This window comes from Thalassophryne amazonica, chromosome 16, assembly GCF_902500255.1.
Source record: "Thalassophryne amazonica chromosome 16, fThaAma1.1, whole genome shotgun sequence".
Lineage (NCBI taxonomy): Eukaryota > Metazoa > Chordata > Actinopteri > Batrachoidiformes > Batrachoididae > Thalassophryne > Thalassophryne amazonica.
Window position 1 is genome coordinate 36,296,422 of NC_047118.1, and position 50,567 is coordinate 36,346,988.

The following is a 50,567-nucleotide window of genomic DNA, read 5'->3' on the forward strand; positions in this document are numbered from 1 at the left end:
ATACTGAGACATTCCCAGGCCAGTGTGAAGATGAAATCTATCCACCTAGTCCTCTAAGTCCTAGTCTTAGCTCATGGCTTTTGTTGCATTGTGTTTATTTTGTTTCACTGTTTTTCTTTTTGTTCCATAACTTTTGTTGTTTGATGCACAAGTTTTCAATAACTTTTAAGGCAAAAGTCAAGTTCTCTGCATTTTGAAGATAACTTCCTAGCTGAGTTTTTCAAATTAAGAGTGACTTTGCGAGTCTCCAAATTCTTCCTTTTCCTGCTCAATACCAAAAGTGTTTTTGTTAACTTTTTTTTTTTCCACATAGTTCTTTTCCAAGCCTTGAAATTTTTTCTAAATTTTTACAAAGACTTTAAATTGATCTTCAACAATTTTTGGATGCTGCCGGAGGATTTCTGATAGCAAACACCGAAACCTTCATCCTGCACCAGTCTGTAAACCAAGCTTTTATGGAACCACATGACTATCACGTTCGGTCCTGTTGGGAAAACGCCAGATCCATGCCTGTAGTCATCTGGGAGACCTGGTGGGTTTACCTCGTAGCAGATCAATTACAGAAGGCCAGCAAACAGCCAATTAGGACCGCTTCATTCCACCTGATCCAAAAGACCCAGATAAGCAAACCTTCAAGTGCTCGATGGTCTTTGCTGTCAGTGATGCAAAGTGCCTTTCTTTGCTAATTTTCTTAATAATAATAACAACAACAACAACAACAACTTCTGAATCCAAAATTCTCCACTAAATTTCAACCAGGTTTATTCCTATTAATTTCTAAATTTAGTGTTCTATTTCATTCTTTCATTACTCTTGCTTTTCACATCACATCATCAACTTATCAACTCAGGAATAAAACTATGAATTATTACCCATATTGTCAAAGTCTCAGTAACATTTATTTGTACCTGTACATACGTAAATAAATCTATAAATATTACACCAGTTGTTTGCCGTGTGTCCAGTTGAAATATATATATATATATATATATATATATATATATATATATATATATATATATATATATATATATATATATATATATATATATATATATATATATACATACATATATATGTGTGTGTGTTCAAAACCCATATACGGGCTGTATAGTCTGAACCAGCTTGTGTCCTGCACAGCTGTTATCAGGGCTGACATTTGGGTTATCTCACATCAATATTAACCTGCCTGAATGAATATACTGTACCATCCTGGTTGGTGAGAAAAAAGATCACTGAAACACACACACACACACACACAAAAAAAGCCTGTTCACTTGAAGTCTTCCTCTGGTGTCCCAGGGCTGACCCACGTGTGTCCGTTGGTAACCTTAGTACCTACAGCATGTAGCGTCGGTATTCCTCACGTAGCCTGTGTGTCCGGGTGGCTCTTCAGCTTGTGGAATTTAACACTCTCCAACTTCTCAAACTTCTTTCCACAAAACTCACAGGTGAAGTTGTAGTGGGCTTCAGACGTGTGTTTCTTCATGTGCCAGTTCAGGGATGCACGCTGGCGACACTGGTACCCACAGATTTCACATCTACCAGATGACGTGGGAGAGAAGACACCACGGACAGAACATGTTAAGATGGGGAGGTGTTTTACAGTCAAGACCTTTAGTGGTCTGACAGTGACACAATTTCACTAATTTCCCCTTGGATTAATACAAATCATCACTTTTACAGCCAGTTTTCTTTAGACAAACCAGAAGTTGGATACATAAACGTTACCAAGTTGATGAATATGTGTTGGATTTCATTTACATCAACTGTTAAAAAATGCAAACAGTATGGCACGCAGTGGTGGGCACAGTTCCACTAATCCGCTAACCACTAATTAGCAAAGCTAACATTTTTGTTAGCGGATTAGCTTTTCAGATAACTCTGAAAACCATCAGTGGACCAAATAGCTTCCACTAAATTTATTTATAACTTTCAGTCGTCTCTTTTGCTGAGAGATGGTTGATCTTAGACAGAAGTGCTGGCTCGCTGTTGTTTGCGATTGCCTTTGAACTTACTCAGAAGTATCAGTAGCTGCCAGTGTACTGGAGTCAATACTAAAAGTTATCGGGTTACTTTTTGCTATACATTCCGCTAATTGTTTTTTAAGGGGTTTATCGGTTTAGCTTTATAAAAGTTAACTTTTCAGTTAGCAGATTAACGGTTATCGAAGCTAACTTTTTAGTTAGCTGTGCCCACCACTGATGGCACTGTATGGTAAACTGGTCTGGAGTAGGATACTAGTGAGCAGTTACAATTTGTTGTCACCATCAGTAACTTACTGTAGTGGCGTTTCTCCTGTGTGAGTTCGCCTGTGAACCTCCAAGTGATTTTTCCGTTTAAATGATTTCCCACATGTCTCACAGATGAAATCTCTGATGCCTGTTGGGAGAGATAAGAACACTGAACTGGGATGTTTTCTTCACTCTGTGTATGGACTAAGACATCAATGTTGAGCGGTGATGGTTCATTCATACTTGTTGAAAAACTGGTCTTTCTCACCTCAGGTCTTCAGATACACCAAACATTACACAGTTTCAATTTCTTCCTGCTCTACTCACGGCTAATTAGCCCCGTCAATCGAGACCTGAGAGATGCTGCACTTTACTAATCAGGTGTGGGTGAAGGAGGGGGAGATGGACATCATGCAGCACTGGGACTCCCTCAGGACCTGGTTGAGAATCACTGTTCCACAGGCTGAGACAGTCTGTGATGCATTCATGATGCTCCCCGGTGTGAGCAAATATGTGATACTTCCTCTATTCTGTGTCTGCTTTTGCTCAAGACCACAGAGAGCCATGCTGCCCTCTGGTGATTTAACTGAACAAAACTGCAAACTGTGACAAGATTCTTGTCTCCAAACTAATACATTCAGGCAAATGAAGGGCATCAGAGGGGTGATGCCCACCTTGCACACTCTGCATACCATCATATAAGCGTAAATTTGGTAAGATTGTAATTCACGTCGGCAGTAATGACACCCGGTTATGCCAATCGGAGGTCACTAAAATTAACATTGAATCGGTGTGTAACTTTGCAAAAACAATGTCGGACACTGTAGTTTTCTCTGGGCCCCTCCCCAATCAGACCGGGAGTGACATGTTTAGCCGCATGTTCTCCTTGAATTGCTGGCTGTCTGAGTGGTGTCCAAAAAATGAGGTGGGCTTCATAGATAACTGGCAAAGCTTCTGGGGAAAACCTGGTCTTGTTAGGAGAGACGGCATCCATCCCACTTTGGATGGAGCAGCTCTCATTTCTAGAAATCTGGCCAATTTTCTTAAATCCTCCAAACCGTGACTATCCAGGGTTGGGACCAGGAAGCAGAGTTGTAGTCTTACACACCTCTCTGCAGCTTCTCTCCCCCTGCCATCCCCTCATTACCCCATCCCCGTAGAGACGGTGCCTGCTCCCAGACCACCAATAACCAGCAAAAATCTATTTAAGCATAAAAATTCAAAAAGAAAAAATAATATAGCACCTTCAACTGCACCACAGACTAAAACAGTTAAATGTGGTCTATTAAACATTAGGTCTCTTTCTTCTAAGTCCCTGTTAATAAATTATATAATAATTGATCAACATATTGATTTATTCTGCCTTACAGAAACCTGGTTACAGCAGGATGAATATGTTAGTTTAAATGAGTCAACACCCCCGAGTCACACTAACTGCCAGAACGCTCGTAGCACGGGCCGAGGCGGAGGATTAGCAGCAATCTTCCATTCCAGCTTATTAATTAATCAAAAACCCAGACAGAGCTTTAATTCATTTGAAAGCTTGACTCTTAGTCTTGTCCATCCAAATTGGAAGTCCCAAAAACCAGTTTTGTTATTATCTATCGTCCACCTGGTTGTTACTGTGAGTTTCTCTGTGAATTTTCAGACCTTTTGTCTGACTTAGTGCTTAGCTCAGATAAGATAATTATAGTGGGCGATTTTAACATCCACACAGATGCTGAGAATGACAGCCTCAACACTGCATTTAATCTATTATTAGACTCAATTGGCTTTGCTCAAAATGTAAATGAGTCCACCCACCACTTTAATCATATCTTAGATCTTGTTCTGACTTATGGTATGGAAATTGAAGACTTAACAGTATTCCCTGAAAACTCCCTTCTGTCTGATCATTTCTTAATAACATTTACATTTACTCTGATGGACTACCCAGCAGTGGGGAATAAGTTTCATTACACTAGAGGTCTTTCAGAAAGCGCTGTAACTAGGTTTAAGGATATGATTCCTTCTTTATGTTCTCTAATGCCATATACCAACACAGTGCAGAGTAGCTACCTAAACTCTGTAAGTGAGATAGAGTATCTCGTCAATAGTTTTACATCCTCATTGAAGACAACTTTGGATACTGTAGCTCCTCTGAAAAAGAGAGCTTTAAATCAGAAGTGCCTGACTCCGTGGTATAACTCAATCTCGCAGCTTAAAGCAGATAACCCGTAAGTTGGAGAGGAAATGGCGTCTCACTAATTTAGAAGATCTTCACTTAGCCTGGAAAAAGAGTCTGTTGCTCTATAAAAAAGCCCTCCGTAAAGCTAGGACATCTTACTACTCATCACTAATTGAAGAAAATAAGAACAACCCCAGGTTCCTTTTCAGCACTGTAGCCAGGCTGACAAAGAGTCAGAGCTCTATTGAGCCGAGTATTCCTTTAACTTTAACTAGTAATGACTTCATGACTTTCTTTGCTAATAAAATTTTAACTATTAGAGAAAAAATTACTCATAACCATCCCAAAGACGTATCGTTATCTTTGGCTGCTTTCAGTGATGCCGGTATTTGGTTTTAGACTTTCTCTCAGATTGTTCTGTCTGAGTTATTTCCATTAGTTACTTCATCCAAACCATCAACATGTCTATTAGACCCCATTCCTACCAGGCTGCTCAAGGAAGCCCTACCATTATTTAATGCTTCAATCTTAAATATGATCAATCTATCTTTATTAGTTGGCTATGTACCACAGGCTTTTAAGGTGGCAGTAATTAAACCATTACTTAAAAAGCCATCACTTTACCCAGCTATCTTAGATAATTATAGGCCAATCTCCAACCTTCCTTTTCTCTCAAAAATTCTTGAAAGGGTAGTTGTAAAACAGCTAACTGATCATCTGCAGAGGAATGGTCTATTTGAAGAGTTTCAGTCAGGTTTTAGAATTCATCATAGTACAGAAACAGCATTAGTGAAGGTTACAAATGATCTTCTTATGGCCTCAGACAGTGGACTCATCTCTGTGCTTGTTCTGTTAGACCTCAGTGCTGCTTTTGATACTGTTGACCATAAAATTTTATTACAGAGATTAGAGCATGCCATAGGTATTAAAGGCACTGCGCTGCGGTGGTTTGAATCATATTTATCTAATAGATTACAATTTGTTCATGTAAATGGGGAATCTTCTTCACAGACTAAGGTTAATTATGGAGTTCCACAAGGTTCTGTGCTAGGACCAATTTTATTCACTTTATACATGCTTCCCTTAGGCAGTATTATTAGACGGCATTGCTTAAATTTTCATTGTTACGCAGATGATACCCAGCTTTATCTATCCATGAAGCCAGAGGACACACACCAATTAGCTAAACTGCAGGATTGTCTTACAGACAAACACATGGATGACCTCTAATTTCCTGCTTTTAAACTCAGATAAAACAAGTTATTGTACTTGGCCCCACAAATCTTAGAAACATGGTGTCTAACCAGATCCTTACTCTGGATGGCATTACCCTGACCTCTAGTAATACTGTGAGAAATCTTGGAGTCATTTTTGATCAGGATATGTCATTCAAAGCGCATATTAAACAAATATGTAGGACTGCTTTTTTGCATTTGCGCAATATCTCTAAAATGAGAAAGATCTTGTCTCAGAGTGATGCTGAAAAACTAATTCATGCATTTATTTCCTCTAGGCTGGACTATTGTAATTCATTATTATCAGGTTGTCCTAAAAGTTCCCTGAAAAGCCTTCAGTTAATTCAAAATGCTGCAGCTAGAGTACTGACGGGGACTAGAAGGAGAGAGCATATCTCACCCATATTGGCCTCTCTTCATTGGCTTCCTGTTAATTCTAGAATAGAATTTAAAATTCTTCTTCTTACTTATAAGGTTTTGAATAATCAGGTCCCATCTTATCTTAGGGACCTCATAGTACCATATCACCCCAATAGAGCGCTTCGCTCTCAGACTGCAGGCTTACTTGTAGTTCCTAGGGTTTGTAAGAGTAGAATGGGAGGCAGAGCCTTCAGCTTTCAGGCTCCTCTCCTGTGGAACCAGCTCCCAATTCGGATCAGGGAGACAGACACCCTCTCTACTTTTAAGATTAGGCTTAAAACTTTCCTTTTTGCTAAAGCTTATAGTTAGGGCTGGATCAGGTGACCCTGAACCATCCCTTAGTTATGCTGCTATAGACTTAGACTGCTGGGGGGTTCCCATGATGCACTGAGTGTTTCTTTCTCTTTTGCTCTGTATGCACCACTCTGCATTTAATCATTAGTGATTGATCTCTGCTCCCCTCCACAGCATGTCTTTTTCCTGGTTCTCTCCCTCAGCCCCAACCAGTCCCAGCAGAAGACTGCCCCTCCCTGAGCCTGGTTCTGCTGGAGGTTTCTTCCTGTTAAAAGGGAGTTTTTCCTTCCCACTGTCGCCAAGTGCTTGCTCACAGGGGGGTCGTTTTGACCATTGGGGTTTTTACATAATTATTGTATGGCCTTGCCTTACAATATAAAGTGCCTTGGGGCAACTGTTTGTTGTGATTTGGCGCTATATAAATAAAATTGATTGAATTGATTGATTGATATAAATGAATAAGCTACACAAATGTCTGTAATGGTGTTTTTGACAATGTATGATTTCATCACATCTTATGACTTCTGTGTGACTTCATTATGAAATCATTCACACCAATGAATCACAAATGCTTTAGTGGTTAATATATACTATCATCTATCTAGGCTTCTTGGTTGTTGAGATATATATATATATATATATATATATATATATATATATAAAGTTTTTTGGACAATGTTTTCCTTGACTTTTGACCAAACTACTCCAAAATCTAATCATCTCTAGATGTCTATCAAAGTAATATTCCCACCATGTTTGAAGGAAACCTGCGCAACCAGTTTTGAGTTTTCTTGTCCATAGACACACATGCACCAGCAAAAACAATACCCTGCTATCACCACTTCACCGACACGCATGGTAATAAGATTTTTGCCAATGAAAATGTGGCACACCTGAATGGATGATCATATGTCGATGCAGGTGGTTTGACAAGTAGAACTTTTTTCCACAGCCTGGATGGGGGCAAACTTTTGTTCGACCTTTCCTGTGAACCAGGTTCACATGATTCTACATGGAGCGAGAAAATGGAACTTTCAGAATCAGCAAATCCAACAATCTAAAATCCAGTGTAGCCTGAATAAAAAATGGCCTTACTTGAAAGCTGCTAATAGCTACATAGACTTGAGTGCAGCCTTCATAGGGACAGTGAAACATCTTGAGCATTCCATCAGCTTCGACGACTGGGCCTCGCCTGTTTCTTTTCAACCGGATGCTGCAAGCACAGACACTGCTGGCTGAGTTCAAACTAATAACACTACAGTAATTGCAGAGACGATGAATTACTGTCGCTAGCAAATACCGAGTCCTCAATACAGTCAAAACGTCTCTGCAGAAACACATCATTCATCAAATACAAGGGTGCCCAAATCTAGTCCTGGAAGTCAAGTGCTTAATTCTGGTATTTCCCAGCTCTGGACTGAGCACACCCAACTGAGTAAATTAGCTGTGGGTGGAGCACGGCGAGTTTGAAAACATACAGTCAGGTGTGCTCCAGGAGCAGGGTTGGACACTCCTGATCATATGAATGAGCCACAAACCTGCTCAGACTCCTCTGCAGCTTTCTGTCACGACTCATGTCCACAGGGTCAGCAGTTGGTTTCAGCAGCTGTTTGTTACTCAAACCTGCAGAGAAAACAGTCTCACAACCTATGAACCTCAATTTTCTTGAAAACACTGCATTAAAAAAAAAAAAGCCCTGACATTACATTCATCATCAGCATAAATCATGGATGGCTTTTCTTGAAACAACTTAAAATGTCCAAAAATGGAAATACTTTGCTATTTTTACAAGTATTTACAGTTGTCAGGTTCCTGGTTTTTTTTGGGTTGTGTTTGTATTCTCTGTCTCTTGTTCTCTCTCTGTTCTCTCCTTCTGCTTGGGTTTTCTCTGTCTTGTTTCTTGCCTTTCTCTCCTGGTTCTTGGTGGTGGGTGTCTCTCTCTCTCTCTCTCTCTCTGTCTGGCCACACCCTGGTTCTGGGAGTTTCTCCACACACCTGTTCTGAGTTTGCAGTTAATCAACAGGTGCTTTATAAGCCTCACAGTTTGTTTCTGTCCTTTGCCAGATCGATGTGCCTTGTGCCTCTTTCCAGCTCAGTTCCTTGTGTTTTTGCCTTGATTGCTTCATCGTGTTTTTGATTACCTGCCTGTCTACCTCCACCACGCCTAAGCCTGATGATTTTGTTACTGTTGCTTCTTTTGGACTGCTTATCTGTGTACCGACCTCTGCTACCGAACCAAGTAAATGCTTTTACTCCACTGAGCTGTGTACTCGCGTCCTGCATTTGTGTCCAGCCTGCTTCACCAGCCAACTCTGATAGATCAATCTGGCCAACTATGGACACAGCAGACGCAGGCGCTTTCCAGCGGGCGGTACACCACCACAGCCAGCAGCTAGCTCAACAGGAGGACCAGCTTGCCACCCTGAACACTGGTATTAGCACACTAGCAAAGTGACAAGACACCTTCATGGCCTCTGTGAGTTCTCTGATGGAGCAACTACTGTTAACCGTGAAACATCAGGCTATGACCGATGCGGTTCCTGTCACCTCACCATGTCTGGGACCGTCAGCAGCCCCGCCGGCTTCCATACCCGTCTCTGACGTCTGTAATCAACTCTCCCGACCTGAGCAGTTCTCCGGAGAGTCAGGGGATGTGAAGCCCTTTATTACACAGTGTGAGTTACATTTCGAATTGATGTCACCAATGTTTCCGTCTGAAAGGGCGAAGATAGCATTTGTGATCACTCACTTGACTGGCCGGACAGCAGCGTGGGCTACGGCTGAGTGGAGCCGCAATTCGCCATCTTGCTCTTCCCTCGCAGCCTTCACCAACTCACTGCAGCAGGTATTCCAACACACCTCTCTGGGGCGCGAGGCGGCGTGCTCGTTGATGAAGCTACAGCAAGGCAATCGCCGGGTGGCCGACTATGCCATAGATTTTCGTATTTTGGCCACAAAGAGTGAATGGAATCATGCGGTGTTCCACGATGTGTTTTTCCATGGCCTGAATGACAGCATCCAAAGTCTGCTCATAGCGGTGGATCTGCCCGAAAATCCTGACGACCTCATCGCACTGGCGATCCGAACCGATCGTCGCTTATCGGACCAACCTCGCCAGGACTGCCATCATCCCGCTCCAAGGGCTGCCTCCATGGCCTACCGGTCATCTACCTCCAGTTACACAGGAAGCCGCACCTCTTCCGGTGCTCTTTCCAATGAAGAACGAGAGCGACGCCGTGTGGAGAGACTCTGTTATTACTGTGGTCAATCAGGTCATGTTCTCTCACTTTGTCCTGTAAGGGGTGCCCCCGTGCGGCCGAGATCAGTAGTGCGGGTGAGTCAGAGCTCAATCACTCCTTCCTCACAAGATGCTCTTATTGCAGAATTTAAGTCTGACCATGTTATCTTGTCCAACCCGTGTTTATTGATTCCGGAGCTGATTCTAATCTTATGTTGTCATCTCTTGCCAGGTCTCTCAGCCTTAAATTGCACCGGCTTTCACGGCCTTTGGAAGTGCATGCCGTGGTTGGCCGAGAGCTGGGCCAAATTGAATTTCGCACGCAATCTGTTAGTATGACCATCCCTGAAAATCATACTGAACAAATTAGCTTCCACATATTTGATAAAATGACTCACTCGGTTATACTGGGGCATCCCTGGCTTCAATGCCATAAGCCACGTCTTGATTGGTCTCGGGGAAAAATTGAGTCATGGGGACCTGCATGTAATGATTCCTGTCTGACAATGTCCGTTGTACCTTCAAGGGTAATAAGGTCAGATCTCGAGGGGGTCCCATCTTGTTATCATGATCTCGCTGAAGTCTTTAGCAAAACTAAGGCTAAGGCATTTCCATCCCACCGCGAGTATGACTGTGCTATTGACCTTCTTCCGGGGACTACGCCACCCCGGGGAAAGTTGTTCTCACTGTCTGCACCAGAGCATCTAGCTATGAACACCTATATTCAGGAGTCACTCGCGGCCGGGTTGATACGTCCTTCGTCTTCACCCGCAGGGGCAGGATTCTTCTTCGTAGAGAAGATAGATAAGACCCTTCACCCTTGTATTGATTATCGAGGACTTAATGACATCACGATCAAAAATCGGTACCCTTTACCACTTATTTCCTCTGCTTTCGAATTTTTAGAAGGAGCCAAGGGTTTTATACTCAACAAAAATATAAACGCAACACTTTTGGTTTTGCTCCCATTTTGTATGAGATGAACTCAAAGATCTAAAACATTTTCCACATACACAGTATCACCATTTCCCTCAAATATTGTTCACAAACCAGTCTAAATCTGTGATAGTGAGCACTTCTCCTTTGCTGAGATAATCCATCCCACCTCACAGGTGTGCCATACCAAGATGCTGATTAGACACCATGATTAGTGCACAGGTGTGCCGTAGACTGCCCACAATAAAAGGCCACTCTGAAAGGTGCAGTTTTGTTTTATTGGGGGGATACCAGTCAGTATCTGGTGTGACCACCATTTGCCTCATGCAGTGCAACACATCTCCTTCGCATCATCCGTAAAGAGAACACCTCTCCAACGTGCCAAACGCCAGTGAATGTGAGCATTTGCCCACTCAGGTCGGTTACGACGACGAACTGGAGTCAGGTCGAGACCCCGATGAGGACGACGAGCATGCAGATGAGCTTCCCTGAGACGGTTTCTGACAGTTTGTGCAGAAATTCTTTGGTTATGCAAACCGATTGTTCCAGCAGCTGTCCGAGTGGCTGGTCTCAGACAATCTTGGAGGTGAACATGCTGGATGTGGAGGTCCTGGGCTGGTGTGGTTACACGTGGTCTGCGGTTGTGAGGCTGGTTGGATGTACTGCCAAATTCTCTGAAACGCCTTTGGAGACGGCTTATGGTAGAGACATGAACATTCAATACACGAGCAACAGCTCTGGTTGACATTCCTGCTGTCAGCATGCCAATTGCACGCTCCCTCAAATCTTGCGACATCTGTGGCATTGTGCTGTGTGATAAAAGTGCACCTTTCAAAGTGGCCTTTTATTGTGGGCAGTCTAAGGCACACCTGTGCACTAATCATGGTGTCTAATCAGCATCTTGGTATGGCACACCTGTGAGGTGGGATGGATTATCTCAGCAAAGGAGAAGTGCTCACTATCACAGATTTAGACTGGTTTGTGAACAATATTTGAGGGAAATGGTGATACTGTGTATGTGGAAAATGTTTTAGATCTTTGAGTTCATCTCATACAAAATGGGAGCAAAACCAAAAGTGTTGCGTTTATATTTTTGTTGAGTGTACAAAGTTAGATTCACGGAACGCATATCACCTGGTACGCATCCGACCGGGGGACGAATGGAAGACCGCCTTTAATACACCCACAGGCCACTGAGTACCTTGTAATGCCGTTTGGTCTTACTAACGCCCCTGCTGTGTTCCAAAGTCTCGTAAATGACGTACTGCGCGAGTACCTTAACAAATGTGTCTTTGTTTATCTCGATGACATACTCATTTACTCACCTGATCTGGAAACTCACACCCAGCAGGTCCGGACCATTCTTCAAACTCTTCTGCAAAACGGTCTTTTTGTCAAAGCCGAAAAATGCGAATTCCACCGTTCCACAGTATCATTCTTGGGATTCATAATTTCTGAGGGGAAGATCCAGGTGGATCCTGCTAAGGTTACGGCGGTTCAAGATTGGGTGGTTCCGAGTTGCCGTAAGGACGTCCAGAGGTTCCTTGGTTTCGCCAACTTCTATCATAAGTTTATCCGTAACTTCAGTACCATCGCAACTCCTCTACATAATGCTACCTCCTCGCAATGGTCTTTTGTATGGACCCCAGAATGTGAGGAGGCATTCCACAACCTAAAGCATCGTTTTACAACAGCCCCAGTGTTACTCCTCCCTGACCCCGCACGGCAGTTTGTGGTCGAAGTCGATGCATCTGCCAGTGGAATTGGGGCTGTTCTCTCTCAAACAAAGCCCAGCGACAATAAATTGCATCCCTGTGCATTTCTGTCCAAAAAAAAAAAAACTCTGCTGCAGAAAGAAATTACAGCATCGGAGATCACAAACTGCTAGCGGTCAAAGTGGCCTTGGAGGAGTGGCGCCATTGGTTGGAGGGGGCACAGCTGCCTTTCCTAGTTTGGACCGACCATAAAAATTTAGCTCATCTCCGCACAGCGAAACGGCTTAACGCTCGACAGTCCAGGTGGGCCATATTCTTCAGCCGGTTCAATTTCGTGTTATCTTATCGTCCAGGGTCTAAGAATGGGAAGCCAGATGCTCTTTCCCGTCTTGGTGGCTCTTCTGATTCCACGCCTAATCCAGAAGCTATCCTTCCTGAAACCTGTTTTGTGTCAGCACTTACCTGGGATGTTGAAGCGAAAGTAAGGGCAGCGCTAGTTAATACTCCAGTTCCCTCAGACTGTCCCTCTGGCAAATTATTAGTTCCGACCCCTCTTAGGGGTGAGGTAATCCGTTGGGGACATGATAGTTGATTCTCATGTCATTCAGGTATCCAGAGAACCATGTTTATGTTAAAGCAGAGATTTTGGTGGCCGCACATGTTAACTGATGTCCAAGAATATGTTAATGCTTGCTCTGTTTGTGGTATGCATAAATCCTCCACTCGCCCTCCTGCGGGTGCTCTGTTACTTCTGCCCATTCCTGTCTGACCATGGACACATATCTCTGTTGACTTTGTGACTGGGTTGCCGGTTTCAAGAGGCAACTCGGTAATTATGACTGTTGTGGATCGTCTGTCCAAAATGGTACATTTTGTACCTTTGCCTAGGCTCCCCTCAGCCAAGGAAACGGCTGAGGCTCTGTTAACTCATGTCTTTAGGCTTCACGGGTTGCCGCAGGATACTGTCTCTGATCAGGGTCCTCAGTTTGTTTCACAATTTTGGAGTGAGTTCTGCCGTCTTCTCGGGGTCACATCCAGCCTCACGTCCGGTTACCATCCCCAAGCTAATGGTCAAACAGAACACCTCAACCAGGAACTTGAAAATGGTCCATGAATCCTAGCCTCCCAATGTCCTGCCTCTTGGTCCTCTCAGTTACCATGGACAGAACAAGGTCCATGAGGGTTCACCCTACTTTACACCTGTTCTGAGTTTGCAGTTAATCACCCAGGTGCTTTATAAGCCTCACAGTTTGTCTCTGTCCTTCGCCAGATCGATGTGCCTTGTGCCTCTTTCCAGCTCAGTTCCTTGTGTTTTTGCCTTGATTGCTTCGTCGTGTTTTTGATTACCTGCCTGTGTACCTCGACCATGCCTAAGCCTGATGATTTTATTACTGTTGCTTCTTTTGGACTGCTTATCTGTGTACCGACCTCTGCTACCGAACCAAGTAAATGCTTTTACTCCACTGAGCTGTGTACTCGCGTCCTGCATTTGTGTCCAGCCTGCTTCACCAGCCAACTCTGATAACAGTAACTCTAGAGTTTTAACATTCCAAGTCAAATCTGACCCATATTATTAGTCCCTCCCCAGATTTCTTGATGGTACCCTGAAAGCTGTCAGGGATCACATTGGTGGAGCCAGTTTTCACGGGTGAAAGTATTTTATCTCCAGCGGCATGCTGAATATATCCAGAGGAACTGCAGTTCAGGACTAGATGGAAATTCTAGACCAGTGGTGTCCAAAGTATTCCAAAAAGGGCAGAGAGGGTGCAGGTTTTCATCGCAGCCACTTACTCCAGCAGGTGATTTCACTGATGAGCTCATCCCATCTGTTCAAAGTGATGTTAACCAGTGAAATCAAAGAAAACAAAGAAAACCTGCAAAGAAAACCTGCACTCTCTTGGCCCTTTTTGGAATACTTTGGACACCACTGTTCTAGACTGAACAAGACCCTGAGAAAGCAGGTCGTAATAACACTGTGGGTAGAACAGGCGGCATTTGTTAGAGGAACATGTGAGCAGGTGACACACTATCTGTGGTTTAGTGACTCTTTCTGGCTCCTACTCTGTTCAATCCTTGCACAGACTAAATGTGGCTTAAACTTGTGGAGTCCAGCAACTAGGGTACCTTTGTTGCTGAGGAAAGGTTTACTGATGTTGACTCTCCAGATGCTACTGTGATCTTTGGGGGGAAAAAACAAACAAAAAACCCCCCCACAAAAATCAGTAGATGATGCTGTTGTAGCACTTGAGAAGCTTAGTAATGGGTCTCCATCATATATGCATCTGTATGTGGCAAAAGTGTTTAATTTGTTGGGAGATTCACTTTCTGTATCCCATCAGTGACATTCATGTCTGTGGGACAGCAGCCTCTGAGATCGAGAGAAACCTGGGAAGAGGTTATGAAGCCATGAGGCTCCTGGACAGAGTTGTTTGGAGAAGATGAAGGTTCAATTGTTTAGGGTCCTAGTGCTGACAGACTTGGAGACTTGGACTCTAACCGGTGACCCAAAGTCATGACTGGATGTCTTTAGTATTGGGTCTCTTCAGTGGAATTATTGGAATGAATTTGTGTCAAACCAACGGTTACTTATGAAGACATTTGTCACACTGGCCTGACCATAATCCAGCATGCAGGTGCTGTGGACCCCAGAAACTGGAAAAAGCCGAAGGCATGCCCGGAGCCCAGATGCCACATACTGCAGGAGACAGTTGGCTACTTTTGGGAGGTGAGGAAGGACTGGTCGTCTCCCATTGTGGTCCCATGCGGCTCTCCCGGTGGAGCCGCATGGCGCAAAGCAACGCCGTGATGAAGCCTCACAGGACATGTTGGGGCATGTTCAGCTCATGCACAATTTCTCGGATAATCACATGACTGAAAAGCAACCGACAGTCGTCTGAAAGCCGTCCTGTGAGACCAACACAGAGGTGGTTTTGTGCCGCATCATGAACGGTTCCGTGGCGCATCCCTCCGCTTTTCTTTCCATGAAAAAAACTCCTGTAACAGTGGAATGTGCCGAAAAAGTGCTGATGTCCACGCCTTCTGCCTTTTTGTGAAAGTCAGACGACGTCCCGGATCAACAAAGCCTTCACATTGGAAATGATCTGGTTGTTTCAGCGGGGTTTGAGCCTGTTGATCGGCGCTCGGAGCGCGGCGCGCTCTCAGCAGTTGTGGGCGGTCTTTAAACCGGCTGGAGCACTCCTTAATCTGTGTAATCCCCATAAAATCGTCCCTGAAAGCCATATTAATTTTCCGAACGGTGTCCACCTGGAGGTCTCTCACAGTTTCTGGAAAAAAATTGATGCAGCAAAGCTCCAAATCGTTCAGACATTTATTTGCAATAAAAAACGACGAGAGGGGTGGACCACTGCTCACACAAAGCCTGCTCACAGGGGAATGACGCAACCGACAGGTGTGAAAAAACTCACGCATGCGCACGAAGGTTCAAGCTTGGCTGATGCAATCACACGTGATTCAAATCCATGATTCTTGAAAAAAATAAAAAGGTCGGATACTTTTCTAACAGACCTCGTATATATATACTCAACAAAAATATAAACGCAACACTTTTGGTTTTGCTCCCATTTTGTATGAGATGAACTCAAAGATCTAAAACTTTTTCCACATACACAATATCACCATTTCCCTCAAATATTGTTCACAAACCAGTCTAAATCTGTGATAGTGAGCACTTCTCCTTTGCTGAGATAATCCATCCCACCTCACAGGTGTGCCATACCAAGATGCTGATTAGACACCATGATTAGTGCACAGGTGTGCCTTAGACTGCCCACAATAAAAGGCCACTCTGAAAGGTGCAGTTTTGTTTTATTGGGGGGGGGATACCAGTCAGTATCTGGTGTGACCACCATTTGCCTCATGCAGTGCAACACATCTCTTTCGCATCATCCGTGAAGAGAACACCTCTCCAACGTGCCAAACGCCAGCGAATGTGAGCATTTGCCCACTCAAGTCGGTTACGACAACGAACTGGAGTCAGGTCGAGACCCCGATGAGGACGACGAGCATGCAGATGAGCTTCCCTGAGACGGTTTCTGACAGTTTGTGCAGAAATTCTTTGGTTATGCAAACCGATTGTTTCAGCAGCTGTCCGAGTGGCTGGTCTCAGACGATCTTGGAGGTGAACATGCTGGATGTGGAGGTCCTGGGCTGGTGTGGTTACACGTGGTCTGCGGTTGTGAGGCTGGTTGGATGTACTGTCAAATTCTCTGAAACGACTTTGGAGACGGCTTATGGTAGAGACATGAACATTCAATACACGAGCAACAGCTCTGGTTGACATTCCTGCTGTCAGCATGCCAACTGCACGCTCCCTCAAATCTTGCGACATCTGTGGCATTGTGCTGTGTGATAAAACTGCACCTTTCAGAGTGGCCTTTTATTGTGGACAGTCTAAGGCACAGCTGTGCACTAATCATGGTGTCTAATCAGCATCTTGGTATGGCACACCTGTGAGGTGGGATGGATTATCTCAGCAAAGGAGAAGTGCTCACTATCACAGATTTAGACTGGATTGTGAACAATATTTGAGAGAAATGGTGATATTGTGTATGTGGAAAAAGTTTTCGATCTTTGAGTTCATCTCATACAAAATGGGAGCAAAACCAAAAGTGTTGCGTTTATATTTTTGCTGAGTGTACATGTGTGTGTGTGTGTGTGTATATATAAATATATATTTACACACACACACTTAAGTAATTAAGACAAATATCCACATAAATTTGCTGTCAAATCTGCATGTATTGCACCTGTGACAGTGTCTTCATCCTCTGCTGTTCTCGGGTTGGAGTCAGACAGGCAGGCCTGACTGCAGTTGACACCCCCGATGACGGTACATGTGACTTCCTCCACATTTCCGCTTCCCACACTGAGCTGGATGCTGTCCGATGCCAGAGCTTCACAGCTGGTGCCGGTGATTATAATTAACTAGTAATGATATAAAAAAAACTTTAAATATTCACATTGATAAAACAAAAGGCATATAAATTACATAAGTGCTCGCCCATTTTTAGATCCCTGATTAGCATATCAAATATATCTTTCAAACAATCTTGAAGACGAAATATCAAGCTTTGACAGGTCAGATGAAGTCTAGCACCAAGTAGCTGGTGTAGCGTGTTGCCAAATCCACCACGCTATGGAAAACCCTCGGGTCCTGGAGAGCAACCACTCAGGCAGACAACTGGTCCATCCTCATCTGTGTCTGACTGTGCCAAATGAAAGATAATACAAAGGGAGACTAAGATGACAAGTTGTCTCTTGCATTGTGAGGGAACACCAGCCACAACTTTGTGGCCATGTGGGGCATTACTTTGAACATGATCCAGTGCGGGTGTGCCTCAGTGTTGAGGTCACCAGTTGCTGAAGAAAGCCAAAGGCACACCCACATTTCACCTGGCTGCAGCACATGGATGGTTACTTTTGCGAGATGGGAAGGGACCAATTGTCTGCCTAGGTGCTTGCCATTGAACATGCTGCTAGACCTGACCTGATGTAAATTAAGTCCAAGACACGTTTAATGACTGGTTAAGGCAATATTTTTATTGTTCAATATCTTGAGCTAAAGCTAAAAGCCAATACTACAAGCTCATCTTGATTGCTTGTTTTCAGCTCCATTGTGGTGGACAGAGGCAACATTATAAAAACTGTTCACTGTCCAAATACTTAATCTGACCTTACAGTTTATGATGATATGACAAGTAGTAAGCCAGATCCTGTGCCCCAATCTTCAGGAACATCTGCAGTTTTGTGAGGAAGGGGATCTAGCTTCCTACTTGTGTATTGACTGCAGCATCTGTAGAGTACAACATTCTCAAGTAATGGCTGTTGGAAGAAAAACCATCACTTTAACCTCTTTAATATGAAAATATATGCAACAAACGAGTCTCAAATCCCATCCGACCAACCCTGCTTCTGGAGATGACCTATCCTGCAACTTTTCCATGTGTACCTGCTGCAACCCCTTAGCTGATTTCTCTATTCTGCTGTATCCTAGCTCTTGATTGGCTGTGTACACCTGTCTTAGTTAATTAGCAGTGGGTGGAGAGCTAGAAAACATGCAGGGCAGGTGATCGCCAAGAAGAGGGTTGGTGACACCTGATCCAGAAGACAGGGTGTACCGAGTAGTAGGACACATTAAAAACAAAAACCCAATACTAACTACTGAGACAAACAACAATGCACCCTTGATGGACATATTGTACTGTGCAGGGTACACAAAGTTCCCACAGTCTACAGAAAAGTACAGAAAGTTAGACGTTGCAACTTTCGGCACGAAACTCAGTTTCTTACCTGTGATCCTTGCAAACCCGCCCTCTGGTTGGGAATTTCACAGCTGGTCACCACTGTGGGCAGTACATCAAACATCTCTCCCTGCTCTGGCACCTGCATGGGCGGCGGGACGGACATCTCCATCTGAGAGCCAAGAGCGAGTGAGCCGCTTAGCCTCTGTGACAGCACGGAGTCCTCATCTGCTTTATCAGCTGAGGGAGTGGCCACTGGACCACATGTGTAACCATCTGGTACTGTTGTGGCCCCTTCATCCCCATGCTTCACTGTCTCCTTTCTTTCTTCTCCATCCTGACCTTGCTGTAGACCTTCAGCTGCCTCCTCTGAAGCGGCGGATTCTCCTGCAGGCTGAAACACTGACCCCATTTCTATCTCCATCTCCCAGATGGATTGACCTGCCAGTGTAGCATCTGTGGAAGGAGCATCCAGACTTGGCTGGTGGATTACAGCAGCACCCTCCTCTAAGGGGCTCACAGCCATATACTCTACTGGAGCTACGGTCACATTTTCATAAAGATCTAAAAAAAAATCCATAGTAAATAATATTATCATCATCAAATACACAAGTTTAACTTTTACAACCTAACTCATGTTAGCAAACTGTAACGTAATTAAATGTTTCAACAAACATTTTGATGATCAATTAATCATTTTGAGTCATTTCAAAAAATGCAAATTTGCTAATTTAAGGCTTATGTTACTAGTTTCTTTACTCCTGTCTGGAAGTAAACTGAATATCTTTGGGCTGCAGACAAAACAAGACATTTGAGGGCATGATCCTGGACTCTGGAAAAGATTGAGATTTTTCACCATTTTTTGGACCTGACAACTAATTGAATAATCTGTAATTTATTTTCTTGATGAACGGAGGATGAAAACAATGATTAGCTGCAACTGTGATAACTGCTTCATTTACAAGAAATCCTTTTATGAATAAGCAACAGTGGCCTTAATGGCCACCAAGAACCTGCAGTGGATTACAGTATAGTGCAGTACGAGTACCACCAGTCCTTTGAAATATTACATAATATCACCAGCAATATATGTTGTAAAGAACCATAAAGCTCGTGAACATGTAAATAACTACATTATGCACTGTTAAAGTTTGGAAAAACATGGTTTGAGTTATTTAGTGACTACAGGGCACCTATCAATGCACATGTACGTATGTTCTGATCAAAGAGATTTTTCTCATGTGACACAGTTGTCAAAAGCAAGTTGAGCATTCAGAGGCTTGATGGCTCACAATATTTAATGCAGACTGAGGTTGCAAAAAAATTAGCTTGTTATCAGCTCAATACGCTCCTAACAGTTCTGCTTGTAACCACGTAGAAGCTTCACTGATAGTCAGTGGTGGGCACAGTTCCGCTAACTGCTAATTAGCAAGGCTAATGTTTTCACTGGCGAATCAGCTTTTCAGCTAATTTTGAAAACCATCAACGGACCAATTAGCTTCTGCTAAATTTAGTTCCGTTAACTTTCAGTCCACCAAAATTTTTGGGTTTTTTTGCTGGTAAAGTGAGTAAATTTAATGTTCAAAAATGTTTGTAAACCCTAAAATCATACATGTTAGTTCCAGTTTATGAATGCAGAGAGCTAGCTAACAAGTCAAAGCACACAAACACTGGTAAAAAGGCAAGAAAGTTACAGTGGACAAAAGCGGTACATAAGCAGCTCAAAATTTATTTTTCATGCATTTGTTTTGTGTTTGTGAACACAATACGTATGAGCTGGAGCTTTGTTAATGGTTTCTAAATCTATAATATAGAGATAAATTGTGACTTCTAATACTGCGATTTACTGCTTTTCGAAAAGATGATGAAAGTGTTTGGGTTTTTATTTTTTGCGTGTTCGTTTTGTGTTTGTGCTCGTCTTTGAATTTACCCAGCAGGCCCTGCAGCGCCTAAACTCGAAACTGGCTTATCAGTAGCCAACAGTGTACTGAGTCAATACTAAAAGTTAGCGGCTAGTGGTTGGCGTTAACAGCCGCTAAATTTATCAGTTTAGCGTTTTTAGTTAGCGGTTTAATGGTTATTGAAGCTAACTTTTTGGCTAGCTGTGCCCACCACTGCTGACAGTATTTTGCTGATTACAAATATCAAGTGCACCTTTGAGCTGTTGGTGACCAGCTTCCTCCTCCCTCCTCTTCCTGCTCACTTTATTCACCGGCACCTCTGCTGCTGTTTCTACGTCTGTGTTCTCGTTGGCTCTGTCCTGGTGTTCACAATCGTTTGCCTCCCTCTGTGGTGAGAAAAGGTACTGCACAAACGAGTGGCTGGAGTGGCACTCCCAGATAGCAGCTGTGGAGCAGCCGGGCCGGGGCTCCAGGGTTCGGAGCTGAGGCTCATGAGCACACGAGCGGGAGTGCTCCTGGTACCAACACACCAGGCTCTGGAGGCTGGACGCACATGACCTCCGACCTGTAAAACAACAACAACAACAGGTGAGTGAATTGGTTTTCAAAACAACAAGCAAAATCTCAGACTACACAAGGAACAAATCTGAATCCATCTCATGTCATTCTTCAGGCTTTTGGAAAAACACTGAACAGACTTTGAAGCACAATTTCTGCAAAGCAGAGCTCCGATTATAAGTGAACATTCAATTAGTTTGTATCATTTTTGATGATGATGAATACTTTATTGAGCAAGTTAAAAACATTTATACATTGCGCACATTCATCTTTGAAAATCCGTACATTACTCAAAGGGAGTAGAATGAAGTAAAACTTATATTTTGTACCCCCTTTCACATGTTTTATTTTCGACTACGCAGACAAGAATAAATAAAAAAATTTTGAGATCATATATACCTATATAAACACACACCTTGCATTATACATATCAACATGTATTTACATAAATACACTACCTCTATACACAAATACCCCTGCATACACCAATACACACACTAGATTCAATGAGATTTGACAGTATAACACTTTTAACCCACATACATGCACCCATGGGCACCCAGCCCATGCATGCATGCATGCACATTTACCTATATTCGATTAAACTTGATGATATATATATATATTTTTTTTTCCCACACACATGTATCATGGGCAACTCGTGTGCATTCCCATACGTTCGTCATGCCCAAATAATATAACAGTTTAGATCCACAAACATGCACACCTGTATGTATACTAAGAATTATGTTATTCAGTTTCATATTTTTTTTAATATTTTGAGTTTTAAATTTCTTTTGAATTGATGTACTGTAGTACACACTTTGATGTCCTCAGTTAGATTATTCCATAAATCCACCCCATGTCTCGTAAGGCACATTTGTTTCATTGTTGTACGAGCATACTGTTTTTTTAAATTATATTTCCTTTTTAGATTGTAATCTCCCTCTCTTTCACTAAACAATTTTTGGAGGTTATCTGATAGTAGGTTTTGTTTCACTTTAAAAATAATTTGTAAAGTTTTAAATTCTGCAAGATCTCTAAATTTTAGTATTTTGGATTGTAAAAACACTGTACTCGTATGATCTCTGAAGCCTACATTATGGATGATTCTTATTGCCCTTTTCTGTAACTTAAAAAGTGTGTCTACATTACTTTTATATGTATTACCCCATACCTCAATGCCATAGCTAATATATGGTAATATTAATGTGCAATAAATAATATATAAGGACTCCTGATCTAAGAAATGTTTGGCTTTCCCCATTATGGAAATACTTCTGGCCATTTTGGATTGTATGCTAGCAATGTGGGGTTTCCAGCACATCCTGTGATCAATTATTATTCCTAAAAATCTATGTTGGTTAACCCTTTCAATAGGAACCATGTCAATTTTAAGATTTACTTTTGTTTTCATTTCTCGGTTTCCAAAGAGCATTAATTTTGTCTTTGAAATATTAAGTGACAATTTATTACTATCAAACCAATTTTTTAATTTAATAATTTCTATTTGCATTTCGATCACAAGTTGTTCCAGGTTTTCCCCAGAACATACTATCGTTGTGTCATCAGCAAAGAGGATAAATTTCAGTTTTTCAGAGATGAATTGCAAGTCATTAATATAAATTAAAAAAGTTTAGGTCCTAAAACGGACCCTTGTGGAACTCCACAATGTATCTGTTTAAACAAAGATTTATATTCTCCTATTTGTACATATTGTTGCCTGTTGTTTAAATAAGATTGGAGCCAATTTAGTGCAATACCCCTTATGCCAATTTTTTCCAATTTACGTAATAATATGTTGTGGTTAATAGTATCAAACGCCTTTTTTAAGTCAATGAAGATCGCCATTGTATGTTTCTTTTTATCAATATCATTTGTTATTTATTCCACTAAATCAATTAAAGCTAAAGTTGTTGATCTATTTTTTCTGAAACCATACTGGTTATCATTTAATATCTTGAACTTTTCAATGTACTGATCTAACCGAACTGTATATAGTTTTTCTAAAATTTTTGAGAATTGAGATAACACAGATATAGGTCTATAATTTGAGAATAGATACTTATCTCCACTTTTATATATAGGTGTAATTTTGGCAATCTTCATTTGACTTGGAAACTCTCCATTAATAAAAAATAAGTTATAGATATGACTTAGAGGTTTTGCAATTTCATTAATGACTTGTTTAATTATTGTAGTGTCCAACTTATTGCAATCTACTGATTTTTTTTTTGCCTTCAATTCATTAACAGTGTTTATTATTTCCATTTCGTCTGTTGCTGATAGAAAGAATTAATTTGAGTTTACTTGTTCAGTACCTATTTCTGAGGCTGAATATGGCATTTTTATTTCAGCTGCCAATTCTGGCCCTATATTGACAAAATAATGATTAAATGCATTTACTAGCTCTTCGTTGTTATAGATCTTTTTATCACTGTCAATGAAATAGTCCGGCAAGGTACTACAGTTCTCCTTTTTCCTGATGACACTATTTATTACATTCCAGAGACCTTTAATATTTCCCTTGTTTTGTTCTAGTTGTGTTTTATAATACATCTTTTTACAATTTCTTAATACACATGTCAACTTATTTTTATATATTTTATATTTATTTTCTGTTTCGATTGTTCTTTCTTTAATAAATACCCTGTATAGCCAGTTTTTCTTTTTACAGGCATTAATTAAACTGCTTGTCATCCATGGGTTGGTTTTAGCTTGTTGTTTGATTTGGATTGATTTCACAGGGCAACATTGACCATAGAGAGTCAAAACTTTATTCAAAAAAAGTGTTATAAGCCGAGTTAACCTCAGTTTCATCTAATATTACTTTCCAGTCTTGTTTTAATAGACTTTGTTTGAATATCATTATTGATTAATTTGTTTTTACTCTTATGAAATTAGTCATCTTAATATTTTTCTTGGCTTTCCTATAGTTATAACTTATTTTCATAGTTAAAAATACTGGTAAGTGGTCACTTATATCGTTTATTAATATGCCACTGGAAATGTCATTGTTTAATATGTTAGTGAAAATATTATCAATTAGTGATGAACTCTGTGCAGTGATTCTGGTTGGTTTAGTTATTTTTGGATGGAATGACAAGCTATACATAGTGTCTATAAAATTTTCCACAGGTTTATGTGTACTCATTTTTAATAAATCTATGTTAAAATCCCCACATATAAAAACATCTTTATGTTCCATTTTCGTATACAAGTTATGCATTAGTTCCGTAAACATTTCAATACTTGATCCAGGAGATCTGTAAACACACGTAATCAATATATTTTTTCTGTTTTCCATTATTAATTCAATTGTTATACACTCCATAATATCATCAATAGCCAATGTCATGTTGTCAATCTGTTTTGCATGTAAGTTTTTATCCACATATAATGCCACACCACCTCCATTTTTTTTGTTTCTGCTCTGTGCAAACATCTCAATCTTCTAACATAAAGTTGTTTGTTTCATCATTTTTTTATCCAAGTTTATGAAATTGCTAATACATTAAACAAAGTACCCAATTGGTTCAAGTAATCTTTTATCTTTTCAAAATTTGCATGAAGGCTGCGACTATTGAAGTGGACAATTGACAACATCTCATTAGGTTTATTCTGAGTTGGTATTTGCTGGTCTTGATAATACATGCAGTCATCATTTATGACATTATAAAAGTTTATATCCGGGTCAACTTCATCTATAACATGTTGCATTTTAGATTCACTACATTCAAAAGTTTTAAATTGCATTTCTTGGTTTTGTACTTTCATTGTCCTCTATAGGCAGGGAATTGTTAATGTTTAATTTGTCATTTTGAATTGAAGGTAAAACTATCTAGATTTTTTATTTATATTTCATTTTTCAATTGTATTTGTTCAGTTCATGTTCTTCTTTGATGCATAGTACCTTAGCTTCTTCTGGTGTACCTAATAGTTTTATGTAAACTCTGCAGTTAGAGGTCCATGTTCCTTGGATTTTGTTTTGTTTCTTTAGTAGACGGGCTTTTCTAGCTATATCTGCATTTTTTTTGGTCAGATGATCGTTTATAAACAGAATAGCTTCAGAATTCTTATTTATTTACTTGTGATGATTGAACAAAATGAAAAACTAAGACATCGTGTTGGTTTTAGAAAATTGAGATAGTTTATGATACTTTTTTTTGGCAATCAGTCAATGGAACAAGAAAAATTCAGGCCACTTCAACGTCCACTAAATTCCATGATTCTGTAAAGGTGAATTCTCTGCACCTCTGTAATTTTTGTCATGGTCATCCATATCTGGACTTGTGTTTGCTCTGTTTGACATGCCAACATGGTCTGTGGAAGAGGTGATCAGAGATGGGGGTGTGGCAGGCAGCTCCTTTTCACTTATCTTCCTTAAACTCAAACTCAAAGCAAATCTCTACAACTTGATATAAATGAATTAAAACTAGAAAAGACAAGATGATGGGTTGCATAAGTAATGGAATGCTTTGGTATAATACCTGTAAATAATCATTTTTATTGCCAGTTTTCTTCAGACAAGTCAGGGGGTGGATACATGTACATTTCCAAGTCACTGAATATGTCTTGGACTTTATTTACATCAGTCATGAAGAAATACAAACAGTATGGCACTCTGTGGTAAATCTGTGTGGAGTAGACAGTTCTCAAAAACTGAGTGACTGTGCAAGAAGGAAAAGAGTGAGAAAAGCCACCAAGAAACCCAGACAACCCAGAAGTTACAGGCTTCTGTGGCTGTGATTGGAGCAGTTGTGAACAGCACATATTTTGCATTTTGCATCCCGAGTTATACAGCTTCATGATGAAGTGGAGCAAAGAAGAATTTTCTTTTACCAAAACAGATCAAATCTAGGCTTACATCTCAGATGTACCTTCTGGCATATTGTAGCTGAACTTTCAGGTCTTCTTTTTAAGAAAATCAATATTTCCAGTATTTCCGGTGCTGGAAAAACAGACAGGGTCTAATTGTTCCGGCATGCTGCAACGACAGTCACCCCAACACCAAAAACCTACCAGTTTCTCTGAAGTTTTTGCATTGTTACAACACTCACCTTTTTCTTCTTCTGCTTGAACTTCGGGGGAAATCTTCTTCCTGATAAACATAACCACGTTTGAAGAATGAGTTGCTAATTTCAGAAGAAAACCCCATGTGTTCAAAAACTACAAATGCTAATGTACAACAATGATGCTGACTGGAACTTCCCACTTGTCCTAGGGTCCACTAGTCCTAGTATTAAGGAGAAGTTGTTTTTACATTTATGGTAGGTTATATGATGCACTAAAGTAGGTTAAGTAATGTTACAAAAGCATGACAATTAAACAAAAAAACATTTAATTATGGCGAATTACCATTATTTGTTGATTTTCAATTCAATTATAGACAACAGTACAATTATAGGTGATAAATGGTGTATGTCAACAAAATCATGTGTTTTATTTTTGTAATTTGAACAAAACTGGATCTGGTTTGTTAGCCATTTGAAAGTATTACAGTTTTTTGTGAACTTTGAAATCAGATTGGGGTTGTAATATACACCATCAAATTACACTGTTGAACACGATTTTTCTTGCATGGAGTTTTTCCCAACAGATTTTGGGTCATTTGGGGGAGCTGATCCTGAACCTGGTGTTAGTTTTTGCCAATCACATCATGTTTTTAAGATATGAAAACATATTTTTGTATCAAGCAGTGAAGCAGTCTCGCACACCTCTTCAGTGCCATAAACGATATTATGGCTCTTGTTCACATTTCATGAACGTGGTATAAAAACTATGCTTTTGAAGCTGCTTTTGTGCATGATTAGTGGTGTCAAACTCGTGATTGAACGAGCAACTTTTGCATAATCCATCAATACGGAACATGCAGATTCCAAAAAAAAAAAAAAGAAAAAGTGACGTGATAGAGGAAATCTGAGCTCAGATTTAGATTCAGCACCCCCAAATTACCCTAAATTATTTCTCAAAGTACATACAAGAAAAAAAATGTGCTTTTTTTTTTTTGCTTTGTTTTGTTTTGCTAACCAATGTAATCTAAAGAGATTAGGACAAGTGGATCCTCGGACCAGTGGAACATATGACCAGTGGACCCTAGGACTGGTGGGCCCTAGGACCAGTGGAACATATGACCAGTGGACCCTAGGACTGGTGGGCCCTAGGACCGGTGGAACATATGACCAGTGGACCCTAGGACTGGTGGAACATATGACCAGTGGACCCTAGGACCAGTGGGCTCTAGGACCGGTGGAACATATGACCAGTGGACCCTAGGACTGGTGGACCATATGACCAGTGGACCCTAGGACCAGTGGACCATATGACCAGCGGACCCTAGGACCAGTGGAACATATGACCAGTGGACCCTAGCACCAGTGGACCTTAGGACCGGTGGAACATATGACCAGTGGGCCCTAGGACTGGTGGAACATATGACCAGTGGACCTTAGGACTGGTGGAACATATGACCAGTGGACCTTAGGACCGGTGGAACATATGACCAGTGGACCTTAGGACTGGTGGAACATATGACCAGTGGTCCCTAGGACCAGTGGACCTTAGGACCGGTGGAACATATGACCAGTGGATCCTAGGACCGGTGGAACATATGGCCAGTAGGCCCTAGGACCAGTGGAACATATGGCCAGTAGGCCCTAGGACCGGTTGAACATATGGCCAGTAGGCCCTAGGACCGGTTGAACATATGGCCAGTAGGCCCTAGGACCGGTTGAACATATGGCCAGTAGGCCCTAGGACCGGTTGAACATATGGCCAGTAGGCCCTAGGACCGGTTGAACATATGGCCAGTAGGCCCTAGGACCAGTGGAACATATGGCCAGTAGGCCCTAGGACCGGTTGAACATATAGGCCAGTAGGCCCTAGGACCGGTGGAACATATGACCATTGGACACTAGGACCAGTGGACCTTAGGAACGGTGGACACTAGAACCAGTGGCCTCTAGTACAAGTGGACCCTAGTACTGGTGGACTTGAGAACCAGTGGCCTCTAGTACCGGTGGACTTGAGAACCAGTGGCCTCTAGTACCAGTGGACCCTACAAGTGGATCCTAGGACCAGTGGACCCTAGTACCCTCCCTGGCACTGACAGGACGGCAGGAGGAAAACAGCACATGTCCGTTTGTGATAATAACATAGAAACTTGTACAGAGTAGGTGTACCCGCAGTATTTTTGCTGGTATTTGTTTCCGTAGGTGGAGTTGAGCAGGATGAGGTACTCCGCCAGTCCAGCGTCACTCAGGCTGGTCCGTCTGCGGAGCTCCGTCCACAGCTTGTGGGACTCTCCCAGGTACACCCTCCTCACGTCGTACTTCTTCCGGGACTCCAGTCTTCTCTGGGCTCGGTCGGAGTCCGTGAGCCTCGGTCGTCCTCTGCACCGCCTCAGACCGTCTTTCACCTCGTCCCCAGAGCGCTTATTATCCGGTGGAAGCTCTGACAGCTTATGCGCCATCTTGGCAACAACAGCTGACGCTGCGTGTGCGTCAACAGTGTTGCCAGATGTCGAGTGATAAACAAGCAACATTTTCAGAAAACATGGACAAAGGAAACACAAACAACCTCAGTTTAATACATCTAGAGACTGTGTGTAGACTCTGGCAATAGAGTTTATGATCCTGCAGTCTCTTTTCGACATACACAATGGAAACTTAAAATACTGATTATAAATTAAGATGACTGGGACGACAAAAGTGCCAAAACAGCTCAACAATCTCAGAGTGACCTGACCTTAACAGCACAAACTACATTTTCTCTTTGTTAAAGATGCCACCATTGTTTCTAAATTCAAGATTATAAAAAAGAGGTATGTTTTAGAAAAGCTGTAGTTTGTGAATCAAAATGGGGCCTGAATCATGTTGGAATTATGCTCAAAGCGTAGTACTACATACTCTTATTTATGTCGTAGTGTCTAAGGTTCCTGGAAGTGTGTAAATCTGTGGATCAGAAGTGGAATTATTGTTCAAACTTCCACTATTTCACAAAAATGAACCAGTGACTCTTAAAATAATTTGCAAAGTTGCTAGGCAACTGAGACATCAGGTTTAGAGGCCTGGTCCAACATCAGCAACACGCTTTCAGAAGTGGTGGTCAGATTCAGAAGTGCGAAATAAAATCCCAATTTGTCCAGATAGGTTTGCAGTGGATCTTATTTATTTTACGGGATGTCAAATAAGCAAGTACACCCAGGAAGCAACCCAGAAACACACAGTTTGTGATTAGAAATATATTATGTTTAATTTTACGTTTTGTATGTGTTCATCAAAACGAAAGAAACTCCGCTTAAAATCTGTGGTCCTGGCAACACAGTCACCCACGGAAGTTGTGTCTGGAGTAACAACAACAGGAGCTAAAGAATGTTCGCCTCTTTTTTAAAGCGGTACAGACGTGTAAACTTTACTGCATAATTCTGAATGCCGACAGAAATTACATGAAAAAGTTAGCTCACTTTTTGCTGTTTGGAATCGAAGCGGAATGCTAATTAAATACTGTTTCACACGGACCGAGAAGTCAAGCGTACACACGTAAACACACGCGGGAACTTTTGATAGTTGGAGAATAACTATATGTTATCGAAGCGTCAGTCATGGCCGATGTATTGACTCTGGTATTTCGGACTTTTGGCTCCCGGGCCGATGTGAAGAAGGATTTAAAAGCGGTTTGTTGGTCGGCGGGCAGCAGCAGGGCTCTAGTTGTGGGGGAGTGGAGCGTCTGCGGCTCTCTGCTGCTCCTAGCGGCCGCCACAGCTGCAGCACACATGGGGAGCAAAGTGATGTTTTTCACCCAGACACAAATTCAGAGTCTTCCCGTGTCTCTGCAGCGCCTCTTCTCCAGCCTGAGTCCAGACAGCTTGAAGGTAATGCTAATTCTACCCGGTTCTTATTGTAATCCTGGTTCTTACAAAGTCAAACTATTCTTCAGTTTGCATTTATTCAAAGTCAAGTTGAAAAACAGGCCTGGGTCCCCAGAGATACAGCCCACACAACTTGTGAGAAACCCCGAACAATAGAGGTGGGCGGATCGATCCTAATATCAATAATATCGATACCAACGCTGGTATTGATATTGAACGATCCTCGTGTAAAAAGCTCGATAGTCAAGCTTTTTTTCTCTCCCGCACGCACTGACTGCTGCACACGCAGATTCATCAAAGTCTACTCTCTGTCTGTAAGAGCAGCGCTGCGCTGTGTCACACAACACGGAGCAGCGCACCCTTGTATTGTGGTTTGTCAGCCCTCTACCTCAGGAGATTTTGTTTTAAGTTGTGTTGAGTGATTTTTTTTTAAAACAAAAATGTTGCTTGTGATAAAGTATTTTGTTCTCATGTACAATGTTTGGTGAAATTCTATCCTAGGTCTTTTGGATCCTTTGGATCTATGAAGCTTAAATATGAACAGTATCGGTATTGATATCGACGATACTGGGCCTGTATTTACTTGTTATTGGATCAATACCAAAATTCCTGGTATCACCCGCCTCTACCGAACAAAGCCAATAAGTCATTTTTATAAAAGACAATATAGGCGGTACAGTGGGTGGGTTTTATTCCTGCAACACCTAACCTAATTGGCTTGTGTAAATGGAGGGGAAACCCCGCCCCTTGTCTTCAGCACAGTTGTTTGGTACCTGGGCCCAGTGTCATAAAGCAGTCTAATCTTGATTTAGTGGACTACACTCTTTAGTTGACTCATGTTTGGACGTTAGTCGTTGCACAAAGCGCATAGTCAGTTAAAGTTTCACGTTACCTGACTAAAGTTTTTAGCTTGGTAAAGAGGAGGCTAAGCTTATTTTTTTTTTCTTATTTTCGACAAAACTCCAGTGTCTTGCCTCAGAAAAGGCGGCTATCATGTACCACCACATGATGGAGGAGCAAGGAAGGAGAGACTTGTGGTGGGAGTGTGTGTTCCGGGACTGGAATAATCCATTGGAGATGCTTTCAGATGCCGAGGTCGGGAGCGCTTCTCCTCTGCTGTGACAACTCAGCCATGTTTGTAACAGGTGGACCAGTCTGGAAGTAAACTGTCTCACAATGGAGGTGTTTCTTGGCAACGGCACTCACGAGGCCGCTATGACTCTGAAAATCATTGATTAACATAAGATGGCTAATCTACAAGTTTAGCCGTTAATGTGATATGGAGATTAGATGGCTACTGTTGGGCGATTAAGTTTAGTCGACTAAGTAAAGTTAATGTGATCCCTTCACTGGCTTCCTGTCCCAGTGAGATCAGAATTTAAGGTTCTGCTACTAGTCTATAAAATTGTTCACAGACTGGCACCTCCCTACCTAGCTGACCTAATTAAACCTTACATACTGGCCAGGGCTTTGTGTTCTCTGGGTGCAGGACTACTTTGTGTCCCTAGGGTGAATAAGAAGTCTGCAGGTCATAGAGCTTTCTCTTATCATGCCCCTGTTCTGTGGAATGATCTCCCTGCATCAATAAAACAGTCAGATTCTGTGGAGACTTTCAAGTCCAGACTTAAGACACACTTATTTTCCCTTTCGTATTGCTAGCATACTGGCATAGTATAGTTCTACACTTTTTGCTCTTTTAATTCATTTTATTAGGAAACGGAGCGTGCTGCAGCCTCAACTTTACCTAAATTCTTGGTCTTTTTGTGAAGCTTAGGGCTAGTGGCCGGCGATCACTTTAGTATTTCCTAGTTTTTTTTTATGTTGAATGCTGACAAATTATACTGTATTTTTTGTCTTTCTGATGCCTGATTCTGTTTTTTTTCTCTCTGTTTAAGGTGCAGCTCCATCCAGAGATGGGTGTGGTATTTGTGCTGGAGACCCTCCTGTCCTGTGCACCAACAGCATTTCCTGTATATTCGTTTTGTGAATTGTTTTGTAATTTGTGTTTGTAGTATGGCCCAAGCAGAGGGTCACCCCTTTCAGTCTGGTCTGCTTGAGGTTTCTTCCTCAGAGGGAGTTTTTCCTTACCATTGGTGTTCTGGGAGTTAGCAAGGTTAGACCTTACTTGTGTGAAGTGCCTTGAGGCAACTCTGTTGTGATTTGGCTCTATATAAATGAAAATTCAATTGAAATTGAAAGTAGACTAAAAGATTAAACTGCTTTATGAAACCGTGCCCTGGTGCAACCTAGCTCCTTTATTTGTGATCAGATAAAACCAGTTCAGACCAGTTGACATGCATATTCAAACAGATAACTAAAACTAAAAAAAAAAACAAACAATTTAAGCATAGCAAATACTTGATATAGTAAAAAAACAAATAAACACAGATATCTAACAATTAACCCTCTTCACCCAATCCAAACTTTTTCTTAACGAAGTACACCATGTTCCTTTTTCTCATGTGGCATCCAGTGACAAACCACCTTGATTGTCGCACATCTGATAAGAAACAGCTGTGATTATTGGAAGATAAAGAGGTGCAATGTGGTGTCAAAGCTGTACAAGAGGCAGATGATACATTTCAAGCTCAAAATTATATTTAGGACAGTGGTTCTAAAACCGGTCCTTGAGGACCACCTAACCTACATGTTGTGGTTAAAAACCATGATGTTGGACAGTGTGAATAACAATGGATGTCACTGTAATAAGACGTCACTGTTTGGGAATGATTGTTGGGAAAGTGTAGGAACACGGACCCACAACAGGGGGCGCAAATGAACGGACAATGGAGTAAGTCAAAATAACAAGCTTTACTGTTGTGAATGTGCACAACGAATACAACCAATCACAGCAATGGACAACAGTCAATTCACAAAAGTGTCGTGTGGGCAGGCTCGAAGATAGGAGACGCCTCTCCAAGGTAAGACCGGAACCACACGGCTTCCTCCGCCACAGGACCCCGGGAATACTGGAGCCGCCAAGTCCCGAACTCCCAGGTGGCCACTGCCTCCGCGTGTCGGACCTGGTACTGCTGGCGAGGAACAAAGGACAGTTAGATGGGGGCGCGTTTGCACCCAGGACTCCGAACAGCAGGGAAGTTACCTCCACCTCTCGTTGGAACAGTAATCCACAAACTAAGCACAAATCCAAAAAGATACACTCCGTAGCTTCGATACGTTACCTCTCTGGTAGAAACGATATCTCGGCAATGAGGTGGAGGTGCCGTCCTGCTGATATACCCCACAGATGATTGCCGTCAGCTGTCTCAGGTGATGGGTGACAGCTGTCACCGTAGCTGCTCACGTGAGGCGGCGGCGCCCTCTGGTGCCTGGAGCCCGCACTCCAGGCAGGGCGCCCTCTGGTGGTGGTGGGCCAGCAGTACCTCCTCTTCAGCGGCCCACACAACAATGATACTGTAAAAGTATCAGTGGCCTTTTTTATGTACCGACACTGTCCTGTATTTTCCATAGTATAAGTTGCGTATTTCTTTTTACTTGTTTGGGAGGTCTGGTGACATAGTTCAATGCCAATTATATATAGAAAAATTACATTTTCATTATTAATAAAAATAAAAATAATTGTTACGCTTGCCAAGGATGTAATAAAATCATTGGCATTTATCTGTCTGTCTGTCTGTCTGTCTGTTAGCAGGATTACGTCAAAACTACTGTGTGGATTTTGACGAAATCTTCACAACAGATACATGTTAGGCTATGGAAGACTCCATTAAATTTTGGAGGTGATCCAGATCAGGATTCTGGATCAAGATTTCACTTTATATACACAATGAAGGATTATGTCAAAACTGTTTCACGGATTCTACCAAATTTGCACCACAGATAGATATTAGGCCATGGAAGACTCCACTGAATTTTGGAGGTGATCCAGATCCGGATTCAGATTCTGGATCAAGATTTCCCTGTATGTAGGCTTTCAAGGATTATTTCAAAACTATTTCACAGATTCTCACCACATTCGCACCACTGATAGATATTAAGCCAGGGAAGACTCCACTGAATTTTGGAAGTGGTCCGGATCCAGATTGGCGGACGTCAGAAATCTCTGAATACTCTTGTTATTATTGTAATTACAGTGACTTTTTACAAGACTTTCCCGGGAATCAAAACACTAAACAAAATGAACTGAATGCCAATAATAATGAGTACACTACAACAATGCACAAAAATCCCAAGTTAAAGAGCTGATAACACAGAAAATTTATACTCCAGTGTGACGTATATGTTTTTTTTTTCTTCAAGAGACACTTTTTAACATGTGCGACTTACATTCCGGAAAATATAGCAAATGGTATGAGACAGTTCCATGACACATGACTCCCTGCCAGCTTCGCCTCCGTGCCATTTTACTACTTAAAGCCATTTTACCCCTAAACAGCCATTATGCCCTGAAAAACAAATCAAAACGGTGAACTATTTTTTTTATTTGTTCTGATCTAAAATATGATGCAGCATCACAGTACTCGGTATGAGTTGTGGTGCAGGGGTGAACTCATCTATTAAATTCTTACTCTGTGTCTGCAGTCAGTCACTTTGTTTCTTTTCTCTGAAGAAAATCAAGTTCTGCTATCCGCGGACAGTGGAGGAACTGCTCCAGCAGGTGGCAGCCCTTCATGAGTCAGCCCACATATCTCCCACCCCGCCCTCACTGATCATCGTGGACAGGATGGAGGGCTACCTGCGTGGTCCTGCAGGGGGAAGCCACACCACCTTGCACTCCGGAGAGCAGTCCTGCGCTGCTCATCTGTCTGCGTTGCTGTGTGACACAGCTGCATTTTTCTCACGAATCCTGGAGCAGCGCGGGTCAAACCTGGGCCCCTGCCGGGTCATCGCCGCTTTCCAGCCAGAGTCAGACACTGGGCAGTCCAGTGTGGAGTCCTCAGCCACAGATCCCGTCCTCGATGTCCTCGATCGTTACTTTCAGGTGCGTTGTACACTTGACCGGGACAGAAGCTATGACGCTGTGGCTGCTGGAGCACAGGAGGCGTGGCATATTTATCTCTCCGGGACAGGCATCACAGAAGCCTCGTGCAGCACAGACAAACTGGGATCAGCCCAAGAGTGGCAGGTAATCACACGCCAGGATGGTTTCATAGAGTTTAAAATGTCTGTTAAAGACGACAGCAGCGTGTGACCTAATTCAAGACAATTTTATACATTTTGGGTAAAATCAGTTTTATTACCACATGATAACAGACCTCTGTGACACATGATTAACATGTATGTGAGGACATACAATTTAAAAATAAATTCAACATGAATGTGCAAATGGAATGTGAAAACTGTTGATGCAGGCCAATGAAATCAGTGCATGTGTTATGAGTTCTGAGCAGTTCAGATGCAAATTTATTTTATTTTCCTACTTGGATTGTTTGATGTGAAATATTTAAAGAACTACAAACAAGGAAATAAATAAAAAAAAATGTTATTTTGTCGATGAGGATGCATTTCCTATTTTCATTATTTTCATAAACAATTTTTTTTTTAAACTGATATACACAAAAAAGGACCAAAAATAATACACAAAATATAACATTGGAGGAAACTTGTCTGAATATCTGTGGTATAAATGACTGTTTAAAAAAAACCACACAACATATCTACAGTTACTCAAATAAAAGACAAAGTAATATTTTACATCATCTTTCTTATTCCCTTAAATATCTGGTGACCTTTCAGATGTACCTGTTAAGGGTCACGATCCTCCAGTCTGGGAACAACTCTTTTTTTCTGTGTCTGATATCACAGTAAAAACTATTATTTTACAAGTTTTGAAAAAAAACTTGACATGGTTATTTAGAAAATGAGTGACTATTATGAAGATATTTACACACTTCAGAAAACAGTTATGGTCAGACGTTTACATACACTAGTGGCCATGAATATTGTGGCAATTTTGGGTTTTCAATGGTTTGTTCAAGCTGTTCTATTTATGGGGAGTGAGGTTTCTTCCTGTTAAAAGGGAGTTTTTCCTTCCCACTGTAGCCAAGTGCTTGCTCACAGGGGGTTGTTTTGACCATTGGGGTTTTACATAATTATTGTATGGCCTTGCCTTACAATATAAAGCGCCTTGGGGCAACTGTTTGTTGTGATTTGGCGCTATATAAAAAAATTGATTGATTGATTGATTGTCCATTATGTATATTTAATAGAAACAGTAAGAATTTTGTCCATAAATTTTAAACAATTTGAGACTTGTTATTTTGTCTATGATGTATTTTGTCCAGTCATTCTATCCCATTAAAAAGAACAATTAAAAGAAATCACAGAAATCCCAGTATATAAACTTCTGACCACAACTCAAGATGAAAAAAATTATACTCTTAAGTACTTTGTCAATCAAGACAAAATATATATCCTACGAAAACACAAAGTAGCACATTTTCCCAACCAAAAATATGGTTTAGTCAATTTTTGAGGACATGCTTCTTATAACACAATAAAATCCAGCATTATGGTGATATTTACCTTTTTGAACTTATTTACATTAATAATATTTACAACTAGCGTTAGTTCAAAAATCTTAAAAAGTGTACAACCTTCTATAATTATGTTTCTGTACAGGGAAGAATACAGGTTGTTTTATGGCAGAGTTCATGTCCCATTTGACTTACCTCAAAAAACAAAACAACAACAAAAAAACTAAAAACCTTGACAGTGGATCAAGTGTAAAAAATTGTTCCCACTTTTCAGCTCTATCTCACTGTTTGTGTTTGGATACAGTATTGGTTCCAGACAAAGGCAATGACATGGGGCTGAAAAACAATTTGTGGAGACGCCGTTTTGCAGTTGGAACAGTGTCAGCACGTTAATGTACAATTTTGTCATATTTCTAGTAAACCATAGACGAGCATGAGGAAAAAAATAGAAATTACTCAAATTATTGGGAATTTACAAAGAAAAAATAAGAAAATTATGGAAGTTACTCTGCAACTGATGACTTATTGATTTGAGAAACGTAATTGTTACTTTAAATGTCCACTAGGTGGCAGTGGTAACAAGTGAAACGTTCAATGAGTTTACTTTTGTATTATACAACCTTAGTTTTATTATAAAACATTGTTAGCTGCCAAGCCTCTCAGTGCTGTAACTACCTGTATTACTTTATTTGTGAGAAATCATTTTTTGAAAAATTTGTTGAGGAACAAATGAATGAGCCTGAATGGGGAGCTGCTGCAGAAGTTACAAAAACCTAAAGTATACTGAAACTGACATGGAATAACAGTAGCATCCCAGTTTGTACTCATGTGCACAATAGTAATATAATGACCACAGAGATATGGCCAGCTTGCGTATTTTTCTGTTATAAATGTTTATATCAATGTAACATCAGAAGTTAGCTAAAGTTTGTTTATCACATATGTTGCATCTGGATCTTCTTGCCTTAATGAGTTATTTTTTGTACTTTTATTAATGCATATTAAAAACCTAGTAAACAATTCACAAACAGAAGATTTAAAAACCAAAATTAGGAAGTAACAATAAAACAGATACTACATTAAATAGATTGCTCGCCTCTACTGTAAGCTAACCAAGGCTGAGGTAACACTTCTTTACTATTAGCCAAATAAGCTAACATCCAGTCTATTCCCACCAAGATTTACTGAACAGTGAAGAATAAATGTGCCCGTTCATCTGATGTTTACAGTACAAGTACCATCAATGGGTAAATAATGCCAATAAAAATGTTAAAATATATTTTGTAAAAATCCTAGAATGCACAAACATGTTTACAACTATGCTATACAATCATAAAATTGGTTTGTATTTATTTACCGCTCTTACAACAGTTGCTCCATTGATACATTTCTTTTTTATTAATTTGTGAAAATAGGGATTTTTTAAATCATATCACACATGTCATAGATAAGACGAGCATTCAGCAACTTGATTGCTAACAATGTGACTAATGTAATTTTTTTTTTCTTGAATGCATATATTTCCTTTATAAAGCCTAAAGTAGCCATTTGTAAATTTATGCTGTGACTTTGTGTTTAGGAAATGCCATATTATACTAATTTGATCATTCTTTGTATTTTTAAAAGGACATTATTTACAAATACAGTGAGGTTTTTTTAAAAAGTTGCATAAAAGTGATAAGTACATGTTTATTCAAGAAATAGTGTTTGGTGTGAGCTTTAGCTGCCACTTCTACATAATCTGTACAACTCAAGAATTGTTTGAAAAACAGAAAAATGGTGTTTGCACGCTTTCCTTATCAGTCATGGACTGGGTACTGTCTTGGAAGATCCGTCCTTTCTGAGCAGGGATCTCATTTTTATACTCGTTGGCATAAACGTTCCCACCGTCATCTCCTCGACTTGACCTCATGGGACTGTAATCCATGGAGACTCCAGAGTCCGCCACTGCCATATAGGTGTACCCCGAGCCTTTAGGTGTCCATGATTGGTTTGGGTACTCAGAACTGGACTGGGATGAGAGGTGACCTGATCCAGAGCTCTGTGGTGCAGATCCCAGATCAGAGTGAGATTCACAGAACACCGCGTTCCTGGATTCAAGAAGCACATCCAGGGGTAATGTCTCCTTGAGAGCGGCATCCAAGTGCTGGTCTTCAGAGTGGGCGTTGGCAGTGAGGGTGATGTAGGTGTCGTGGAACTCCATTAGACCTGACTCAGGGGAGGGAATCCGGTGCTGGTGTAGTGCACATAAGTGCTCCATCAGCCAGTGACTGTCATGTGTGTTTTTTGACCCATCTATGACAGCTGGCTCTCCTCTCTCCAGCATTTTTATCTCACCCAGTACTCTTGTCTCGTCCTCATTCTCATTCTTCTCTGTGCGTAAAGCACTGGAGACCTTGGGTGGCAAAGGTGGGGAGACGAGCGAAGAGGTCAAGCTGAGCTCCGAGAGGATTTCGAGAGGAGAAGGGCATTCGTCCAAGTGGAAGAACGCTGTACTCAACCACAATCTTCCGTTAGTCTGCCCTAACCACTCCTGCACACAAACACAATGGATTAAGAACATGGAACTAGACTATCTTCACACTATAATCTGAGCTCTGTCTGTCTGTCTATCTGCTCCCCTACTCCTCCCAGGACTTTTGTCCGAGTTCCAACAAATTTTCTATGTGAATGAAGGTGAAACATATTATTGCCCTTAAAGGGATTATTTAAGCAAAGGTAAAAGTCATTGGGTCAAATGTCAATCATTGGAGCCAAGGACATGTCTGCCTCTCTCTGTTCCCCTACTCCTCCCAGCTGCTTTTACTCACTTCTACTAAACTTTGTATGTCAGTGAATGTTGACCCTGTAATTGCCTTAAAATAATTAATTTTGGCAAAGGTCAAGGAATTTTTTTGAACCTGATTTGGACCATATGTGGCACACACTTTGATGGATTCCAGAATTTCCCTGGCAAGGTCAGTCAAAGTCCAATCGTTTGAGTCAACACCATTAAATGTCAAATTACCTTAGCCTTCACTGTCTTTGTGGTCACAGGTAATATTACCAAGTAATGCGGCTAAAAATGTGTTTATAGTAGTTTCTTACCTGAAAATCTCCACCATATTCAGTAAAAAGACCTTTGAACTTGCTCTCAGGAGTCGGAATTACAGGCCAAATCTTCTTTACGATAAACCTGAAATCACCAAATAAGATAAACATACAGTTAAACAAAACATACAAGTTTATATTTGCCTTTATTCATCTAAAAAAAAGGTTCTTGGAGATAAACCGTGAAGACATTTATGAACGTAAAAGGAGTCATATTTGTGTCTATTCTTGATCGACTGACCTTCGATGGGACAGGACCACGGTCAGCGACAACACAACAAGGATCAAAGAAATTATGAGCGTCAGGGAAAGAATGAGCGGGTCAAGTTCTGGAGGGTGAAATATCAAGTTCAACACATCAGAGGCAAGTTAAGATGAAGAGAGTAAGTCATCAAAAACTTTGGCAAGACTTTGCATTATTATTTTAATTTTCTATGTGAATAAATAACCACCTGCAGGCAGCGTTTCCATAAACACAGGATCACTCCAAGCACTCCAGTAGCCGTTGTAGCTAATTCCGTCCAGCTTTACACGGACGTGCACTTGGTACTTTGTACCAGGCTGCAGACCTCGTAGGACCACCTCTGAGCGGGCATGTGTTACCTCCACCTAAAAGCCCAACAACCCTCAACTTAGTCATACAGATCATCAAAACCTTTTCCAAAACATGCAGACCAACATGACTACCCAGAGGAGGAAAGGAGGAAAACCTCACACGCACAGTGTACACCGCAATATGCACTGAGTGAACAGATGGCTGGCACCTTCCCGTCCACCTAGTTAACACAACAAGTCACGAAGTACTAGCAACTATCCAAAGTAAAAACGACACATAATGAGGACAAACGTATTAAAATTTGGTGACTTTTCATGCACCAGATTAATCAAAAATGTAATTTTTGCTTATCTAAAATCCCATAGACGAGTCTGCCACCTGCTGGATTGATGATGGATTAAGAGCAGGTATGGTTGTGTGTGTGTGTGTGTGTGTGTGTGTGTGTGTGTGTGTGTGTGTGTGTGTGTGTGTGTGTGTGTGTGTGTGTGTGTGTGTGTGTGTGTGAGTGAGTGAGAGAGAGAGAGAGAGACCTTTTCTTCATGGTGAAGTGGTACAGAGGAGGATATTCTTTCACCAAAACATTAAATCTAAGCTTGTATCTCAGATGTACCTTCTGGCAAATTGTAGCTGAACTTTCAGGTCTTCTTTTTAATAAAACCCTCCTCAGTACCACTTCATCATGAAGCAGTATAACTGGGGATGCAAAATGCAAAACATGAACTATGCACAATTTCTCCAATCACAGCCACACAAGCCTATAGCTTCTTCTGGGTTTCTTGGTGGCTTTCCTCACTCTTCTTCTTACACAGTCACTCAGTTTTTGAGAACTGTCTACTCCACACAGATTTACCATAGAGTGCCATACTGTTTGTATTTCTTCATAACTCATGTAAATAAAGTTCAAAACATACTCAGTGACTTGTAAATGTTCATGTATCCATCCCTTGACTCGTCTAAAGAAAACTGGTAATTAAACTGATTATTTACAGGTATTACACCAAAGGGTCCATTACTTATGCAACCCATCATCTTGGCTTTTATATTTTAATTAATTTATATCAAGTTGTAGAGATTTACTTTCAGTTTGAGTCTAAGGAAGATAACTTGGATTTTTTTATATTGAGAAGCCTGATTTAGTTTATGTATTTGAAATGCCATAAACAAATTAAAATGTGATATTTATACCAAGTGCTATGATATAAGTGATATAAATACCAAGGGGCTGAATACTTTTGCAAGCCACTTATTTGTATTGTCTATTGTGTTGGTAGCCCAAGTAGAGGGTTGCCCCTTTGAGTCTGGTCTGCTTGAGGTTTGTTCGTCAAACCATCAGAGGGAGTTTTTCCTTACCACTGTTACCTGTGTGTTTGCTCTAGGGGTTGGTAAGGTTTGCGTTTACTTGTGTGAAGCACCTTGTCCCAGCTTTGTTGTGATTTGGTGCTACATAAATGAAATAAATTGAATTTTTCAAATCAAAGAAATTAAATATTTTCTGTTTTTTAACAGACTGATATTTTAAAACTAAAGTACCAGTCATCCGTCCACACAACCCTGCAGAAAGGATTTTGTATGAATATCACTGAAGCAGATACTTCTTAATTTTCTCTCTGTCTCTCTTTCAACATATGAAGTTGTTCTTAAGTTACACGTAGCTTGAAATGAATGTCAGTTTTCAATTCCAAAGCCTAGGTCTGATGAGCACAGAGGCCACTGCTGCTTGTGCTGAAAATTAACAAAAGTTCCTGTTTTGCCATTTGACCATGATGAAATAACCCCTCTTTGTATCTTAGTAAGAATACAATCTTTCACCTTATTCTGACTTACTACTGAAAGGACATGTTTTTTATTGCTAAATAATTTGACCCCAAACTCAAACCAGCCCAAAATTCTCTTTGGTTTTGGGATATAGTGGGTGTATCATACCTGTCTGAAGTGGCTGCCTGCCACAGCGTAGCTGACCTCGTACATCATGCTGTCATCCATATATTTGAGAGGAGGAGGAACCCAGCTGACATTCAGCTGACCCTGGTGACCTGTGCGGCTCACCGTCACGTTGGCTGGAGGATCCAGCAGAACTGTCAGGAGCCAGTTTCAGAGGGAGGATATCAGAGAGAACCGATGGAAAGTCCATTTCTCAGAGTGCATAACAAACAAAGACAAAAAAATGCTGACAGGAGTGTTACTTCAATGACATATGCACAACACAAAAACTAACAAGCAGTTTAAAAGAATGGTGCAGGGACCATCTTGTAATCCAGAAATGTCCAAAACTGGTAGTTGAATTCGTCCCACTTAACGTTAACTACATCACTCATCTGGTGTCACTCACTACTGACACCGTGTGCACAGATGACTCACAGACCAGCTCGACGAGGAGACTGCGATTGTGGATCAAAATTCCATCCCGGTGAACCTGTATGTCCATCTGGACAAACATCTGGGTACGGTTCAGACGGCAGATGTACAACCTCTTTCCGCCTGCAGTGGGGATGTCTCTCAGTGGACACATGCTGCTGTTTTCATTTCTACTCAGGACAGAGGAGAATGGACAGCGTTGGGTCAGTGTCAGGGTACAGCAATGGGTTCAAATCCAGTAATGATTAGAATTTGTTGTGATTTTCAAATAGATGTTGATCCAATACCTCATGAAGACACTTCATGATATTTTTCATTTAATGTCACCTGACTGCCAGCCTGCATGCTTTGTTATTAGTTATTCATATTATTGCCCTTTCTGACAATTTTAGCTAAAATCATTCTGCAAAAATTCATGAGGATTGTTTAAAAAGTTAAATGCATGAAACAATCTATGCACTGAGAATTTTATTGGAGGAAAACATTGTTCAAGAGACGTTACTGGCAAGAATGAGACAAGTAAAACCTCATTATTTAAAATTTTATTTATTTTGAAAATTTATATTTTCAAAATAAAATAAATTGTGAAAACAAAACATGTTTCTATCAAACTTCAAAAATACTGGTAGAACTTCATACGCTCTCACTGGGCTGTGGCTGTTGTACAGTAGGTGGAGATGCAAATTCGTGACAAATTGGTATCTCACTGAAATAGTACTAAAGACGCATTCGCGCATGTCAGCTGAATATCACACGAACCCGAGGGGAAACTGTCTGCATATATATTGTGTGAGTGCCGCTCAAATGCCTCGCGGCACTCTGGCGAATATCAAATGCCACGTTTATGAGTAAAGTAAGCCAGAGTGGGTCACCCCTTTGAGTCTGGTCTGCTTGAGGTTTCTTCCTCAGGGGGAGTTTTTCCTTACTACTGTTGCTCTGGGGGTTAGTAAGGTTAGACCTTACTTGTGCGAAGCACCTTGAGGCAACCTTGTTGTGATTTGGCACTATATAAATGAAAATAAATTGAAAATTAAATTGAAAGTAAGCCCCTTTGCCTGCTACCTTGTTTTCACTCGGGATTGCCACAGCAGATCCAGTGAAATCTGCATGTTGATTTGGCACAAGTTTTACACCAGATGGCCTTCCTGAAGCACCTCCACATTACATGGAGAAATGTGGCAGGGGTGGGGTTTGAACCAGGAACCTTCCACACTGAAAGCAAGCACGTGCTCAGGACAAAAAAAGAAGAAAAGTGAACAACACATGCACCCACTTGCAGAATGATGCCCTCGTAGGATCCACTCTTCTCTCCTCTTTTCCTCGGTGTCCAATCGAAGTGTTCCCGGACACATTAGAACGGCCACGTCTCCGTGATGCGGCACAATCTCCAGCTGAGTGACCCCACCAGGAAAGGCAGCTGAGTCTCGAAAATATTATTGTCCATGCGGGATCCACTGTCCACTCCTCTCAGGAGTGACCACTATATGAGCAGTATTTGGCACTGATTGTGCACAACCTTCTCCTCCTCCGTCCTGTTGCATGCACAGCGGCTTGGAGCTGGGAGGCAGCATGTAAATTACATTGTGCTCCTCAAAAAAAAAAAAAAAAAAAAAAGCATTAAATGCACAAGTCCAGATCGCACGGACGAGAGTCCTAAAGCCCAGCAGTTGAGCCAATGCTGCTGGACTCATACGGCCACTTCCAGAAGCGTTCCTCTCTAACCAGCTCCGCTATTTTTGACATGCTTCCAGGGCAGTTTGTGCGTGTCTCCCATAAGGAATGTCAGATCCTCATTTTTGTCTCCAATCACTCCCAGTGTAGTTCCACGTGTTGTCAACCCCGAGAAAGTTCTCTCACTATTCTCACACGTTATGAGTTGTGGAGATGACATTCAGAAGGCTTCGCCTGCGATGTCTCCGGGAGTGTGTAGCAAGAACCTTTGTTGCCTCGCCAACTTTGAACTGTTCAAAATTCAGGTGAGACGCAAGCGATGCTCTGCACCGCCCTCACAATTGCCGTTTGCACGCTGTCACAGCCCAATAAGATAGTAACCTAAAGGGGGTCACATTAGCTTTTTCAACAAGCCAATATAGAGTCAACCAGTCTCTGAGAAGAAAGGCATAAAAATCTGGAGTCCAAAATGATTTCATAGACATTGAGGTGATTCATTCTAAAACAAAACAACCACCCAAACAAGGAAATTAGTTTTCAAAGAAACAAGCTATTGTGAGACCATATTTTGCTTATAACAGTGGAGTTTCTACACGCATTCAGACAGAACTGTGGGACTATGAGTGTCTTTAACATGAAACTTCAACATTTATCAGTTAAATGTACATAAGGAAATTTTTTCAAAACAAGTCCGCTTTTAAACCCACTGACGGACTTACTGGTAGGTGTAGGTGAATGAGTATTTGTCCAGGGGTGCAGCTCTCTCCTCATCTTCCTCCCAGAAACACGTGAAGTCCTTCTTCCCTTCTGCAAAGCATTTTGGATTTTCTGGCTCCTCAATCAACAGCATGGACACTGAGGAAAGGAAGTTGGGAGGGAAAGTATAAGAGCATGTGGACACGCACATCGTCAGGAAAATTTCCTGTGAATATCCAATAAATCCGCAGTACGGATCAGATGTGGATCAGACTTTGTCAATTCATTGAGCGTGCCAGTTCAATATTAAACTATCCTACATAACTGTTCAAATATTACAGAAATTCGATCTTTTTTGATAGGGTTATGAATTTTTGAAAATTTGTTCAACCGGGATTTTTCAAATTTTCCAAGATTTGTCCTGACTTTTACCTTAGTTTTTGCCTGTTAGGATATGAATCAGCTCTAAAAATGTCAGAACTATATATGAAAAATTATAGGTTACAGGCTCACAAACGAGTGAAAACACAACTTGGCAGAGGTAAACACAAATACGACTTTTATTAGTGTATCATCGGAAATTACGCACGAAACTCGTTTTTCCTGAATTAAGGTGATATGTCCGGTCTAATAATCGACTTTACTTTTAATTTGTTTTGTTAAAACACAGCAGGTGCAACCACAGACTCACATATCATCCTTTCTCCTACCTTTCTTTTGGAAATCTCGTGCGCCCTGCCCTGCAGAAGGTGTTTGCATGGTGCAAACAAACACGAAACACCCCAACAATCGGCTCAGGTGTTCACATGTCATCCTTTTGTCCCGTCTGTGAACACAAACACTTTGGTCTTGTGTGTCTCGCCCGCATAACTGCACAGGAACATGCGTCACACGCTCCTTCTGCTTGTTTTTGCCGTGGAGCGCGCCGAGCATTTACGCGCCTGTTTCTGGGTGATAAGACGCGCGGAGCAGAACTGTTTACTGTTAAAGTGGACAAAGAGGTGGAGCTAAAGTTTTTTTACTCTTGTTATTGACAGAGCGGGAAATAACACTCATTGATGATGTTTTCAGCTGTGGTCACATGGATGGACTGGTCACAAATTGCAGTGTACAAATATATTGTACTATATGTTGCACAGTAGATTTTGCAGAGGAAAATAAACTGGTGCCAAATAATGTTAAATCAAGTTGTTTAACTTTAATACACACGAGTGCTGTGTGTAGCAGTGACAGAATATCTGGTTTCTTTGCATTTAATTCTGGTGTTCATCAGGAGTGTGTTCTGGCTCCCACTCTGTTTAGTACAACCCCTGGCAAAAATTATGGAATCACCGGCCTCTGAGGATGTTCATTCAGTTGTTTAATTTTGTAGAAAAAAAGCAGATCACAGACATGACACAAAACTAAAGTCATTTCAAATGGCAACTTTCTGGCTTTAAGAAACACTATAAGAAATCAAGAAAAAAGATTGTGGCAGTCAGTAACTGTTACTTTTTTAGACCAAGCAGAGGAAAAAAATATGGAATCACTCAATTCTGAGGAAAAAATTATGGAATCACCCTGTAAATTTTCATCCCCAAAACTAACACCTGCATCAAATCACATCTGCTTGTTGATATTGACCCTATGTGTCTTTTTGCAAGGAATGTTTTCACAGTTTTTGCTCTATGGCAAGATGCATTATCATCCTGAAAAATGATTTCATCATCCCCAAACATCCTTTCAATTGTCCAAAATATCAACGTAAACAGTTTCCTCCCATTCGTTCCTCATTTGTTTTGTTGTGCATTTTTCGATTTTTGAGACATATTGCTTTAAGTTTTCTGTCTTGACGCTTTGATGTCTTCCTTGGTCTACCAGTATGTTTGCCTTTAACAACCTTCCCATGTTGTTTGTATTTGGTCCAGAGTTTAGACACAGCTGAGTGTGAACAACCAACGTCTTTTGCAACATTGCGTGATGATTTACCCTCTTTTAAGAGTTTGATAATCCTCTCCTTTGTTTCAATTGACATCTCTCGTGTTGGAGCCATGATTCATGTCAGTCCACTTGGTGCAACAGCTCTCCAAGGTGTGATCACTCCTTTTTAGATGCAGACTAATGAGCAGATCTGATTTGATGCAGGTGTTAGTTTTGGGGATGAAAATGTACAGGGTGATTCCATAATTTATTCCTCAGAATTGAGTGATTCCATATTTTTTTCCTCTGCTTGGTGTAAAAAAGTAACCGTTACTGACTGCCACAATCTTTTTTTCTTGATTTCTTAAAGCCAGAAAGTTGCCATTTGAAATGACTTTAGTTTTGTGTCATGTCTGTGATCTGCTTTTTTTCTACAAAATTAAACAACTGAATGAACATCCTCTGAGGCCGGTGATTCCATAATTTTTGCCAGGGGTTGTATTTACACAGACTGGGTGCTGGGTAGGGTTGTGGAAAACATCTTAGTTACTTTTGTTAGTGGAGAAAGGCTTATTGGCCTCGACTTTGTGGACCATGCTGTTGTAACTGAGTGATATATCTTTGTGGCTCCCACTGGGATTCGTACAGCAGACTCCTTGGTCACAAGGCCAATGCTGTACCAGGCCAACCAAAGGGGAATCCCCCACGGGCCAAGCTAGTAGGAACATATTTCATTCTGGATTTCACTTTACAACATTATAATCTTTGAGACTGCAGCGCTTCAGAAGTTGAGCAAGGAGTCAGTATCTGTTCTGATCAAGACTAAGATCCAGGCTTTCATTGACTTCCTTAACTTGGCCATCAGAAGTGTATCTATACAATGGAAGTGCTGAATTTGTGGAGCACTACACTCACTCTTTGAGGTCAAGAGAAATCTGGGAAGAACTAATGGAAGTTATGCTAACTAGGTTTTGACTGGATGTCATTTGTACTCTGTCTCTTCTGAGAATCCTTGGATACTGCTGTTGTAATGATCTTATCAAAGGAGCAGTTACTTAGAGGCTCACTAGAGCTATATCACTTGTGTAGTGAAGCAGTTTCATGCTGCGCATCCTTGGGCCTGATTCATCATGTAGGAGCCTTCCACTAGCTGGAAAAGACTTAGGGGAAGCCTACATTTCACCTGGCTGTTTTGAAAAGGTGGAGATGGACTGGGACTCTACCCGCATTGTTGCAATTCACAACCTGGGCCATACTGTGGTGTGGTGGATGTCCCAAAGTTGACTTAACCATTGTCATGTCCAGAAAATGCCACGACTTCTGATGTTACTTGAACATATTTGCTAGCCTTGTGAATAGTAGCAAACACACCTCCCACCCCCCAAAAAGTTACAAAAACCATGTTTGCCTACTTTTGGTGATTATAGGATTCTTTGTGAGAAGAGGTCTCAGTCTGTTAAGAGTTTCTCTCCAAAATAGCAGCAATAGCTTTTCCCTCTAACCCCTGTTGCTCCCTCAAATGGCACCTTTGAAAATGTCACCCGTTGGCTTTCCATTCATTGGTGTCAAGTTGTCATAGGATCATCTGGCAGGGGCATGGGCCTTGTTTAAGTAGAATCTGACCTACTGCTACACTGCTGACACACACACACACTCCAACTGCTTAGTCCAATTAAGGGTCGCGGGGGGCTGGAGCCTATCCCAGCAGTCATGGAGTGTGATGGTGGTTCACCCTGGACAGGACACCAGTCTGTCACAGGGCCACATATAGACAAACAAACACAGTCACACCCACTCGCACACCTACGGACAATTTAAAGTTCCCAATCCACCTATAAAAGTTATGACTAAGTGATCGACAGAATGAGTTCTTTTCAGATTTGTTTGAAAATGCCCAAGTAGATGGAGATAGATTCAACTCGGGGTTCAAATATGAAAATGAACAAAGGGTAGACTGGAGGTAGGGTTGGTCTGGATCAGACAGGAACTTGCAAACCCTGTTAGCCCTCCAATTATATATTTATTTAGAAAAATGTGGAAATCTCTGGAGAATTTGTAAAGACGTGAACTTGAGCTCACAGTGAGGAGGTCAAACCAGGCTTAGGCTGGATAACTCGGGACCAGTTTATTCCCTGCTTGTGCCAAAGTAACAGAAACCACAGACCACATGCACAGCCTACGCAGGAGACCCAAACGGTTTCTTATCTACAAACTGCACCCATCGTGGTTTAAGGTGCGTTATCAGCGTTGCAGGCGGCTGTGTTTCTTCAGCCATGATAAGTAGCAGAAGGACTCTGCCCTGCTCATCCTGAAACTTTGCATCATTTGATAGTTATGGCATCAGGAATTAATGAGCGTGGAACTGATGTCATAATTAGTTAGATTGATTTTATATTTTACATGTGCAAAGAAATTATCTTCACACCCAGTCACCTCAGACAAAACTATAGCAATTAATCCACAATTAATACTAGTTGAACGTAATAATGGCACACATCAGAATTAAAATAACCATACATATACATTTGGTTGCTTATCTACGCATTAGTGCATTTCTGCAACATGTTGCACAATTTGACTCAACTGTTACAGTACCCTCCAAAATGATTGGAACACTTGATATTTCACACATTTTAATTTGTTTATGCCATTTTAAATACAAAAAAATAAACATTTCTGAAATTATCTTCCTTAAACTCAAACTGAAAGCAAATCTCTACAACTTGATACAAATTATTTAAAAACATAAAAGCCAAGATGATGGGTTGGATAAATAATGTAACTTTGTTATAAATACCTAACCAGTTTTATCGCCAGGTTTCTTCAGACAAGTCAGAGGATGGATACATGTACATTTCCAAGTCACTGAATATTTCTTGAACTTTATTTACACCAGTTATGAAGAAATACAAACAGTATGGCACTCTATGGTAAATCTGTGTGGAGTAAACAGTTCTCTGAGTGACTGTGCAAGAAGGAAAAGAGTGAGGAAAGCCACCAAGATGCCCAAACAACCGAGAAGAAATTATAGGCTTCTGTGGCTGTGATTGGAGAAATTGTGCATGGTGCATGTTTTGCATTTTGTATCCCCAGTTGTACAGCTTCATGATGAAGTAGTACAGAGGAGGGTTGTTATTAAAAAGAAGACCTGAAAGTTCAGCTACAGTTTGCCAGAAGGTACATTTGAGATGTAAACCTAGATGTGATGCTTTGGTGAAAGAAAATCCTCATGTTGTCTGGGTGGCTTTCCTCACTCTTCTCCGTCTTGTACAGTTGCTCAGTTTTTCAGAACTGTTGACTCTACTCCATGCAGAGTAGTCTTGGAATATGTCCAAGACATTCAGTGACTTGGAAATGTTCATGTATCCATCCCCTGACTTGTCTGAAGAAAACTGGCAATTAAACTGATTATTTACACTTATTATATATAAGTGTTGCATTACTTATGTAACCCATCATTTTGGCTTTTATATTTTTAATTAATTTATATCAAGTTGTAGAGATTTGCTTTGAGTTTAAGGAAGATAATTTTAGAAATTTTTTTGTATTTGAAATTGCGTAAACATCTTAAAATGTGTGAAATATCAAGTGTTCCAATACTTTTGGAGGGCACTGTATGTTTGCAAATCAAGCTGATGAATCATCTGCAGGTGAAGTTATAAATTATCACAGAATTCTGGTGACAGGAAAAGCAGGCTCAGGAAACCTGAGTGTGGCCGAGTGGGGTTTCTCTGGTTTTGCAGATAAAACTGAACAAAAGCCCAAATCTTCAGAGGTTAGGAAGTAGGTTGCATGCTCATAAATTACTTCAGATATCAACAAAGACTATGCATGTGTTAGCAGGAGCACAAATGACAGCCTGCACTCTTTGTAAGGAATATATTTATTTTCATATCCACATTTCAACAGATCGGGTTTAATCCAGATTACACAGTTTCTAAAATAAAAGCTACTAAACAGAAATCAGCCACTTGAAAAACAAAGATGGTGTGAGCTTAAGGTGAAATAATAAAACTTCCCAAATGAACATCTACAG

The 50,567-nt window shown here is 41.1% G+C and overlaps 3 protein-coding genes across 4 annotated transcripts; 1 reads left to right on the forward strand and 2 right to left on the reverse strand.

Moving 5' to 3' along the window:
• Positions 1-1,054: 1,054 nt before the first annotated feature.
• On the reverse strand, positions 1,055-28,499 carry znf653 (zinc finger protein 653). Of its 2 annotated transcripts, none has more exons than XM_034190807.1 (10): positions 28,140-28,499; positions 26,019-26,059; positions 20,654-20,965; positions 18,549-18,955; positions 17,006-17,183; positions 7,889-7,973; positions 7,446-7,563; positions 7,244-7,358; positions 2,283-2,382; positions 1,055-1,541 (listed from the first exon to the last, which is right to left on the reverse strand). In XM_034190807.1, exons 1-10 carry the CDS (start codon positions 28,427-28,429, stop codon positions 1,364-1,366), a joined length of 1,824 nt encoding a protein of 607 aa, XP_034046698.1. In that variant the 5' UTR covers positions 28,430-28,499; the 3' UTR covers positions 1,055-1,363. The 2 variants fall into 2 exon arrangements, with proteins under 2 accessions (XP_034046698.1, XP_034046697.1); XM_034190806.1 differs by having other exon boundaries at positions 18,549-19,063.
• Positions 28,500-29,255: 756 nt separating this feature from the next.
• swsap1 (SWIM-type zinc finger 7 associated protein 1) lies at positions 29,256-35,756 on the forward strand. The gene is made up of 2 exons (XM_034190006.1): positions 29,256-29,830; positions 34,398-35,756. Exons 1-2 carry the CDS (start codon positions 29,561-29,563, stop codon positions 34,977-34,979), a joined length of 852 nt encoding a protein of 283 aa, XP_034045897.1. The 5' UTR covers positions 29,256-29,560; the 3' UTR covers positions 34,980-35,756.
• Positions 35,757-36,311: 555 nt separating this feature from the next.
• epor (erythropoietin receptor) lies at positions 36,312-45,587 on the reverse strand. Its single transcript, XM_034190005.1, has 8 exons — positions 45,343-45,587; positions 44,656-44,791; positions 42,269-42,435; positions 41,834-41,985; positions 39,807-39,963; positions 39,596-39,683; positions 39,352-39,439; positions 36,312-38,797 (listed from the first exon to the last, which is right to left on the reverse strand). The coding sequence occupies exons 1-8, from the start codon at positions 45,563-45,565 to the stop codon at positions 38,015-38,017; spliced, it is 1,794 nt and encodes a 597-aa protein (XP_034045896.1). The 5' UTR covers positions 45,566-45,587; the 3' UTR covers positions 36,312-38,014.
• Positions 45,588-50,567: the final 4,980 nt, after the last annotated feature.

Excerpts from the sequence above, each read along its gene's own strand:
- epor (XM_034190005.1), bottom strand. The coding sequence starts at position 45,565 with ATGCTCGGCGCGCTCCACGGCAAAAACAAGCAGAAGGAGCGTGTGACG. Across the intron at positions 39,964-41,833 it reads CAGGCAGCCACTTCAGACAG|GTGGAGGTAACACATGCCCG; the intron begins GTATGATACACC and ends TTGGGCTTTTAG. Across the intron at positions 38,798-39,351 it reads AATATGGTGGAGATTTTCAG|GAGTGGTTAGGGCAGACTAA; the intron begins GTAAGAAACTAC and ends GTTTGTGTGCAG.
- swsap1 (XM_034190006.1), top strand. The coding sequence starts at position 29,561 with ATGGCCGATGTATTGACTCTGGTATTTCGGACTTTTGGCTCCCGGGCC. Across the intron at positions 29,831-34,397 it reads TGAGTCCAGACAGCTTGAAG|AAAATCAAGTTCTGCTATCC; the intron begins GTAATGCTAATT and ends TTTTCTCTGAAG.
- znf653 (XM_034190806.1), bottom strand. The coding sequence starts at position 28,429 with ATGGCGCATAAGCTGTCAGAGCTTCCACCGGATAATAAGCGCTCTGGG. Across the intron at positions 7,359-7,445 it reads TAGCTATTAGCAGCTTTCAA|AATCATGTGAACCTGGTTCA; the intron begins GTAAGGCCATTT and ends CGCTCCATGTAG. Across the intron at positions 1,542-2,282 it reads ACAGGAGAAACGCCACTACA|ATGTGAAATCTGTGGGTACC; the intron begins GTAAGTTACTGA and ends GTCATCTGGTAG.